General features: G+C 42.9%; 1 pseudogene; it reads right to left on the bottom strand.

The window, feature by feature from the left end:
• Positions 1 to 17,247: 17,247 nt before the first annotated feature.
• Positions 17,248 to 30,839, bottom strand: LOC129026141 (zinc finger protein 285-like; annotated as a pseudogene).
• Between the last annotated feature and the right edge of the window lie 41,250 nt (positions 30,840 to 72,089).

The raw sequence follows: 72,089 nt of genomic DNA, 5'->3' as shown, positions 1-72,089 counted from the left end.
TATTGTAATTTTAAAACAAAATCATGACACTGTAGTATTTTCCCCCTAAACACTCCCATGCACACTTCAAAGAATTAAATTTTCTAATATAACAAAAATACAACCATCACACTGAAGAAAGTTTATAATTCCTTAATATTATTTTATACCATACAAAACAAAACTTCAAAATTTCCATTCATCTCAAAAATACCCATTCTTTGCATGTGATTGTTTTCTCTCTTGAGTCTCTTTCAGTCTGTAAGAGTATCCCCCCTATGATCCTCTTTAAATTCATGCTTTTGGCCTATAGAAGACATCAGGTCAGTTGTCAAGTAAGATGTCCCACATTCTGGATTTTTAAAAATGTTTCATTATGCTGCCAGTTAACATTTTCTTGAATATCTCCTGTGGCTCTGGTAAACTACAATTTAGATTTAGAGAGAAGATGAGATTAAGGTTCATCGTTTTTGGCAAGAATACTTCCCCATAGGTAGGTTTCTTCTGGCCTTGTTCAGTAGCATCACCTTCTCCTTAGTGCAGATCACAGCACATTCTTCAATATTACTGTTTCCTACAGCACCTAAGATACTACACCTCAATCATGCACACAAATGTCCGTTACAAGAAGAACAAGGTTCAAAGACTTTGAGGGAAAAGGTGAAGATTTTAAGAATCAAAATTTTTTCTCTTCCAATTGCTAATCTCATCCTATTAAGCATCCATAGTCTTGCAAAGTGTGAAAGAAAAATAAATCTCAGAACCCCCAAATCACTAAGCCAGAGGGAAAAGTCAAGCTGGGAACTGTGTCAGGCAAACCTCCCATTTTAATACTTAATAAGGAAGCTATAAAGAAGAAAAAGCTACATACCTCCTTCACAATTTGTCAACAAGGAAATTCCCTGTGGGCCTGAACATCTTTATCCAAAAGCATTTCTGTTTAATTTCACCCTGGTAATGTAAATTGATAGCTTATATTCACAGGTGTGGGACAAACGACAGACAGAACTCAATGTCATTCCTCTGTTCACCTGAAACAAATGCATATCTGATTGCTTCCTCTTCCCTATTGTTTCTGTAATAATGCATATTCACTAAGCAAAATTAAGACCTAAGTCACTATTCGTCTACCCTCCTCTCACGTGTGAGTTTTGTATTCAGTAAAAGGCTAATCAGAGCCTCAAAATAATGCCACTGTTTGTCTCTTATCTACCTATGATGTAGAAGCTCCCACTCCCATTCCAGATTGTCCTGCCTTTCTAGACTTAAGTAATGTATAACTTGCACATACTGTTTGTTGCCTGATTTCTCCTAAAATATATAAAATCAAGCTGTGCCCTGACCACTTTTGGCACATGTCGTCAGGACCTCCTAAGGCTGTGTCACAGGTCCGTACTTAACCTTGGCAAACTAAATGTTCTAAATTGATTGATACCTGTCTCACATACTTTAGGGTTCAGAAAAGTATGCTTTAGTGAACACCCATGTCCATTTGTTCTTGATCTTTAAATGAGTGTTACCATAATATAAATTCCTTGAATGGGGACCCTTGAATCTAAGAGTATGCATAGTGCATAGAGTCATATTCTCAACCTTATCCCCAAACAAGTGATATGATTGACTGAGCCAATAGTATTTGGGAACCTTTTCCCCAAAAATAGATGTTATGAAATGAAATATCCCCTTGCATGGCATGTTTAAAATACTTCTACCATTGCACATACCGACTTATCAAAGTTATCTGATCTCTGATCTCTGTACCTATAAAGCAATACTTCCCAGCCAAGGTCACATACACTGAGAAAGTGTCTCACAAATAACTTTTAAGTGATAACTGATACCAAATCTGATGTTATTTAAAAACAAAAACAGAGTCAAGTCAATATTCCTCACATAATAGCATCACCGGCGCCTGAACCGAAGTTTGCTGTCTAGAGTAGGAGACCAAAAGATGATTTTAAAGCTGCTGGGCCAGGTAATATATTTAACCTGTAGCCTTTGGGACATATGCTATTGACTGGCTCACAGAGCATCCATTCATAATCCCTTTGACCCTGCATTTCTCTTCTATAAAATCAGGGGGGAAAATCAAAATACTTTCTTAATGTTCCTTAAGTCTACGGTTGTCATGGGACAATATTTTGAACAATTAGATGTAAGTGTAAGTCTTCTGTTTATACTAGAAAGAAGAGAAAAGATTTGGTTGGTATTGAGGATATGAGATGAATAAGGGATATTGAAAATGCAATAGGATCAATGAATTGTAGAAATTGATGAGGTCAATATCACGGTAAACCATAGGAAGATCTGGCAAGACAATATGTAGAGCAGAGTGTAATGCCTTAAATGGAGACTATAGAGGGATAGCAGCTATTGCTAATTTAAGGCCTATAGTATGACCATGGAAATGAGTACCCCAAGTAGGATAGACAAAAACGATGACCAGAGACATGGAAGTCAGCATATATCTCTTAAATTGTAAAACATTTCATATATACATAAAACTTTGAGAATAATTTTTAAACACATCCCAGATGCCCAGGTTTAACAAGTGCACATTCACTCAATAGAATACAACACAATCATTAAACATGAACTTTATGAAGAATGTGGGAAACAGCAAAATTAACTTATGGTATATTACTAACTGAAATACTAATTTAAAATTTACACATTATTTAATAAAAAGCAAATATCTACATAAGTATAAAATAAACCAAAATGAAAATGTTTACATGAGGGTGGTGTGAACTCACTTGTAATGAGGTCTTGCCACTTAAAAAAAATAAATAAAGTTCCAGACACTTTTAAAAAGTCACATTTATTGAATTGCAATGTACGTACATTATAAAGTCTACTACTGTTAAGTATATAGTTCAATGAGTTTTAACAAATATGTACAGACATGTAACTACCAACACAATCAAGTTACAGAATATTTCCAACGCCTCAAAAACTTCCCTAGGAAGCGGCAATGCTGATTGGTGGGTCCAACACAAGGGCTCCCGGTGTACAGGACCCAAGAAACCATCAAACCCAATGATGCAAGACCCTGCCTCATTCCCCAACCCTGGACTCAGGAAACTCCCCTAATACTAGAAAGCTCTACTGAGTTGAGGGAAATGCAAACACTTCCAATCCTAATCCTCCACCTGCTGCCACTTTTCCTCCTGAAGACAGAGGGCCTTGACCATCTTTGGTCCCTCACCCAGGCTGAGGAGGCGCAGAAGCCTCGCTGGGGCTCAAGTCTCGCATGCAGCATGATGGCCGCAACTTTCCCTGGAGCGGAAGTTCCTGCAACTCACTTCCCAGAGTCCGGAGTCACACGAGAGGGCCACACCCTGTACTCCCGAAGAGGAAGTGTTGTCGACTATATGAAACTTCTGACCCACATTTCCCAGAATGTTTAAGCGGAACGACAAGCACTCCACCAGCCTGGGCGAAAACACTTCCGACTGCAGTTCCCAGAATACCCAGCACACTAGTGCTTCTGCCTTCCTACAGCTCATTCTGTTGGTTAAGTGCGTTCAAACTGAAGGTCACTTCTGTATCGCGATTAGTGCTTGGGCTTTTTATTTTTGTAATTTTTTTCCTCAAGAAAAAACGAATATGTGAAAATATAAAGAAAATATAACCATTTGGGGATAAAAGTGAAGGTTTTAGTATGAAAAGAAACACACTTTAGCAGAAAAGTGATGAGTATGAGAAAAAAACAAGATTCTAAAAGGGAGTTGGGCTGTCCACTGGACATAACCTTAAGGAATACGGAATCTCAGACGTGTTTTACCTCTCTTACCTCTTTATATGTGCCTGTAGTCATCTAGACCTCTGCTTATGCTATCTGGCACGGACAATTTATTTCAAGATGCCAAGAATCCACAATGAATTCCGAGGACAAATCAGTCTTGAAATCAAGCACAGAAAGAGCAAGTTGTATCTGAAAAATGAAGGAAGCTGTACTGGCAGGAAATTTAGAAAATATGCTATGGAAAATGGCTCCTGTCTTGAAATTTTTCACGTTCAAATCAGGCTTGGAATTGGCTATTCCTCTGTTGCCTGTTGACCTCATATATTTAACATGAAGGTATCTTTTCTACAAATCTGTTTAACCCATGTGAATTTATTGTTATTCAGGAAGACGTGGGTATGTTGAGATGGGAGACGGACTCCAGATAACTATAACAAGTCAACCTACAGGAAGTATGTACTTACCACTTTCCTTCTGGGCAGGAAAAAAATTTTTTAATGAAACTTTCGATATTAACACAAAATGGCAGGGCTTGCAGTGAGCTGAGATCGCGCCACTGCACTTCAGCCTGGGCGACAGAGGAGACTCCATCTCAAAAACAAAAAAGAAAATGATAACATGAAACACCAAATGCGCCTACCCTAAATTCAACACTTCCCAACATTTTGCCATACAGGCAATATCTATGACTATTTAATTTTGTTATTGAAATATTTTAAAGCAGATCCCTGGCCTTGTCCCTTCCCAATACTATCTGTATCACTTAAAAATAATGATGCTTTAATATAACCACAAAATCGTTACCTTATGAAATAATATTAGCAATTGTTACTATTATCTAATATGCATCCCAATTTGAATCATGTTTTTTTGGGGAAGAAATACTTTTACAGCTGGTTTATTCCAGTCATTATCCGAATATTTTGATCCATTGTATTTGATTTTTATCTCACCAGGAAGTCATTTACTCTAATACCATGCCTCCACCCCAACCCTCCCACACACAGCACCACCACCACCATTTTTTATTTCCTTGAACTGTTGGGGAAATAAAAATGTCAAATTAGTTGTCTAAATTCTGGATTTGTCTAAAGGCATCCCCATATTTTCTCCTCTGCTCTTTTAAATGTTCTGTAAAGTAGAAATTTGATGTAAAGTCTAGATTAAATACAAGTTATTGGTTTTTGCATTACTTCATAGAAGGGACTGGAAATATTTGAAACAGAAACCATATTCTCTTCAACTAAAGTCAATGCAAATCATCAGCAAGTTTCCCTCTGAAGAGAAAGACAAAAATAAATAACAGCAAATATGCAAAAAGAGACAGATTAAAATATGGAAACCATCATAACAAATCAGATTCTAGACTGAGTACAATGGCTCATACCTGTAATCTCCAGCATTTTGGGAGGCTGAGGTGGGAGGATTGCTTGAGCCAAGGAGTTTGAGACCAGCCTGGGCAATACTGTGAGACCTTGTCTCTGCAAAAAATCCATTAAGGTAAGCTAGGTATTTGAGACCACTTTTATCTCAAAAAAAGTTTGAGGTGGAATTTGCCAATTCCTTAAGGTAAAAACCTGAGAAGCTGATAGTTGGATTCTAGGACCTGCCAAAGATGGAGTGGATAACCATGGTTTAAAAAATCGCTTGGGGCACGGTGGCTCACGCCTGTAATCCCAGCACTTTGGGAGGCCAAGTTGGGCAGATCACGAGGTCAGAAGATTGAGACCATGCTGGCTAACACGGTGAAACCCTGTCTCTACTAAAAATACAAAAATTAGCCAGTTGTGTTGGAACACATCTGTAGTCCCAGCTACTCAGGAGGCTGAGGCAGGAGAATCACTTGAACCCAGGAAGCAGAGGTTGCAGTGAGCTGAGATCGTACTACTGCACTCCAGACTGGGCTACAGAGGGAGACTCCGTCTCAAAAAAAAAAAAAAAGAAAGAAAAATCACTTGGGTTTTGTGTATGGAATACCAAAGGGCTGTATCCTAGGAGTAAAGTTGAATGGGAAGTAGGCCCAACCTGGCAGGTATTCAAATGCAAATCCAAGTCAACTCAATCCCTGACCCTGTATTGCTTGTAAATCTGGCAGAAATAAATAAAATCCTCTATAGAGATCCTAAGCATCCAATTTTTTTTTTAACTTTTTATTTTAAAATAATCGCAGATTCATATGAAATTTAAAAGGTAGTAGAAAGAGGTCCCACGTACCCTTCACCCAGTTTCACCCAATGATTATACTGTCCTTAATTAAAATACAACATCAAAACCAGGGAATTATACTGATACCATGAATGTGGGTAGTTGTATGTTATCACTTGTAGACTGATATAGCTACTACCACAATCAAGATAAATAACTATTCCATCACTGCAAAGCCCTCCTTCTTGCTACATCTTGATAGTCACACCCAGTCCCCTCCCTTCCACCATTCCTGATATCTAGAAACAACTAGTCTGCTTTCTGTCTCTATAATTTGGTCATTTCAAGAGTGTTATACAACTAGAACCATAAAATAGATTCACATTTTTCACTTAGCATAATTATCTTAAGATCCCTCTAAGTTGTGTGTGTATCAATAGTCCATTCCTTTTTATTGCTGAGTAGTATTCCACGGTATGGATGTACCACGATTTGTTTAACATTTACCTATTAGGGAATATTTTGGTTGTTTCCAGTTTTTTGCCATTATGAATAAAGCTACTATGAACATTCATGTACAGGATTGTGCACATTTGTTTGTGTATGTAAGCTTTCATTTCTCTGGAGTACATGTCCAGGATTGAAGTTATGGTGTTGTATGGTAAGGATATGTTTAATTTTTTAAGGAACTCTAAACTGTTTTCTGGAGTGGCTCTACTACTTTACATTCCCAACAGAAACTTATGAGACTTCCAGTCTCTTTACGTCCTTGCCAGAGTTTGACATTGTTGCTATTTTTAATTTTAGCTGTTCTAATAGACGTGTAGTTATATTTCATTGTGGTCTTGATTTATATTTCCCTAATGACTAATGATGTTGATGATCTTTGCATGTGCCCCTTTGTCATATGTATATCTTTTTCAGTGAAGTGTTTGTTTAAATCTTTTAGCTTAAAAAATTGGATTGTTTTCTTATTGAGTTTTGAGAGTTCTTTATATGTTCTCTATACAAGACTTTTACACATATATGATTTGCAAATAGTCTACCACTCCCTAGCTGGTCTTTTCATACCTGTGTAAGAGTTATGATTTTATTTTTTGAAAATTATTTTGTTAACAGTTTTGGGGGTCCCACAGAGATGCCAAATAGATTGATGTAACAAATCCAGGTGATGTCTGTCACCAGAAAAGTACACCTCAGTGATAGTCTTAAGCCCACTTGCATTGTCTCTTGGCTCCCAGAGGTAAATACAAAGTGGCAATAGAAATTTGTTGACCCTCTGTTTTTCTCATTTTAATTTTCTTCTAATTTTGTCTTTCATTTTTGTTTTGTTTTGTGTTCACTTATGGCTGATAAATTTTCACCACTGGCAACAATAATTGGGAATTTTTTATGATCTTCTTTTTAAAGTGACTATCAGTGCTGCTCCCAATGTTCTCAACTTTTTCAGAAACTATCCTTGTCAAAAGACTTACAGTCTTAGACAAATTTATATGATACATTTATTCAGCTTCTGCAAAATATGATTCAACTAACTCATCATCAGTAAATAACTTTTCTTGCTTAACAGATTAGCCACTCTAAAACTTACTTTGGTTATAGCCTCATTTTCATTTGTTATTTTATAAAAGTAATTCTGCTTTGATAAGATATTCCATTTTAAATTTTTTATTTTTGGCCATAATTATCTGTGATTTGGAAATATTGGGATAAGTTTTTAATCTGGCAGTATTAATGTTATAATTTTTCTTCTTGTGCAGCTGTCACTGCATAAAAAACACAATAGTAAGCCGTCTGATTCTATAACAAAATAATCTACACTTTACTATACCTTAAAAGCATAACATTCAAAATTTGATTTTCTCTTCTTGTTTTGACATGATGGATATGCAAAATAAATAAAATATCACAGTATGGCACTCAAAAATCTGTTAACTTGTAATAACTGTGTTACTGTGATTTATGATACACTGAGTAACAGTATGAAGTGATGAGAGCATTATATATTGTCTCTATCATAAGTACACAACTGTACCAACATAACATGAAAAGAGCCACAGACAATAAGCATGACTGTGTTTCAACCAAAATTTATGAATGCTAAAATTTGAATTTTATATACATATCATATGTCATAAAATATTCTTCTTTTGATTTTTTTGACTATTTAAAAGTGTAGGCTGGGTGTGGTAGCTCACACCTGTAATCCCAGCACTTTGGCAGGGCGAGGAGAGCAGAATGCTTGAGCTCAGGAGTTTGAGATCAGCCTGAGCAACATGGTAAAACCCCATCGCTACAAAAATTCAAAAAGTTAGCTGGACATGGTGGTGCATGCTTATAGTCCCAGCTACTCAGGAAGTTAAGATAAGAGGATTTTTTGATCCCAGGAGGTTGATGCTGCAGTGAGCCAAGATCATGCCACTGCATTCCAGCCTGGGCGATGGAGTGAGACCCTGTCTCAATAAAAAATGGAAAAGCCATTATTACTTCATGGGGGTATACAAAAACAGTCAGTACACCATATTTAGCCATTAGGCCAGAATTTCCCAGCCACTGGTTTACTCCATCTTACCCAGAACCAGAATTCAAAATTGATCTATAAAGTCAACACAATGTCAATCAAAATCACAGCAGGTTTTTGCAGAAAGTAAAATTAAGATTTACATTGAAATGCACAAAACAGCCAACTAAAAAAACTGGAATAGTCAAAATTGTTTTGAAAAGGAAGAACATCATTAGAGGAATAACAGTATCAGATTTCAAAATTTATTCTAAAGCTCCAGTAGTCAAAACATAATAATAGCTTAATAATATTTATATAAATCAGTGGAACAGTAGTGATTGCAGAAAATAGAGCCTAGTACATATGATCAGTTTATTTTCGGTGCAGCCACAAAGATAATTCAATGGGGGAAATTTGTTTCAAAAAATAGCACAGAACACCTGGATATCTATTCGAAAATTATGAACCTCAACACTTACCTCACATCATACACAAAAACAACTCAAAATAGGTAACGGACCTAAATGAAAAGCTAAAACTACAAATTTTACAAGAAAATATAAGAGAAAATTTTTAAAACCTTGGGATAGGCAAAAAAAGATTTCAAAGGTAGGCAGAAAAGAGCACAAAATCTAATTTAAAAAGATAAACCAGAACTTCATCAAATTAACTTCCTCTCTTAAAGACATCATTAACAAAATGAAGAGGCAACCCAAGACTAGGAAAAATATTCATAATGTATTTATCTGAGAAATAATTGGTATCTAAGCTATATTAAGAAATCTTACAACCCAACAATAAGGAAACAAACCAACAAAAAACAAGCAAAACTTTCAAAAGTTGTTTTCCAAAGAAGATATAAAATGAACAATCAGCATATGATAAAATGACTGATAACCACATCATTACTTATCAGGGAAATGCTAATTAAACCACAGTGAGATAACACTACAAATAATCCCAATGACTAAAAATCCCAAGTGTTGGTTAGCATGTAGAACAAGTGATCTTTCATTGATTGCTAATGGAAGTATAAAATGGTATAGTCACTTTTAGAAATGGTAAAGTTAAACAGACACTTAGCATATTCACTGTTATTTGCCTTGTACCAAAAGTATAATTCTTAAAGATGTGAGATAGTGGTTTGAGAATAAACAAAAGTGGGCTGGGTATGGTGGATCATGCCTGTAATCCCAGCACTTTGGGATACCGAGGTGGGTGGATCATGAGGTCACGAGAACATCTTGGCCAACATGACGAAACCTCCTCTCTACTAAAAACACAAAAATTAGCTGGGCATGTTGGCGGGCGCCTGTAATGCCAGCTACTCAGGAGGCTGAGGCAGGAGAATCACTTGAACCCAGGAAGCGGAAGTTGCAGTGAGCCAAGATCGTGCCACTGCATTCCAGCCTGGTGACAGAGCAAGATTCTATCTCAAAAAAAAAAAAAAAAGGTCAGAGATTTCAGTAATAAACATGGAAGATAGGAGACTCTAGGAATGGATATAGCTAGTGTAGTATAAATGTGACCTTTAAGATAAGTAAATAAAAAAGGGACTCATCAATAAATGTTGAAAGCTTTGACTATCCAATTGGAAAAAATTAAAATTAGACTTGTGCCTGACACCATTTAAAATATATTCTTCATGTTTTGAAAATAATTAGTGCCTGGGAGTATGGGAAAGTTTTCTTTTACAAAATCATTATAGAAAAATTTCATAAACATATTGACATTTTAAGCACATAAATTTTTTTAGCTAAGTTGCCCAGGCTAGAGTGCAGTGGCTATTCACAGGCACGATTGTAGCACCCAATAGCCTCAAACTCCTGCCCTCAAGTCATCCTTCTGCCTCCCCAGTAGTTGGGACTACAGGTATGTTACAGGTATGTGCCACTTCACACAGCCCAACCACATAAAGAATTTAAATGAACAGTAAAGTACCTCATTCTTTATGTTAATAGACAAGGACAGGCAATTCTTCATAAAGATAACATACACTTAGCCTATGACAGCAATTCAACTCTTAGGTATTTACCCAAGAGAAATCAAAGCATATGTCTGCAAAAACGCCAATACAAGTGTATTCTTAGTAGCTTAATTCAAAATTTCCAAAACCTGGAAACAAATGTTCACCAACGTGAGAATGGGAAAACTGTGGTAATTTCCTGATTACCCTGAACATAAAATGAAGACTGACAAGCATAATAGTATAAATGATGTTAAAAACATTATGTTAAATGGTGGCAGCTTCTATTGAAAACAGAACGGCAGATCCTGAAAAAATTGAAAATACAATTACCATATGATCCAGTAATTCCACTTCGGGGTGTGTGTTCAAAAGAATTGAAAGCAAGGTCTTGAAGAGATATTTGTACTCCTATGTTCATAACAGCATTATTCACAGTAGCCAAAATTGGAAGAAACCCAAGTGTACAAAGGAAGAAAATTCTGACATATTCTACAACACAAATAAATCTTAAGGACACTATGGTAAGTTAAATAAGCCAGTCACAAAAAGGCAAATACTGGGCCAGGTGTGGTGGCTCACGCCTGTAATCCCAGCACTTTGGGGGGCTGAGGTGGGTGGATCACAAGGTCAGGAGATCGAGACCATCCTGGCTAACATGGGGAAATCCCATCTCTATTAAAAATACAAAAAATTAGCCAGGCATGGCGGAATTTGCCTGTAGTCCCAGATACTCAGGAGGCTGAGGCAGGAAGATGGCGTGCGTGAGCCCTGGAGGCGGAGCTTGCAGTGAGCCAAGATGGAACCACTGCACTCCATCCTGGGTGACAGAGCGAGACTCCATTTCAAAAGAAAAAAAAAAAGTCAAATACTGTATGATTCCATTTATGTGACTCAGAGAAGTCAAATGCATAGAGACACAAAGTATAGTGGTTGCCAGTGGCTGGGAGCAGGGGAAAATTGAGGTTTGCTGTTGAATGGGATAGAGTTTTAGTTTTGCAAGATAAAATGGGTTTTGGAGATTGGTTGTACAACAATGTAAATGTACTTAACACTACTAAGCTATACACTTAAAAATGGTGAAGATGGTAAATTTCATGTTATGTATATTTCACCGTTAAAAAATTGTAAAAAGCTGAAATAATTCCAGGCAGCTCTAGTTTGCATCTAAGATTAAGAGACATTTATTTCCACCAAAAACAAAGGATCTGAAAGTAACCAATTTATGAGCTCACAAGTTAGCCTGACAGTCTCACTGATGCTGGCACAAGACGAGAGACTCCTGGCTCTGAGACAAAGGACTTTATTTAGTCACAACCACAGCAGTAGCCAGAGTGTCATTCTTTGCAATGACTTTTGGCATTCTAATCCCATAGAGTGACATGGAAGGCCAGGTGCTGCAGGCGTAGCGGGCTGCGTTGTAGGAATAGAACCCTAAGCTTAGGAAACCTGAATCTTTTATGATAGCCCATGGGAACAAAACCACTGCCCTTCACCCTAGAGGGAGACACTGTCTTCACTAGAGTGGGCCATAAACAAATCTACTGCTCTAGAGGGAGAAACTATATTTCTGTTCCCTAACATGCACCTTTGAAAAGGCAGTGGGGAACAAAGGTTACCAGTGTCTCCACTCAAAGCCATGCAGAAAAAGAGAAGTAGACACTTAAGTAACCATAGTGTCTGCAGAAAAATAAAAGAAAAAAATAAGGGAAGTAGATACAGAGAATGAGTGGGGAATGAGGAATAATAACTAATGCTACATTCTAATTCAAAGCCAGTTGACTTCAGAAGAAAAAGGCCAATTCTGGGGTTACATCTCCTCTGTTAGTGGTATGCTAATAAATGTTTAATAAATGGCTCTCCAGAAAGAAAAGTATGTACATTATACAAGTTTACTATAAATTTTACTAACATAGAATGTTTTTAGAACACAATTTATAAACAATAATAAAATATGCAACACTCTTTATTATAAATTACTAATTTAGAAAACCATGTTGAATGAAAAAAAGCCAAATACAAGAGTATATTACAGTATGACTTAATTTATATAAAGTTCAAGAACAGACAAAACCAACATATGGTGATAGAAACCAAAACAGTGATTATATCCTTTTTTGGAAAGAAATGAAGGGAAAGGGGCACGAGGGAACTTTTTGGGGTAAAGAAAATGTTTAACATGTTGAATGTGCATTATTAACAACGATATGTACATTTTTAACACAAATGTAGTTAAAATCTGCACTTTATGTAAATTATACCTGAACAAAATGAGTTAAAAAAATGACAAGACAGATCAGACACCTTTGGTAGCTGTTACTATGTGTTTCTATGGGCAGTCTAGTGGAGGCACAGCCACTGATCCCAGTCTTCCAGCTGCATGTTATTTGTATTATTTATTACCTGCAATTATATGAAGAACTAGTGTTAAGTAGCCAGTGAACCCAGCATCAGTTATTAAAATGACTATTATTTCTCCAACATATTTCAAGGCTGATAAACTGACTCACTGTATACATGTGGATCTGTTTTTGGACTCCCTATTCTTTTCCATTGATCTATTTTTTCTCTCCTGAGCTAATACTACACTGTATTAATTACAGAAAATTTATAATAAATGTTGATCTCTGGTAGTGTAAGTCCACCAATGTTGCTCTTCATCAAATTTTATCATCACACATAAGGGACTTCTTTTTTTTTTTTTTGAGACAGAGTCTCTCCCTGTTGCCTGGGCTGGAGTGCAGTGGTGCGATCTTGGCTCATTACAACCTCCACCTCCTGGGCTCAAGCCTCAGCCTCCTGAGTAGCTGGGATTACAGGTGCCTGCCACTATGCCCAGCTAATTTTTTGTATTTTTAGTAGAGACGGGGTTTCACTATGTTGGCCAGGCTGGTCTTAAACTCCTGATCTCGTGATTCACCCACCTCGGCCTCCCAAAGTGCTGGGATTAGGACGAAGTTTTATAGGGAAAACACATAAGCTAAGGGTCTGGAAGAGAATGCACAGGACCACAATTTCTCTCACCACTTGAAGAATCACCAGGGCCTGGGTGAAGCAGGAGATAGACCACACCTCACCCCTATGCTTTTATCCTTCTTAAAGAGCAATTGTGAAGGCATCCATGTTGGTGGGGGAACTAATTGACTATGAAGGTAATCTGGACTACTTAATTAAAGCAGACAATCTGGCTTTAGTTGTCAGATCAAATGACTAACTGATCCGACATATTGACTAAAACAGACAATCTGGCTTTAGTTGTCAGAGCTTCACAGAACTTGCATGAGAAAGCCAGGTCCTAACACCTCCCATCAGAAAGAGAAAGCCGCTGGGAAGTTGAGCTCATGTAAAGCCCTTCCCACTGAAGAATGTGGGAGTCTGAGGCTCCAGATGGTTCCTCACCTAGGCATCCCAAAGGGAACTCCCAGAATTACCTTTGGACAATTCTGGTCTTTGCACACAATTGTTATTGTGAAGGAAACATTTTGGCTACATTTTATAAAAGACACTTACATAGTGATGCTATGAATTTTCATGTGCCAATTTTGTGTGAAACCAATGTTTTGACCTGATAATTTTAAAACAGACTTAAACTGGTCACAGTTTACAGGCGAATTTGAATTTTGTAAGTAAATAACATTATTCTCTAACATAAAAATAGTACCTTCGTTTTCCTTCCAATGATTATGTCTCAACATTTTTTATCTTGTCTTAATCCCACCGCATGAATCTAGGCCAGTGTTGTGACTTGCTTTAATCTTTAGAATGTGGTGGAAGTATCATGGAGCCTGTTCTCTGATGAGGCCTTAAGAGATCACAGTTTTTGCTCTTGAAACCCTGACACTATGGGACCAACCCTAGATTGGTCTTCTGGAGGATGTGAGACCATGATGACAGAGAGAACTTCGTTGTCTCATCTATGACCATCATAAAACAGCCAGGCCCAGATGAGCCATCAGCTGAATGCAGACACATGCACAAAGCCCAGTTAAGATAATCTAGCATGTCCCACATCAGAACTGCCCAGCTAAGGGCAACTGAACTTGCCAGCTCACACATCATGAGCTAAATAAATTTGTATTTAGAGCTACTCAGTTCTTGTGTGTGTTATGAGGCGGAAGCTGATAAGCATATTTAGGATAAATTATACATGAGCAGAGTCTGTTATGCTTTTATCAAATCATTGGATTTGACATGCTCATATTTATTTAGGATCTCTGCGTCTACATTTGTAAATGAGATTGGCTCCTACTGATTGGGTGCTAGACTAATTTCTGCTTTTTCCATGCTTCTTTGCTACAAGAGGAAAAGCAAACAATCTTATGAAGTAGGGAGACAATCCTGTTAGCATCATTTATTTAAAAAGCTTAATGTGATATGCAAGGGCTGCTCCTGGCCAAACTGGAGGATTGCCTGGGACACCTCCACCAAGGCTGAGGGCTGAGTCTGTCATGAGGGAATGTTGCACCCATTCTAAACCCCAAAAGCTTCCTGGGATAATGTGTATCCCAGATTTTTTCTCTAACCTACTGTTTGCAAGTAGGACGACTGGAGTCTGTGGTGGACATGGACAATAATATGTGGACATTTTTATAGGTCTACATCATTGTTGATGGAGCCATGTTATTCTGTTATATGGGATGCCCTAATTTACTTACTCTCCCATACATGAAGCTTCAGGTTGTTTACGGCCTTCTCATTGCAAAATTCTTAGAACATATTTCTTTCTGAATCCATATTTTTCTACTCATGTAATTACATCCCAAAATACATTCTGAGAAGAAGGAGGATTGGCTCAAAGAAAATGCACATTGTACATCTGATACATATAGACAAGATCCTCTCCACCAACTTTGTACCTGTTTTTTTTCCCCCACCAACTTGTGTAAGAACACTCATTTCCTCATTTCTACTGACACAGAATTTTTAAAATATTTCACTCTTATCCACCTGATCAGTAAGAAAATGACACTTCAGGGATGGTTTTATTTGCACTTGAATGGCTGTTCTGTTTAAAATTTATAACTGGCAGGAAAATGTATTGCAAGAAAAACTAGGAATAAACCATGATCCAAATGAAGAAACCTATAAGTCAATTAAAACAAAAAAGGAGATTGTTTTTGAAAAAAAATAAAAGACATTGTGGGCTGAGTGCAGTGGCCCATACTTGTAATCCCTGCACTTTGGGAAGCTGAGGTAGGAGGATCACTTGAAACCAGAATGAGACTAACCTGGGCAACAAAGCAATACCCCATCTCTACAAGTAAATTTTTTAAAGAAAATATTAGCTGAACACGGTGGTATATGCCTGTAGTCCCAGCTACTCAGGAGGCTGAGGCAGGAGGATCACTTGAGCCCAGGAGTTCAAGGCTTCAGCAGCGAGCCATGATCAGGCCACTGCACTCCAGCCACCTGGGTGACAGAGCAATACCCTGTCTCCAAAAGAAAAAAAAAAAAAAAAAGCAAAGAGATCTTCTCTCGAATTCATCTATTATCCCCAATTAAATGACAATTTTGGGAGGAAGCTGACAGAAAGAGCACCCTTTAAAAACACATTATTATACAAGTCTGCTGAGAAGAAGACTGCATCAGTCTGCAATGAACACTGTTGGTTTTTGACATGTTGTTGCTCATTTTAGTAAGTATTAGTTTTATTCAATTAATTTTATTCAGTCTAACCACAGAACACCTATTCTAGTTAATTTTTAATCACATTTAAGGTGTGAGCTGACAAATTTATTCACCTCCTACACTACAAAGTTTCTCTATTGTATGAGATTTCTCACGTCTGTGGGTGTAATTTTCAGTAAAGTTTTACCACAGCTATGTCATCTTGAACATTTCTCTTTGGTGTACACACCAATGAATGAAGGTTATCACTGGAGAAGTCCCATCCATACAATTTTAGATGGTTGCACTGCCACATCAAGCCTTAAAGACTTAAAAGCTTTGAACTCTGAATTACAATGTTGCTTCTGTATGTGGATTCCAATGACAATGAAACATATTGCTATAAAATCCCTCCATGCTAATCAGGATGGCCTAGGCAATGTTGCAGTAACAAATAAACCACCAAAAATCTCAGTGGTGAGACACAATGAATTTTTATTTCTTATTCTAAAAAGAAATCCAACACAGATCAGATGGCGACCTTCTATCAACCCAGTCTGAAATAAGCAGCCTCCAAGTCACCTTGGCAGGGATAGAGAAGCCTGAGAATGTTTATAAAGGCTAGACATAAAAGTGGCTTATGTCACTTTTGCTCACACTCCATTGGCTAGAACTCAAACATGGGCACACTCTTAACTGCAAGAGTTACTGGGAAATAGGCTCTTCTTATTTGCAAGGAAATGGAACCAGTTTGATAACATAGCACTGCCTCTGCCACACCCTTCAAATGCCACTTCTGTAGAGCTTCTCACCTGTGCAGAGAATCTCATGGAAAACCTGAGTACTAACGTTCTTTCACAGTAAGTGCATCGGTTTCATTTCTGAGCACACTTTTGAATGTTCTTCATACAGAGAGTATTTTTCTATTTGGGACTAAAAAAACTCTAAGGACTTCGGCTGAACTGAAGACCTTGCCATAATCATCCCAATTAGAATTTCCATCCTGGACACACCCTTTAATGGAAATTTGACCTCTAACTACAAACACTACCACAAACCACCCATTTGTCAAGAGTAACCTACTTTGCCATTGTAGCATACAGCAGTTGATAGGAGCTTCACAGAAGTTCTTGAAATCCACAAGCCTTGCCTGGCACACTCCAGTGCTGCAGGGGGACATTATCAATGGCAGTGTCCCTGTCTTTTGCTCCCCCAGCCCTCACACAGGCTGAGTAAGCCTCTATTATCTGGAATACAGTGTGGCTTCTGTTTTCCTAATTTAACCCTGATTTACTACGTTTATAATGTTTCTCTCTGCTCATGTAGTCTTTGATGAGTCAGAAGGTCTTTGCCATGCTCACAATGTGTGTGCTGTGTCTCATCTATATGCACTCTCTGTTGGGCAAGGAGGTATGAATTACGACTGAAGACCTTACCACATACCTTACACTTACAGGGCCTCTGTTCTGTGTGGACTCTGAGATGAACATGAAGATCTGAATTCCGACTGAAGCCTTTACCACACTCATCACGTTTATATGGTTTCTCTCTGGTGTTATCGCTTTGATGGAAGTGAATATATGAACTGTAACTAAAGCACTTTCCACACACTTCGCATTTATATGGTTTTTCTCAAGTGTGAACTCTGCTGAGTGTGAAGAACAGAGCTATACACAAAATCCTTTCCACACACATTGCATTTGTATGGTTTCTCCTCTGTGTGGACTCTCTGGTGAATGTGAAAGTGTGTACTTTGGCTGAAGCCCTTTCCACACTCATCACACCTATAAGGTTTCTCCCCTGTGTGAAACCTCCAGTGGACTTGAAGAACGGAGCTTGAACTAAAGCACTTGCCACACTCACTGGATTTGTAAGGCTTCTCTCCAGTGTGGACTCTCTGATGGATAAGAAGGTTGGAGCTCTGTTCAAAGCCCTTCCCGCACTCTTCACATTTGTGGGCTTTTTCCCTGTGTGTACTCCCTGATCGGTACAAAGAAGTGACCTAAATCCAAACGCTTTCCCACATACGTCGCATTTGTAGGGCATCTCCCCTGTGTGGACTCGACGATGGTTGTGAAGGGAAGAGTTGCAACTGAAGCCCTTGCCATAATCTTTACATTTTTAGGGATTGTCTCCTGAGGGGACTTTCTGACATCTGGGAAGGTCTGAGCTCTGTTTGCAGCCTGTAGGCCATCGTGGAATTCATAGGGAGTCTCCCCTGAGTGGGTTTTACAATGAACAATAAGATATTGGCTCTGACTTAAGTTCTTTCCATACTGGTCACATTTATAAGATTTTTCTCCTAGGTGAGTGCTGTGATGGATACGAGGATCTGTATCATCTGCAAAGGCCACCCCACAGTTATTACATGTGAAAGGCTGCGGTAAAACATGGGCCACATGATGTTGTTCAACTGTTGATTTCATACCCAAGTTTTTCCCACAGTTGGGGTGCCTACCAGGGTCCTCTGCTTTACATTCTTGGGACTCATGATGATCACGTGAGGTCCAATTGAGGCTGTCATCATGCTGAGCACTTCTGTACAATTTCTCTTCCACATAAATTCCCTTATATCTTCCCTGAGATTTCTGGGGCTCGGTCATTATGTTGCCTTTCCTCCAAGATTCTGGGGTAAGAAGCTGTGTCAGGCTTTGCCATGCTGTGATATCTTGATTTTTGATAATGGCATTTACTACATATTTTTCGTTTTCAGAAATCTGAAGAGACACGCCTGCCCACTCTTTACAGAGGGAAACATCTTCTAAATGTGGGGAACACTGTTCTTGAAGGTTCATGATATAATCCTGACACACAGTTAAATCCTGGATCCTTTGTTTCCAAATCTGCCAGCAATGAAGCACTTCTTGAGAAAGGAAACCTAACCCCTTTTACTGAAGATTCAAAATGTTGTTTTTAATCCCATCTCCCATGAGAAGAAAGAGAATTTGTGAATCACCTGTCCAGAGGTTCTGAGAAAATGAAATATGATGGGGTGGGAAGTTGTCCCTGGCTTCTATTGACATGTGAAACAGTTAGAGCAACAATAATTCTAACCTGTGAGCTGCCAATTAGAAATCAAGTGTTGTAGGGAAATTAAGAGAAATCTTGGCCAGGTGCAGTGGCTCATGCCTGTCATAGCAACACTTTCAGAGGCTGAGGTGGGAGGATCACTCAATCTCCGGAGATCAAGACCAGGCTGGGCAGTTTGGTGAGATCGCATCTCTACACAAAAATTAAAAATTGGCTCAGTTTTTCCTATGATTCCAGCTACTTGGAAATCTGAGGTTGGAGGATTGCTTAATAGTGGAGCGCAGAGGCTGCAGTGATCCAAGATTGTGCCACTGCATTCCAGCCAGGGTGACAGAGCAAGGCCTTCCACCCCCACACAGCAAAAAAGAATAAAAGGAAATCTTAGGAAAAATTTATGAAGGAAGAAATTCACCTCCCCTCTATAAGAGTAGTCAATAAAAAGCCTTTAATAATCTTGCTACAAAAGGTATGGGAAAGGCTCCCATTTTATGTAGTGTATGTGTGTATAGAAATAATACATATTGATGGAGTTTTTTTTATATGTTGGGCAGAGTAAGGGACACAAATGGTCACAAGAAGTTTCAGAAACAAACAGGTTCTATCTCCTGATGGCTTCCCTTCCTTCACATCACTGTCATATGGAGGACTTTGATGTATGTTTGTGTACAACCTGCCCAACTGTACATGGTTAGACTTAAGGGGATGGGGATAAAAAGGCAATGGGGATTGAAATAGGGATAAACATTGTGAAACATGGCCCTGGCATTGTGCGGGGATACATCTGTAAACCTCTGAGACAAGCTTTAAGAGACATCCTTTTTATTTTCCCCAAGGTTCTTTGTCTTCATGAAAAGATAGAGACCACTCAGATCCTATAATCCATTTCCTTAAATTTTGACCTTTTAAGTTATTGCAGAATCCCAAACAGACATGACTATGAGAATGGGGAACAGATATTGTGGTACTGTCAATGGCCTGGCACCCAGAGAAGCAAGACTTAGGTATATAACAAACCGGGAGCTGAGGCAGAAGAGGATGATCATATTTTTGGGACCCTACGATGGGTTTCAAAATGGCATGAATATCATGGTCAAGTCCCACTGGATACTGCTTCTGGTTCAAGGTCCTTTCTGGGTTGTTTTATTGAAAGTAACTTTAGTTTATAAGATAGTATCAGGGAAAAGGAGACCATGAGCTGCACCAAATGGGCTTTAATCAGTGGTTTTCCAATTGTTTTGATTGTAACCCACAATAAAATCAGCATTGTGACTCAGTAGGAATAGGCACGAACATCAACACAGACTGCTCACTAAAACAGAAGTTTTATCAGCTGATACTTACATACGATGTGCAATGCACTTTGATAAATTCTTTTGTTTTCTGTTCTATTAATCTATTTTGCTTTTTAAAAATTGCTGGTTATGACACAGTAATTTGATTTCAGGACTCCCCAAGAGGGTTTTATCCTGCAGTTTGAGAAACAACTGCAGGGATATGCAGATTTATGTAAAAGGTCCTGTGTCTACAGATTACACTTTGGTTTCACGAGGTTATTTATTAAAAACACAGGACCTAGGGCAAGATTACGGGGCCTCAAATCCTAGTTCTTCTTATAAGCTGTGTGATCATGGGGAAGTTATTAATTCTGTGACTCAGTTGTTTCATCCATTGATATGGTTTGGCTGTGTCCCCACCCAAATCTCTTCTTGAATTGTAACTCCCATAATTCCCAGGTGTCATGTCCCATAATTCCCACATGTCACAGCCTCCACACAGAGTCCCTACCAGGGCCCTACCTAGTGGAGCTGTGAGAAGAGGGCCACTGTCTTTCAGACACCAGAATGCTAGATCCACAAACAGCTTGAACCGTGTGCCTGGAAAAGCCACAAACACTCAACACCAGCCCACAAAAGCAGCCGGAAGGGAGACTATAATCTGCAGAGCCACAGCAGTGGAGCTGCCCAAGACCATGGAAACCTATCTGTCACATCAGCGTGACCAGGATGCAAGACATGGAGTCAAAGGAGATCACTTTCGAGCTTTAAGATTTGACTGCCCTGTTGGATTTCAGACTTGCATGGGGCCTGTAGCCCCTTTGTTTTGGCCAATTTCTCCCATTTGGAACAGCTGCATTTACATAATGCCTGTACATGCACTTTATCTAGGAAGTAAATAAATTGTTTTTTTATTTAACAGACTCATAGATGGAAGAGGCTTGGCTTGTCTCAGATGAGACACTGGACTGTGGACTTTTGAGTTAATGCTGAAATGAGTTAAGACTTTGTGGGACTGTTGGGAGGCATGATTGGTTTTGAAATGTAAGGACATAAGATTTGGGAGGGGCCAGGTTGGGATAATATGGTTTGGCTGTGTCTCCACCCAAATCTCATCTTGAATTGTAACTCCCACAATTCCCATGTGTCATGAGAGGAACCAGGTAGGAGGCCATTGAATTACAGGGATGGGTCTTTCCTGTGTTGTTCTCATGATAATGATGAGTCTCATGAGATCTGATGGTTTTTAAAAGGGAGATTCTGAATGGGTGCAGTGGCTCACACCTGCAATCTCAGAACTTTGGGAGGCCAAAATGGGTGGATCACGAGGTCAAGAGATTGAGACAATCCTGGCCAACGTGGTGAAACCCCGTCTCTACTAACAATACAAAAATTAGCTGGGCATGGTGGTGCATGCCTGTATTCCCAGATACAGGCAGGAGAATTGTCTGAACTTGGTAGTTGGAGGTTGCAGTGAGCCAAGATAGCACCACTGTCCTGCAGCCTGGCTACAGAGCCATACTCCTTAAAAAAAAAAAAAGGGAGGGTTTCCCTGCACAAGCTCTCTTCTCTTGTCTGCCACCATGTGAGATGTGCCTTTCACCTTTCCCCATGACTATGAGGCCTCCCCAGGGATGTGGAAGTGTAAGTCCAATACAGGGATAATAACAGTAACTATCCGTATTAGTCCATTCTCATGTTACTAATAAAGACATACCCAAGACTGCATAATTTATAAAGTTCCATATGGCTGTGGAGGCCTCACAATCATGACAGAAGGTGAAGGAAGAGCAAAAGGACATGCTACATGGCGGCAGGCAAAGAGAAAGCCTGTAGGGGAACACTAATTTATAAAACCATCAAATCTCATGAGACTTATTCACTCTCATAAGAACAGCACGAGAAACACCCCTGCCCATGATTCAGCTACCTCCTTCCAGGCCCCACCTACGACATGTGGGAATTATGGGAGCTACAATTCAAGATGAGACTTGGGTAGGGATATAGCCAAACCATATCTCTATCTCATAAACTAAACTTAGGTAACACATAACTGTATATGAACCTCTGAGAAATGAAAATGAGGTTACATATTTATCAAAAAGTAATCAAATAAGCCAACACTTAGATTACACTTACTACATACCAGTAAGTATTGGCTATTGTAACTGCCAACCAAACCAAAGTTCTCCCTCGGTTCCTTTAACACTGGTTTATCCAAAACATTGGCTAAACTTTGATTTTCCTCCAGAAGCAACCAATAGATCAAGGCTCTTGGTGATGTGTGAATTTTATAGGTCTCATTCTGAGAAATATGAGGAAAGAATGAGAGCCTAAATGTGTGATTAGGGGAGGGAGGGATTACTACCTGCATTGAATGCCCACAGGCCAGGGGTATGAGATTTGGGGAGAGCTCCCTCACAAACCCATCACAAGGGGCCAGATCCTCACACTGATCTGTAAAAGCTTATTAACTGCAGGGTTCTAACCTTCACATGCATCCCTTAGGAGTTTTATTTCCAGTGTCCAAAGTTTCTCTTTGTGATCTAACTGGAGTTTTCTATCTGGTTTGAAATGATGATTTCAGGACACATGTCCAGTGGTCTGATGCTCAGTTACTCATCCACTGAGATGAGGTTCCTGAAGTTTTCCAGCATCACATCTTGGTACAGGTTTATCTGGACTTTAACCAATAGTGCCAGCTCTTCCTTGGTGAAGACAACAGCCATGTCCTTGAATTTCACCCTTTCCTAAAACATCAACCACATGCCACATCAATCATCCACACAAATGACTGGTCTTAGTCTGTTTGGGCTGTCTTAATAAAATACCACAGTCTGATTAGGTTAAACAATAAACTAACTTCTTACTGTTCTGGAGGTTGGAAAGTCTAAGATCAAGTACCACCAAGATAGGTTTCATTCAGGTTTCATCTCTTGGCTTGTAGACAGCTGTCCTCTCACTGTGTCCTTACATGGCAGAGGGAGAATGAGAGCAAGCTCTGTTGAGGCTCTCTTACAAGGACATTAATCCTATTGGATCAGCGATTCGCAAAGGACAATATTAATAAAATTATAAAATATGGCCCAGGAAATAGGTACAGATAAATCTATACTAAGGTGTTGTGCTGATACACGAGTCTAGTACTGTTCCATGAGTTCATTTCTCATCACACACCAAGATTTGGTATTTTCACTTTTTCAGGGCAGATTAATCCATTTTTATCATGTTAAAAGGAACTCAGAAGACAGGGTAACTAAAAGCATGGCTCCTAGATTCAAAAAACACAATAGAGAAAAGGGAGGTTATTAGGATAATTAAGAACACTTGGATATCAACTAGGTATTAAAACATAGTGGTATCAATGTGAAATTTCTTGAGTATGTTAACAGTAATGTGGAAATGTAGGAAAATGCTCTTACTCTTAGGAGATACAAGCTGAAATATTTAGGAATGAATTAAAATAATGCCTGCAATTTATCCCCTACTGGGTCATCAAAATAAAATACAGATATGTGTATATATATACGTATATTATGTATATGTTTGTGGGTGATTGTTAACAATTGGTGAATCCAGGTAAATATTACACATTATGCTATTCTTTCATTTTCCTGATAAATTGAAATTTCTCAAAATAAAAGGATGTGGGGAATATTCTGATATTAATAACCATCTCCTAATCAAGAAACTAATTTTTACATAAAATATTTCTATCTATGCATATATCACACTGCTCAGAGTTAAGTATTTACAGATATGTTCTCTCAATAGACTCTGCATCTCTAAATAACGCAGAGCTTTCAAATGGAAGTTGTAAGCAGTTACAAAGGCTTCACAAAGAATATGTTCCTAACAATTGTCCAATTACCAAAATATGACAATTATTAAAAACAAAACCTAGCGGAATTAGCACGGTTGTCCTAATAGCATCACTCTCTCAGTAACACTACTGTATGCCTTCTTCTGCAGGAGGCAACAAAATTGAATTGGAGTTAATCATTCAGGAAATACAGATACCCTGAAGTCTACTTGGGGTGTTCAAATATAGGGAGAAGGGGTTAAGAATAGAGGTTCACGCAGCCTACACCCCATTCTCCCTTCTCTGCCTCAACTATAGAGACTGGGAAAACAAAACACTCATTTCTCCACCACCCTTGTAGCTGGATGGATGCCTTTTAGGAAGCCTAGGCAGCGATTGTCATAGGATGCAGATACAAGGAGAGCTCCAAAATATTAAGAAACCAAATTTATCAATGAATAAACACTTGCAAAAATCTATAAATATTTTCCTCTCTGAAGTATTCTTGTATAACCATCTATGAAGTATTCTTGTAAAACCTTGAAGCTGAATCTATTCAAGCATCTGGTGCTTCCACTTACAAGAAATACTGTGGATCGATAACACATTGAAAGATACCAAAAGGAAGCAAACAAATGCATTCCAAATGTAGGAAAGAACACAGGACACCAAACTTGGTTTCTACAACAAGTCAATAGCAGGAGAGAATAAAGTAGAGGGGCAGATTTCTCTAGATTAAAAGAGATTAGGAAACACAACAGCCAAATATATGATAGTATAGATCTTGGTAAGATCCCATTTGAACAAACCAACAGTCAAAAAAAATTTTTGAGATAATCAGGGAAATTTGGTTATTGTCTGGGTATTAGATAATACCAAATAATTATTGATTATCTCATTAGTCAATTTTTAAGGAAATATATACTGAAATACATAGAGAATGTGGTAAATTAGATTACTGTTTAGAAATATCCTCTTCCATGTTCACCAATCCCATTAAAGGACCAGAGTGTGTTTTCTTACCCCTTTAGCTTTGACTTGGCAATGTAACTTACTCTGGCTACCAAAATGAAGCAGAAGTGAGAATGTGCCTGTTCTAACCTGGGCCTTGACCGATCTCACGCGTTCACTTGCTCTCTTGTCCGTCTTTCACCCAAGCTAACCAAAACCAGCAGAGTGCTACCAAATATTCATGGCATTGGCTTTAGGTCCAGGCCATAACCATTGAGGACACTGTTATAGGAGGCTGGAAAAATGGTGACCTGGATGTAGTGGTGAACATTTGGTAAACTGTTGCTGTAATTTAGAAGATAGAAAATTTACCTAATGAATCTTGGACTTGGGCAAGATGGTCTCCAGGCAGAAGGATAAAAGTGTGAGCTCATTCATTTTAGTTGCATATATAATAAAGTACTATACAAAAGTGATGTGCTCAGAGAAAAACCAATACAGTGTAAAATAACATGCCTCTTTAAAATACTCTGGGAAAGAAAAAAATGAAAAAGTGATTAAGCAATGATTAAGCAATGATTAACTTTGGCAAAAAGTTAATCATTGAAACTGCATGATGGGTACTGCAAATGGAGGCTCATAATACCATTTGTTCTTTTTGTGTACTTTCATAATTAATTTTTTTCATGATTAAAAGAAAATCCTTCCTCCACACTGTGATGGTGTTTTTAATGTGACAACTTGGCTAAGCTACAGTCCTCAGTTATTGAATCAAACACAAATCTAGGTATTGCTATGAAGATAATTTGTAGATGTGATTAAAGTCCATAATCAGTTGACTTTAAGGGAGATTATTCTAACTAATCTGAGTATGTCTGATTCAAAAAACTAAAAGGTCTTATGAGCAGAGCTGAGGCTTCCCTGAAAGGTGGAGAAATTCCACCCATAGACAGCGGTTTCCGTCTGTGTCTAAGAGTTCTGGCCATCCTTCCTGAGGGACTGCCATGTGGATTTTGGACTTGCCTAATTAGCCCCCGTAATCATATAAGTCAATTACTTATGATAAATCTGTTAATATATATCTGTTAGTGGTTCTGCCTTGCTGGTCGAACTCTGACTAATACATACCCATTCAAATCTTGTTACTTATTGAACGAGACCAGTGACGTTTAGAGTATGGTCATGTATATGCTGCCCATGCACTTGGATGCTGCGGCAACACTAAATTGCTATAAAAGTTTCTGAACTTACTCTTGATTCTTTTTCCCTCATGGGGCAGTGATAAGCAGTTCACGGACTGGTACTGGTACATGAACCACACTTAGAGTAGCACCAAAGTAGATATCTTGAAATCTGTGAGTTTGTTTCTTACTTCTGTAAAGGGAGTCAAACCATCTGCTTCACAAAGTCATTCTTAGCAAGATGAAGTACCTAATACATAGTAGTCACTCAAAAAATGCTGACCTCCTTTCAGAAAGCAGAAGTGTCTGGTTCCTCAGAATGAACAGTATATTTAAAGAGAAAGAAACCTTTCACTTACCTGGAACTTAATCATACCGTCTTCCTTTTGGAAAGGGCAGGATTCTGGAAAAGCAGAACTGCATAGAAGAAAGAATCCATGAGATCATGGATTCAACAAGTTATAAATGAACATTGGTTCCTTCCTTATCTGAACAAATTTCTCACAATTTTTTCTCTCCCTAGATATCATCTCTTCTCATTCTGAACAGACTGAACTCCCACCTCCTCAATACTTCCCTAGATTTGTCCACAGTCCCTCAATCTCAGACCACTGTGTAACTCCTATCTCTCTCCTCAAGCTTTTGGGTCAAAACCTGCACATTCTTTTCCTTTTCTCAGACTTGTGAATGAACTGACATAATCTACATCTGAATTACGCTGGAAAAAAGGATCCAGAATTGCTGAATAAGGGAGCAATCTCAGGGCTAGGCACAGTGGCTCACGCCTGTAATCCCCAGCAAATTCGGAACCCGAGATGGGTGGATCACTTGAGGCCAGGAGTTCGAAACCAGCCTGGCCAATATGGTGAAACCCTGTCTCTACTAAAAATACAAAATTAGCTGGGCTCGGTGGCGGGCACCTGTAATCCCAGCTACTCAGGAGGCTGAGGCAGGACAATAACTTGAACTTGGGAGGCAGAAGCTGCAGTGAGCTGTGCTTGCACCACTGCACTCCAGGCTGGGCAAAAGAGACAGACATTGTCTCAAAAAAAAAAAAGAAAAAAAAAAAAGAGAGCAATCTTAGGATGACAGGGGCCTTCTGCTATTTCCACTTTCACATGCAAGACTTGATCTTGTATGGCCAGGCATGTGGTCTAAAGAACTTGCGATTAGCCAAGATATACAAATTAAATCCCAATTTTTATTATTATGCTAATCAATAATACAAATTTTTAAACATCTACACCTTGACTCTTGGCTTCCTAAACTATCTCTCCAGCACCCATTCTATCCCTTGCTTTTGCAAATATTGATGACACATCTATGACTTATAAGACACATCCTCTGCTCTGGAAATGCTCATGGTATACTGAACTATACATGCTCTCAGACTGCACGTAGCAAAGTAGATAGACAGACCTTCTAAGCTTGCCACTTCATATACACTAAAGCCCCTTCCTGTTCTGCTTATATCAGTGGATTCCCTTGCCAATTAGCTTCCAGTTGGGTTTAGCCAATGGGGAAAGCCAGCAAGAGATGCAGGGAAGGGACAAGAGTGAAGTCAGAATATTTATTCCCCCAAGTTTTTCCCTACAGGTTGCTGTGGAATGGCTATGTTCCATATCCATTGACCAAAGGTCATGGCCACCATCAGGCAGCTGTCATCCAATAAATATTTCTTCAGGTTTTAGCGACTGCTTCCTCCCTTAGCCCTTCAGTCCAAAAGACAGTAAGTTACCCTGCTATCACCAGCTCTGAAATATTGCCATATCATTTGTTGATTACCACAGCCTGCCTAAAACTTTATAGATTGTCCCTTTATTAAGCTCTTCTCAAATTACCCCATTTGAGTGTTCTGTTTATTTTTTATTGGTATTCTATCAGATAAACGCTGTAAACACAATTGCCTTCCGCCTTTGTGGAGAAACTTACTGTATAAAATTGCCACTTTAAGCACTGTGGAAACTCCAAAGATTAAAAAATAAAAGCCAAAAAGCAGGTTTCTGCCTTCTAAGATAGTGCTTCTCACACTATCTGTGATAAAGGACTAGTTTTTTTATTATTATTACTGTTACTTTCAGTCTGTCGCAGACTGATATTTTGGTAAGACACACTAAAAAGAAATTACTGGAAAAAAGAAATTAACAAGGTATGCAAATTAAAGCCCAATTGTTATTATTATGTTAATCAATAAGACAAAATTTTAAACATCTACAATCAGGTTCTCAAATTATCTGGTCACAGACTAATATCATTTATTGGCAGTGGTCTGTTGGCTACCCTTTGAATTGCAGCTCACAGGGTTATAGAATCAGGTTAATAGAATATGAAATGTCTTTATGGTAAATCCTTGGACTCTTTTTCTCTCCTTTACTACCTTTAAGAGACATCATTAATCACTTCTTATTTTGGGCTCCAACAAAGGCCAAAATAAGGAATGTTCAAGTCATTAATACAGCATGAATTAAATCATTTTGCAATAGTTAAGACCTACCAAGGAAACACTCCTCCTTTCCCCTGTCAAAAAACTACAAATCCTGAAAAAAAAAAACAAAAAAAAACCAAGCCATAGTCTTTTATTCACTGTACTTGCTAAGGATCTTATCATTTAACAAGCACTCAAACAGTGTTTCTTAATATTAACAAACGCACAAATAGAATTGGCTTGGATATTATACATTAGATGCACGTGCAAAGGCATAAACTCACCCTCTACTTCCAGTACCTGTTCTCACTTAAGAGCCAATAATGGGACAGGATTATTTTCAAGCACACATCTCCACACATGCAGTCACACATATATGGTTGAGGGTTTGGTTTCCTGAATTTCTGGCTTCAGACACTCCCTGCCTGTGTGAACTATGGGCCGTGGCAGGAACCAGATGGCACATTCAAATTTGAGGGGAGTTTAATAAACAGACGGCTTACAATGGTGTTGGCTGGGGGTAAGGAAATCAGAGTGGATAAGGCTCTATCCTGGGAAGTGACAGGGAGGTGCCATTATACTACCTGGGCCTTAAGAGGTAAGGGGAGGGAGAGTCCCTGGAGCCTGGAACTGAGAGGACTGTGTGGCCAGGACCACCAAAACCATGACCTGTTGTTTAGAAGGGCAGCTAATCTGTGACAATCCTGCAGAGAGAGAACTCGGGGACAAGATCCTCCAACTCACACTTCTTCCTCTCTCCAAACTTTCCTGTTGAGACTTCCCATTGGCCAAAGACAAGCAAGGCCAGAAGGCAATGGCGGCCTTTCAGGGCAGACAGCAGGGTGGAAAAGGTGGGGAGCCAAAGGCATGGGACACATGGCACCTCAGGACTCTTGTTTTTTTCCCTATCTGCCAAAGTCCACACAGCTCTCTCACACAAATGCGTTTCTCATCCCTCAACCTGACAACTACTCTGATCTGAGGAATACATCACGAATGAGACCAGATGCCCATATCAACCTCTTCGGCGAATGAAGACCTAGAGGAAAAGTGCAGCTGAATCTGGAACTGCAATTGTTCAGAAACACGATCAGAAATGTAATAAAAGCTGCCATTACACCTAAAATAATTAACACTAAATCTCTAACTTTATCAAATATACAGAGAGCATTCAAATTTCAAATTCGTTGAGTGTAATTTAACACTTACATTTGCTCATGTGCTTTATAATACTCAAATTCTGTACTCCCTGGCTCACAGCATGTGAGGTGAGAATGGAGTTAATAATTTGGGGCAGTTCTTTCTTTTCTTTTTTTTTTTTTTTTTTTTGAGACGGAGTCTCGCTTTGTCGCCCAGGCCGGAGTGCAGTGGCGCGATCACGGCTCACTGCAAGCCCCGCCTCTTGGGTTCACAGGATTCTCCTGCCTCAGCCTCCGGAGTAGCTGGGACTACAGGCTCCCGACACCACGCCCGGCTACTTTTTTGTAATTTTTTTTTTTTTTTTTTTTTTTTTAGTAGAAACGGGTTTTCACCGTGTTAGCCTGGATGGTCTCTATCTCCTGACCTCGTGATCCACCCAAAGTGCTGGGATTACAGGAGGGAGGCACCGCGCCAGGCCTGCGACAGTTCTTTTCAAAATGTATTCGGTGACAGTAAACTCCAGAGTTATTACAGTCTGAGTTGTTTCTTTTTTGCCAGAAGCCGGAAACTCTGCCCTGAAGTCAGAAATGCCCCAATGGAGTCAGAGCTGCCAAAATCCAGAGTTCAGACCCAAGACAACTCCCCATCCAAGAACCTAGGGCTGCTGAGCCAGAATCGCCCCCACCAAACTGAGCGAGAATAGCCCAAGCCATCCTCTATTTCCAGAAACAAGCTGCTTAAGGAAATCCCTCATCCCATTCAGGGAGGCACAGCCCCAGCCATTACTCCCAAACTCTGAGCCAGCGCCCCTCTGCCCTCATCCACAGATGCACATTCCAAGACTGGACCCTAAGCCTCGACCCAAGGTGGCACAGCGCAAGTCGCTGTCACGAAACGTGAAGATGCACGTTTTGTCAAACCCAGGGCTGCTCCCCAAACCGAGCCCACGCGCTTCCCATCCCACCCCGGGTAGGTAGGGGCCGCTGAACTTCCCCAGCCTACCCCACCCACGAGGCCTTATCATTGGTCACCAGTCCCCTCTTCCACTCCTCCTACTTCAGTCCACAGGGACGGGTCACAGCTGCACATCCTGCACCCTTACTCCTGGCTACGCTTCCGAGAGGGGCGCGGTCCAGGTGGGACTTACCACAGCATCCCAAACAATGTCGCCCTCAGCTAGCGTCTGGTACCACGGCGCATGCGGAAGGAGGCCTATGGACTACAATCCCCAGAAAGCCCCGCGCGCAGCAGTGGCCATTCGCAAGGTTATCAGGGTGAAGGTAGCCTTTGACTTCCGAGCATTTGGAAGTCCTTTGACTTCCGTGCATTCGTCTAAAATAATGACAATCGTAATAAAGATAAAGTACTGAAATGTTAAATAAATCACTATCAACGACGAAAAGAAAAAATTTCAATATTTTACTACTTGGAAATGAGCACTTTACCATTTTAGTGAAGACTTTTATAGGTTCTTATTTTATAGGCATGTCTTTTAATGTTAAAATCACGAAATTTTTCAATTAAAATTCACTTAAATATTTCCATCCCCGCCCCCCCATCGTGTTTTGTTTCTGTTGATGAAGACTCCGCATAATCTACACTTGCGATATAACATAGCCCTGTAATTTGTTTCCTAGTCTCAGAAGCAGCAGAATGAATTAACAACAATTGTCTGAATCTTTAATAGGGGAATTACAGGAGTACTCCTTACAGCATAACAAGAAAACGCGTGAAGTTTTCAGACTCTTTTTGAAAATTTCCCCTTGTTGGGACTTAGGCTTTATTTTACTTTATGTTATTGCATTTAAGATTTAGGATAATTAAAAAGTCAGGAAACAACAGGAGCTGGAGAGGATGTGGAGAAATAGGAACACTTTTACACTGTTGGTGGGACTGGAAACTAGTTCAACCATTGTGGAAGTCGGTGTGGCGACTCCTCAGGGATCTAGAAATAGAAATACCATTTGACCCAGCAATCGCATTACTAGGTATATACCCAAAGGATTATAAATCATGCTGCTATAAAGACACATGCACACGTATGTTTATTGCAGCACTATTCACAATAGCAAAGACTTGGAACCAACCCAAATGTCCAACAATGATAGACTGGATTAAGAAAATGTGGCACATATGCACCATGGAATACTATGCAGCCATAATAAGTGATGAGTTCATGTCTTTTTTAGGGACATGGATGAAGTTGGAAACCATCATTCTCAGCAAACTATAGCAAGGACAAAAAACCAAACACCACATGTTCTCACTCATAGGTGGGAATTGAACAATGAGAACACATGGACACAGGAAGGGGAACATCACGCACCGGGGTCTGTTGTGGGGTGGGGGGAGGGGGGAGGGATAGCATTAGGAGATATACTTAATGCTAAATGCGTGCAGCACACCAACATGGCACATGTATACATGTGTAACAAACCTGCACGTTTTTCACATGTACCCTACAACTTAAAGTATAATAATAATAAAATTAAAAAAAATTAAGATTTCTATTAAAGAAAATTTTGGGTACCCTAATGTGGTAAGAAAATTGAATAAGAATTCCATTAGAGACCCACAGTTTTAGCCTGGAGGAAAGCCCTGATAATGGGTGAGAACAATCTCTCTCCTAGGAATGGTCGCCTGGTCCTGCTGGCAGAGGCTCTGCTTGGAATATCTGGCTGGCATTCCGTTTTCCATGCACCCTCAAGCTGTAGGGGTCATGAGGCAGTTCCAGTCCTAGAATAGACAGGGAAGTGAAGACCCCCACCTCTAGGCAATGGGCAGGAAATGGTTGAATAATATCCAACTATAGCTTGACATTGCAACTTAGGGCACATAAAGGGACAGTGCAATTCTTTTGGCTTATCTCTGTCTTTTGATGTTTACATGTTTGATGTTCTTATATATTGCTCTAAGTTGAAGGATTACTTGATTTAATTTGACATACTTGAATTTTAAAAAAAGAGTTCAGGAACATTTTTATTTTTGACCTAATACAAGGTTAATTTTTGTGACATCTGTGTCTATTGGAAAACAATGTGTGTTTTCTATCAGAGGGATATGCATACATTTATATTTTCACCAGACTTGTTAATTGTTTCTATTTAAATTTCCTAAGTGCTTATTTGTGCTTACTTAGATTTTTTCATTATGCATCTGTCAATGATGGAGAAGTTCATTTCAAAAAGGCTCCGAGGCTGGGCGTGGTGGCTTAAGCATGTAATCCCAGTAATTTGGGAGGCCGAAGTGGGCAGATCACGCGGTGAGGAGTTAAAAACTAGCCTGGCCAGGATGGTGAAACCTCGTCTCTACTAAAAGTACAAAAATTAGCCAGGCATGGTGGCAAGCACATGTAGTCTCAGCTACTTAGGAGGCTGAGACAAGAGAATCGCTTGAGCCCGGGAAGCGGAGGTTGCAGTGAGCCGAGATTGTGCCACCGCACTCCAGCTTTGGCGACAGAGCGAGACTCTGTCTCAAAAAAAAAAAAAAAAAAGAAGAAAGAAAAAGAAAAAAAAATCTATAATGGTAAATTTGTCATTTTCCTCTCTATAGCATTTGCTTTATTTATTTATTTAATATATTTTTTGAGACTGAGTCTCGCTCTGTTGCCCAGGCTGGAGTGCAGTGGCGCCATCTCAACTCACTGCAAGCTCCACCTCCCAGGTTCACGCCATTCTCCTGCCTCAGCCTCCCGAGTAGCTGGGACTACAGGCGCCCACCATCACGCCGGCTAATTTTTTTGTATTTTTAGTAGAGACAGGGTTTCACCGTGTTAGTCAGGATGGTCTCCATCTCCTGACCTTTTGATCTGCCTGCCTCGGCCTCTCAAAGTGCTGGGATTACAGGCATGAGCCAACGCGCCCAGCCTACTTCATTTTTCAAAAGTCGTGTTATTAGGTATACAAGGGGCTTTACTTTTTAAAAGTCGTGTTATTATGTATGGAAGTGGTCTGTTCCTTATCTGAAACACTCGGGACCAGAATTGTTTCAGATTTTTTATTTTTTTCAGATTTGCAATATTTGCATATGCATAATGAGGTATCTTGAGGATGAGACCCAAGCCTAAACGCAAAATTCGTTTGTGTTTCCTATACACCTTATACACTTTCCCTGAAATTAATTTTATAGAATTATTTGATTAATTTTGTTCACAAGGTTTGTATACAATGTTTGTGTGCATTGAACCATCAGAAGCAAAGATTGCCTTCATCGTATGATCGAAGAAAAATCAATTAATGAAAAGAAGAGGAAGAAAGCAAATATTTCAGGTGTGGAAATTTCCTCTTTTGGTGTCATGTTCACATTTCAAAAGTTTCAGATTGTGGAATATTTTGGATTTTTAAATTTAGTGATGCTGACCCTGTGTAAGTTTCATAATGGTCATATCTTCTTGATGGACCAAAAATTTCCTTAAAATTTTAAGTACTTTTTATTTTCACCTTGAGTTTACTTTTCATTGCCGACTGTACATGCTTTCTTTTCATTAGATTTCATCTAGTATTTATTTTTCACTTAGTCCTAAAATTAGCATTTTTTACCTTGTTATTTATATACTCTTTATTATTATAGTTATTTTTAAATGTTACTTTTCCCTAATCTAAGAGCTTGTCTTTAGTCTGAAAATACACACTTAAATGGGTGTGTTAGGAACAAAAGAGAAAGTGCTTGTGTAATTGATCTAGGAGCTTCTCCTGTTTCCCAACTATAGAACAGTGACTCTGGCCTGTAATCCTAGTTGATCAAGCAGCTGAGGTGGGAGGATGGCTTGAGTCTGGAAGGTTCAGGGTGCAGTGGGCTATGATGGTGCCACTGTACTCCAGCTGGGTGACAGCATGAGATTTTATGTCTAAAAAAAGAAAAAGAAAATGAAAAAGTAGGACAGTGACCCTCAAAGAGGAAGGAAATAGCCTCCCTAAGACTCCTTTGAATTGTGTGAGTGATCTTTGCTTGCTCCAGTGACTGGGATATGAGTTTAGTATGCAGAGGTAAGGAATGCTAAACATATTGCTTCTGTAAATTAATTCTCTCAACAAAGAAGTCATCCATTCAGAACACCCAACAGTAACCCCTTGAAAATCATTGCTCTAAAGGAAAGAAAATGAAAAACAACAACCTCAGTCAAATAAAAGGAGGGAAAGAAACGATCGAATCAGTAAAGAGAAAGTCAAACTGCTGCTGTTTGCTGATGATATGATCATATACCTAGAAAACCCTAAAGACTCCTTCAAAAAGCTTCTAGAACTCATAAATGAATTCAGCAAAGTTTCAGCATACAAAATTAATGTACACAAATCATACCTCTGCTGTACACCAACAGCAACCAAGCTAAGAATGAAATCAAGAACTCAATGCCTTTTACAATAGCTGCAAAAAAAAAAAAAATACTTAGGAATATTTCTAACCGAGGAGGTGAAAGGCCTCTACAAGGAAAACCATAAAACACTGTTGAAAGAAATCATAGATGACACAAACAAATGGAAACACATCCCATGTTCATGAATGGGTAAATCAACGTTGTAAAAATGACCATACTGCCAAAAGCTGTTTACAAATTCAATGCAAGTTCCATCAAAATACCACCATCACTGTTCCCAGAACTAGAAAAGACAATGCTAAAATTCGTATGGAACAAAGAAAAGCCCACAGAGCCAAAGCAAGACTAAGCAAAAAGAACAAATCTGGAGGCATCACATTACCTGACTTCAAACTATACCATAAGGCTATAGTCACGTGAACAGCATGGTACTGGCATAAAAATAGACCAAAGACCAATGGAACAGAATACGGAACCAAGAAATAAATTCAAATACTTACCGCCAACTGATATTTGACAAAACAAACAAAAACATAAAGTAAGGAAAAGACGCCCTATTCAGGCCGGGTGCAGTAGCTCACGCCTGTAATCTCAGCAGTTTGGAAGGCCGAGGCAGGTGGATCACAAGGTCAGGAGATGGAGACCATCCTGGCTAACACGGTGAAACCTCGTCTCTACTAAAAATACAAAAAATTAGACTGGCGTGGTGGCGTGGGACTGTAGTCCCGGCTACTCGGGAGGCTGAGGCAGGAGAATGGATTGAACCAAGGAGGTGGAGCCTGCAGTGAGCCGAGATCCCACCACTGCACTCCAGCCTGTGTGACACAGCGAGACTCCGTCTCAAAAAAAAAAAAAAAAAAAGGCCCCCTATTCAAACAAATGTTGCTGGTGTAATTGGCAAGCCACATGTAGAAGAATGTGAATGGATCCTCATCTCTCACTTTATACAAAAATCAACTCAAGATGGAACAAAAACTTAAAACTTGAAACCATAAAAATTCTAGAAGATAACATCAGAAAAACCCTTCAAAACATTAGCTTAGGCAAAGACTTGATGACCAAGAACCTAAAAGCAAATTCAATAGAAAAAATGATAAATAGGTGAGACTTAATTTAAGTAAAAAGTTTCTGCACAGCAAAAGAAACACTGAGCAGATTAAACTGGAAACCCACAAAGGGGGAGAAAATCTTCACAATCCATACCTCTGAAAAGGATGAATATCCAGAATCTACAAGGAACTCAAACAAATTAGCAAGAAAAATATGAAGAATCCCATCAAAAAATGGGCTAAGGACATGAATAGACAATTCTACAAAGAAAATATACAAATAGCCTACAAACATATGAAAAAATTCTCAACATCATGAATGATCAGGGAAATGCAAATGAGAAACACAATGCAATACCACCTTACAGCTGCAAGAATGGCCATAATAAAAAATTTAAAAAATAATAGATGTTAGTGGGGATGTGCTGAAAAGGGAACACTTTTACATTTCTGCTGGGAATGTAAACTACTGCAACCACTATGGAAAACAGTGTGGTAATTCCTTAACGAACTAAAAGTAGAGCTACCATTTGATTCAACAATCCCACTACTGGTTATCTACCCAGAGGAAAAGAAGTCATTATATGAAAAAGATAGCTGCACACACGTTTATAGCAACATAACATGATGTTTTATAAATATAAGTGATAAAATTCCTCAATTAAAAGTTTATTAGAGTTCATCAGTGTTGATATCATCTTTCCAAATTAAAAAAAAATGTTTTCTGTTCGTTGTTTTGGTTTTTGTTTGTTTGTTTTGATGCATGGTCTTGCTCTTTTGCTTACTGCAGCCTCAGCTTCCTGGGCATGAGTAATCCTCTCACCTCAGTGACCCAGGTAACTGGAACTACAGGTGTGCACCACCATGCCTAATTGATTTTTAAATATTTTCTTATAGAGTCTCACTGTGTTCCCTAGGCTGGTCTGAAACATCTGTGTTCAAACAATCCTCCCACCTTGGACTGAAAAAATGTTGACATTACAGTCACAAGCCATCATGTCTGGCCAGAAATGTTTTTTCCTTATTTTTTTCTTTCTTTTTTTTTTTTTTGAGACAGAGTCTCTTGCTCTTTTGCCCAGGCTGGAGTGCAATGGCACGATTTTGGCTCACTGCAAGCTGTGACTCCCAGGATCACGCCATTCTCTTGTCTCAGCCTCCCGAGTAGCTGGCACTACAGGTGCCTGCCACCACGCCCGGCTAATTTTTTGTATTTTTAGTAGAGATGGGTTTTCACCGTATTAGCCAGGATGGTCTCAATTTCCCGACCCCGTGATCAGCCCACCTTCTCCTCAGAAAGTGCCGCGATTACAGGCGTGAGCCACCAGGCCTGGCCCAGAAAAATGTTTTTAATAAGCTTTCTTCCTTTCTTCCCCTCTCATCTCCAATATTTATGTCTTCTAGAATCTTAACACTAAATTTTCTTTTTTCCTCACATATAACAATTATTTAGATTTAACCTTAAGATTTACTGTGTATTCTTGCTTGTTGTACATACTGTACATCTTCCTCTAACTTGAATTTATTTGTTTTTCTGGACAGTATTCTTAAGAAGTTTTTTCAGACAGTCTGAAGTTCGTAAGTTCCTTGCGTCCTTTTGTCTTATGTCTTCATTCTTCCCTCACAGCAAATGTTGGCTTGCCTGGGCATATAATACTTAAACACAAGTTACAGTTCTTCATAACTTTGAAACATTATCTCTCTCTCTTTTAGTTTTTATTACTGATGAATACTCTGATACCAAATTAATTCTTCAATCTCTAATAGGTAATATTTGGGTTTTACTTTTTTTCTTGAGGTATTTAGGATTTTTTTCTTTATCAGCTGAAATTTTACCATAATTTAATTTGATGAGGTTTTTGCTTCTTCCTGTTAAGCACTCAGCAGGAAATTTCAATAAGAATCTCAAATCTCTGCTCCAGCTCTGGGATATTTTATTTTATTTTTTCTTTTGAGGTTTTCCTCCCCATTATTGTATATTCCCTACCTTTGTGATACTCTTATTATCCATATGTTGGTTCCTTCTTTCATGTCTCCTTATATCCATCATATACCCATCATATATCCTAATGTGCCATCTTCTTGCATTACTCTCTGGAATAATCCCTTGCCTAATCTTTCAGCTCACTAATTTGCACCTTCAGCAATATGCACCCATTATTCTGCCCATCAATTCATATTTTTGTTTAAAATTCTGAAATAAAATGATTGTCAACTTAGACCCAGAAACAGTTATGCAAACTATAAATTGCCTAAATGGAAAAATACTGGGATTCAGAAAATGTACTTCCTATGTACTGTTTATGTACTCTTAGGAGAAGTAACCCTCATGCTGTTACTTGATTATGTGCTGCAGCAAATGAGGTAATAATTTAAGAAAGAGGAAGACTTAGCATCTAGGGGGTGGGAAATTCGACCCTGGATTTTTTGCTGGATCACAGCGAAAGGAAGTCCCGGGAGACTGAACCAGACTGTAATCAGGCCAAGATGATCATCAGTCCTCAAGGAAGGATAAAGATGGGGGGATCCAAGAAGGTGGAATCTGGAAAAAGTAGACTCCATACATTATAGAGCATATTTGAAACACTGAAAACTTGGAGAAATAATAACTATATATAATGTACCAAAAAGCATTTAGAAACACCAGGAAAACAGAAACTGTATGAGTGGTAGTAGAATCATAACCTCCCACATGGCTTTATAGTGAATAATATTAATAGAATTTATATTAATGCATATTAATATAATTATACTAATTGAGACAATGTTGCATTATACTAATGAAGACAATCATCCACACTAATGATACAAGTGGTGTCATATGCTATTGGTAGGTCAAGTATGATGAGAGAGGCTGAAAACTGACTGCTGGATTTGGCGATAACATCTTAACTAGAGCAGCTATGGGGAAATGTGTGTGCCAGACAAGATGATGTGGAGGTTGTGGGAAGCATGAATGGAGTGAGTTTTAAAAGAATTGGAGGAGAGAAACTGAGGCAGTGTCTCTTGACAACTTGTGGTCAAGAACAGAAGTGAAAGGAGGGAGGGTAGCTAGGAAGGCTGATGGAATCAAATACCATTCCATGCCTACCAAGACTGGAGATGTTAACCAAGTTCCTAAGTTGATGGAAATGCACTGAAAGAGAGTGATGCTGGTAATGCTGGAGAATTGAAGGCGCAGCAGCAGGAACAGAGTACTTGACTAGGCAAGAAGAGATGGGATCTTGGGCACAAGCTGAGGGGATTACAGTTAGAAAGAGGCACAGCCCAGCCATGGTGACATGAAGGCAAATGGGGATTCAGTGCAAGAAATTTGCTAGATTTCATGGTAGAAGGTGGAATATTTTTCCTGATTGATTTTATTTTCTCAGTGAAAGGAGAAGGAAGATCATGAGCTAGAAGGGAGATTGCCTGGAAGCAGTGAGCATTAGCTCATTGTCTGTGGCCTGAAATTTAGAGGAAGACCAGGTAGCACAATTGTGTGTTTTTTTCTCCAGCCACTGCTCAGGTAAGTTTGTGATACATTTTCTTGCTGTTGTTGTTTATTTAGATTTTTTGAGACAGATTTTTGCTCTTGTTGCCCACGCTGGAGTGCAATGATGCGATCTCAGCTCACTGCAACTCTGCCTCCTGGGTTCAAGTGATTCTCCTGTCTCAGCCTCCTGAGGAGCTGGGGTTACAAGTACCCATCACCATGCCCCGCTAATTTTTGTATTTTTAGTAGAGATGGGATTTCACCATGTTGACCAGGCTGTTCTCGAACTCCTGATCTCAGGAGATCCACCCACCTCAGCCTCCAGAAGTGCTGGGATTAAGGCATGAGCCACCATGCCCAACAAGTTTGTGATAAAAATTTGCATTTCATAAGGATAAGAGTTTTGCCACAAAAGAAATGGAGATCATGGAATGAGAACTCAGGATATATAAAAGGTTGTGGTTATAATGCACTATGGATTGGGTATGGAGAAAAAAATGTGAACATGAGGTGTGTGATAAAGTCACAGAAATTCATGAGTTTATGAATTGAAGTTTCCCTCAGGAAATGGTATTGCTGGAGTTGGGATACTAGAGGGAAGTATGCATAAACTTCAGGGATGGGGTTGCAGATTGATCATCGAAACTGAGATATTGATTTTTTTTTAAATAAGGACTAGTGAATGGCCGTGGAGGAGGATGAATGCGATAGGATGAAGAACATCATTTGCTTTCCAAAAGTGACAGAGACATTGACATAAAATGAAAAGATAGAAAGGTTTTGAAATACAAAATGCTGTAAATATTCATGTATATGTAATTTTTATATCACAAAGACCAGAAAAAAATGCATGGCTTTTGCTGTGGGTTGAATCGTGTGCCCGCTCATCCCAAAAATATGTTCAAGTCCTGACACCCAGTACCTATGAACATGACTTTATTGACCAACAGGATCTTTGCAGATATAATCAAGTTAAGATGAGACCACATTAGCTTAGGGTGGACCTTAATGTAATGATTTCTGTCCTAAAAAACAGAAGAAACTTTGGACACAGACACACCCAGAGGGAAAACTGCCACGTTAAGATGGAGGCAAAAACTGGAGTGATACAAGCCAGGGGATGCCAAAGATTGCTGGAAACTGAGGCTAGGAAGAGACAGGGAAGAATTCTTCTCTAGAGATTTTAGGGAGAGCATGGCCCTGCTGACAACTTGATTTCAGATTTCTATTCTCCAGAACTGTGAGAGAATTAATCTCTGTTGTTTGAAGCCTCCCAGTTTCTGGTACTTTGTTACAGCAGCCTGAGGAAACTAATATAGTTTTCAAACATGCATTAAAAAGCACTGAGAAACTAAGATGAAGAACAAAATATAGACTACATATGACAGCTCAAGAATTATTTTCTGTGGGAGATTGCAGAAGTGACCAAATCCTTCACTCTTGACAATGTGACATTGTAGCCCCTTATTTCTTCAAGAGCTGAAGTCTATTCCCCCATCCCTTGAAAGCTGGCATTGTGACTTGTTTTATCTGACAGAATGCACACCTCTGTTCAGTCTCTTGGGCCATTGTGACTGCTATGACTTCATGAGCATGTGACCTGCTGGAGAATAAGACCAAGTGGGTCAGAGATCCCAGTTGAGGGCCCCACCCCACCCCAGGGCCCAGCTGGTGCAGTTGACAATGATGAGTGAGTTCTATTATATGCAGTGTTAACTTAGAAGTTGACTCAGATGCATGGGTGAGCCTGGTTGAGGCACACTCAAACTACTGATTTATAGAATCATGAGTTAAACACATAGTAGGTTTTGTTTTGTTTTGTTTGTTTGTTTGTCTTTGAGATAAGGAATCTCCTGTCTCAGCCTACTAAGTGGCTGGGATTACAGGTGCATGCCACCATACGCAGCTAATTTTTGTATTTTTTGTAGAGACAGGGTTTTGCCATGTTTCCCAGACCGGTCTCGGACTCCACTGCCTAAGCTTCCCAAACTGCTAGGATTAAAGTCCTGAGCCAACTCGCCTGGCTCAAATGGCAGTTTTTGAATGCAATAGATAACATATGTTCCAGAACAGAAACCATGTAGGTCACATTCATTGATCATAATGCAATTAAATTCACAAAAGGACATAAAGAGTGTTCTGTAAGTTATTTATTCACCTCAAGATTGAAAGGAACCTGAGGACATTCTTTAAATGCAGGCTTGGATTAAAGAGGAAATCAAAATAATAGTCACATACTATTTGAAAATAAATAAAAACAAAAGAAGTACCTATCCAAAACAGTGGAAAATAGCTTAAAATCATACTCGGAGGAAAACTTGTAACATTGGTTAAATTTATGAAACACAACAGTGAAAATAAATTAACTTAACTTCCATTTCTAGAAAGTGGTAATAACAGTGGTAGCTGATATGCATTGAGGGTTTGTGTGTTCTAAGTCTTTCATGTGTATTACTTCATTTAATTCTCATGTCACGCTATAAAATGGGCACTTTTATATGGCTATGTTATGGATGAGGACACTGAGGTACAGAGAACAGCATGTCTAGTAAAAGGCAGACCAATTACTAAACAATCTAGTACAACAAACTGAGAGGAAGTTTCCAGAGCTCAAGCTTTTTTTTTTTTTGACAGAGTTTTGATCTTTTTCCCCAGGCTGGAGTGCAATGGCACTATCTCAGCTCACTGCAACCTTTGCCTCCCGGGTTCAAGCGATTCTCCTTCCTCAGACTCCCAATTAGCTGTGATTATAGGCCTGAGCCACAACGCCCCGCTAATTTTTTGATTTTAGTAGAGATGGGGTTTCACAAAGGTCGTCAGGCAGGTCTTGAACTCCTGACCTCACGCGATCCACCTGCCTCAGCCTCCCAAAGTGCTGGGATTAGAGGCATGAGCCACTGTGCCTGGCCCCATGCTCTTAACACTGAACTATCTATGTCTCAGATATACAGCAGCAAAACAAAACCAGAGAAAGTGGAAAGCAGATAATACAGAAGAAACAGAGGTGAAATGAAGAATATAATACTCAGGGAATATATAGAGAACACAAATATATTTAACAAGCAGTATAAATGCTAAATAAAACAACAACCTCAGAAGAAACCTAAGGTTCATCCCCAAAAAGGAAATCCATTCTGAAGGCTCTAAGAGATAAATAACACAAACCTACAATGAGATGATTATTAGAATAAACTTTTCCAGAGAGCAGAACCTGTTAGGAGCTTCTTAACTTATTATATTACTTCCACAAATCCTAGTATAATCTTGATAACCAAATTATACCCTAACAGAGCAACAACAAAACAACAATAACAACAACAACAAAAAAAGAAAAAAAACAGAAAACTAAAGGAAAATGTCTCAATGAATAGAACTGAAAAATTTTATGAAAAGCAGTAAACAAAATCCACCAATATATTAAAATTATTACAGTACAACAGTAATGCATGGAAATTCTTCATTACTTCATTTAGCAATATAATTCATCTTTTTAAGAAATATTACTTTCTAAAACATATCACCATGAAAACAAATGTCAATCAACAAGTTAAAAGTAAATTTCTTGTTAATACATATAACAGAAGAAAAAAGATCAAAACCTAGAAAAAAATACACACAAAGAGTTCATAAATAAGATGAATACCTAAACAGAAAGAAACAAGGAGTAAATAGCAAGGGGAATACAAAGGAATAAGCTTACAAGAGGATGAAGAGGCAGGGAGAGATGGCTCACACCTGTAATACCAGCACTTTGAAAGGCCAAGGCAGGAGGAGAGCTTGAGCCCAGGAGTTTGAGACAAGCCTGGGCAACATAGTGAGACCTCGACTCTACAAAAAATTTAAAAGAAAGTAATCAGGTGCAGTGGTGCACACCTGTAGTTCTAGTTACTCAAGAGACTGAGGATCTCCTGAGGCTCTAATTGTATCATTGCAGTCAAGCCTGGGAGACAGGGTGAGATCCTGTCTCAAAAAATAAGAGGATGGCCAATATCTCCTACATGGAAAAATTAACATAATGTAATGCCATAATTGTTCGCCTGATGGAAAAAGACTAAAAGGATTAATAAGAGCCAGGTTTTTTTGTTTGTTTGTTTTTGTTTTGAGATGGAGTCTTGCTCTGTCACCCAGGCTGGAGTGCGTTGGCATGTGATCTTGGCTCACTGCAACTTCAACCTCCCAGGTTGAGGCAATTCTAGTGCCCCAGTCTCCCAAGTAGCTGGGATGACAGGCGCCCACCACTTAAGCCAAAACAAACACACAAACCCCAAACTCTATTCCTAACTATACATAAATATGTGTGTAAATATATAGAAACCGATCGGAAACAACTAAGTTGAAATTATTAATAACGGTGATTTTGGGAGGAAAATGAAAGTAACAAGATAGAGGAGGTTGATATAGCAATGAGGACATTCATTTTAACTTAAAAAAATTAAAACATAAGCAAATATTATCTTAAACATGCATGTAATTTGCATTAGCTAAAAGAGAAATGAAGTCCCAGAAATATGCCGACCTTTAAGAAAACACTAGTGATGTGAAGTCATTGTCCTCAGCAAACTAATCCAGGAACAGACAACCAAACACCACATTCTCACTTATAGTGGGAGCTTAAAAATGAGAACACATGGACACAGGAAGGGGAACAACACACATTGGGGCCTGTCATGGGGTGGGGTTGGGGGAGGGAGAGCATTAAGAAAAATAGCTCATGCATGCTGGGCTTAATACCTAGGTGATGGGTTGACAGGTGCAGCAAACCACGATGGCACACGTTTACCTATGTAACAAATCTACACATCCTGCCCATATACCCCAGAACTCAAAAATAAAACAAAACGCTAGCGGTAAAATAAAGTCTCAAAATGAAAAAGTGACAGACAAATTTTTGGTTCAAATAATGGTTTTCAACCCAGGTGTCATAAAGTAAAGACAAAGAATTTGATTACAAATTGCAATTAAGACATATAGCAAATGACTAGAAAAATTATTCTCAACACATTTGACGGTTAGTAACTAATTTCCTTAAGGGGAAATGTTCACAAAACAATGAAGGGGGGAAAATGAACATTTGAAAATGGATGAAAAGCTAGGCCTGGTGGTGTTTGCCTGTGGTCCCAGCTACTCAAGAGGCTGTTGCAGGGGAATTGTTTGAGCCCAGGGATTGGAGGCTGTAGTAAGCTGTGATTGGACCACTACAGTTCAGCGCGGATGACACAGCAAGACGTTGTCTCTAATTTTTTTTAATTTTTGAGACGGAGTCTAGCTTTGTAGCCAGGCTGGAGTGCAATACCGCCATCTCGGCTCCCTCCAACCTCTGCCTACCAGGTTCAAGCGATTCTTCTGCCTCAGCCAGTTGAGTACCTGGGACAACAGGCGCCAGCTACCACGCAGGTAATTTTTGAATTTTTAGTACAGACGGGGTTTCGCAGTGTTGGCCAGGATGGTCTCGATATCTTGACCTCGTGATCTGCCTCTCTCGGCCTCCCAAAGTGCTGGGATTGCAGGTGCGAGCCAGTGCTCCCGGCATAAAAGATTTTTTTAAATTAAAAATTAAATAATTAAAAAGTGGGTGAAAGACACGACAAGGCAGTGAAAAGAAAAATGAGTAAAAGACATCAACTATGACCACCTTGATTGTTAGCAATAAAATGAAAACCAACATCCTTTTTATATATCAAAGATTAAACATTTTTATTGTAAATCAAGTGAACCTCAATAGTGTGAGAAAATAGATCCGTTTACATTTTAGGCTGAGTGAAGAAAACAAAAACTGTATTTCCTCCACTCTCATATCACAACAATTAACAAAGAAGATTTCTGTGTCAACAGGTCCAGGGATTTCTCTCGGTCAGTCAAGCACACAATGCATTCTGCTCTCGACATCAGTTGGGTGTCTTCTAATTCAATTATGAGGCTATCTACCTGGACATAGCGTTAGATTTCACAGGGCTTTGTTCCACAAGACTGGCCTCCCACTCTAATACAAGTGGCAAGTCCTAGGTTGTTTTACCTGTGCTTCTGACCAAGAGGCTATAAATCAGGTTTCCACCACTCCTGATTTAGCTGCATTAATTTCCTAGAACACCTGACAGCAAGCAGGAAAACACTTACATTTACCATTTTATTATAGCGGATATGGCAAAAAATTCAGAAAAAAGATTCATGGGGCTCGGCATGGGGGAAGGGGCGCACTACATTCCAGGAAATTTTACCTAGAAGCTCTCTAAAGCCAGTCCTTTTCAGTTATTATGGAGACTTCATTATACAGGCATCATGAGTTAAACCATAGGCTATTGGTGAACAACTCACCCTGAGGCTCTCAAGCCTCCCTGGAAATTGGGGGTGAGGCATTGCCATTCTCAGTCTGAGTAAAAGAATTTACACAAACTGAAATTTAAAACAAATTACCATAACTGAAAACTTAAATAGATGATTGAATTATCTGGAGCCACACCTTGATATTCCTAACGCAAGCACACTCATCCAATGAATGCTCCGCCCAACTGGCACCGGAGTCTCTACGGGGTTCCAGAGTAGAAGAATGTTTATACAATGTATATCTCCAATTTTTCTTCAAAGCCTTTTCAATTACAAGGGTAATTCTTAAGCTGCCATGCATCAGGGTTAGGGGGAGGACTTGTTACAACACAGATCTGAGATCTCCGGGGTTTGTGGGTTGCAAGGACGCTGCTGGTCTCAAAACCACAATGAGGGAACCACAGAACCACTAGATGGTTTTCAGTGTTTCAGTGCATTTAATTCATAATGTAGTTGACGAAAAAAGCTTGTAAGTTCTTAGATTATCCCAAATGTGTCACAAGACATCAAATCAGGAGAGCAGTTTCCAACGAGGTGTAGCCTGGGAAAGTGGGGATGACTCAAGGAAAGGAGGAGAGAAGGTCCGCCCTTTACGACATCAGGCTGAGCTCAAGGCTATTTAAACCCACCCTGGCGGGCCTGTACTCAGATCTTCCAAGAGCGGAGCAGGCGCCGGAGCGTTATGCTGGCTCTGCGTGGACGTCGAGCTTACAACGTCTTGCGACTTGGAAGCGGATTCAGAGGACAGAACAGAATACTTGGGTAATTGCATCTCTGTCTGTCTATCTGCCTCATAGGTTGGTTTATTTCCATTTTCTTGAGGAGCACATACCTCACAATACACACATACACACACACAAACAAACACACACGCACTCCTTCATTCTGTGGGTTAGAAAACTGGTAGGGGTCCCTGGGAGCTACAGGTTTCCTAATTATGTCTGCACCTAAGAAGAGTAGGGTCTTGTCTGGCTCTTCTTATGAACGGTGCCCCAGGCCGGATTCCCCAAGATCCATGCTAGCCTCACCCAGCTTCTCCCTCTCCCCTCTCAGAAACTCAGACTTAAGAGGAAGCTCCTCACCAGGGATCAGGAGCTACCATTCACCATCCCCTAGGGCTTCACCACACTCACCTCTGTCATCACCAGAATCCCACAAGCTCCCATTTCCCTTTCCTCACCGTGATGGGCAATCAATGAAGCCTTTGGGCTCTCCCGTGTCCTCCTCTGGGGATTCTTTAGAGTCACAAGGTTCATCAATAATATACCATATGTTCTTAGTGCCATCATCTAGCAGCTCAACCCCAGCTCTCGGGGAGTCTCCTGTGTCTCCCAGCTACTCTCCAAACAACACAGGATTTCAGCAGGAGTCAGACCCCACACCCAGGTATGACCTACAAACTCACGAGCATCACGGTGCTCCTCTGGTATGTCTTTCATCTCTTCACCCCCAGGCCTCAAGGACTCTGCCGTGTCTCCCAATTATTTTCCAGCCATCCCCAGGTTTCTGCGGGAGTCAGCCCCATGCACTCAGGAGTCCCCCAGAGACTCACAGGTCTTGGGAGATTATGAGGGGTCCCCCAGCGCAGACTCCTCAAGATTCATGCCGGACTCACCAAGCTTCTCCCTCTCCCCTCCCAGAAACTCAGACCCAAGGGGCAGCTCCTTAATAGGCATGTGGAAGTACTCTACATCATCCCGCAGGGCTTCACCACTCTCACATCCATCATCAACAGAATTTCACAAATTTACATTTCCCTTTCCTCACCAAGAAAGACAATCACTCATGTCACTGTGCTCTCCCATGTCCTCCTCTGGAGATTCTTCATGGTCACCTCATTCATCAATAATATGCCATATGTTCTTACTGCCATCATCCAACAGCTCACCCCCAGGCAAAAATGACTCTCCTGTCTCTCCCAGCTACTCTCCAACTATGCCCAGATTTCAGCGGGAGTCGGTCTCCCATACACCAGAAACAAGTGCAAACCCAGAGACCTCAGTGAGATCCTCGCCAGTCTCTCTCACGACTTCACCCCCAGCCCTGTCGGACCCTCCTGTCTGTCCCAGCTACTCTCCAACCACGCCCACATTTCAGCGGGAGTCACTTCCAGGCACCCCGGAATCACCACCAAACTCACCAATTTCACTCAATTACTCCCCAGTCTCCCTCATGTCTTCACCAGCCCTCAGGGACTCTCCTGTGGGTCCCAACTACTCTCAAACCACGCCCACATTTCAGCGGGAGTCAGTTCCAGGCACCCCGGAATCACCACCAAACTCACCAGTTTCACTCAATTACTCTCCAGTCTCTCTCATGTCTTCACCAGCCCTCAGGGACTCTCCTGCCTGTCCCAGCTACTCTCCAGCCACGCCCAGATGTCAGCTGGAATCAGTTCCAGGCACCCCGGAGTCACCACCAAACTCACCAGTTTCACTGAGTTACTCCCCGGTCTCTCTCCTGTCTTCACCCCCAGCCCTCAGGGACTCTCCTGTGTGTCCCCGCTACTCTCCAACCACGCCCAGATTTCAGCGGGAGTCAGTTCCAGGCACCCAGGGATCACCTACACACTCCCCAGTTTCACTGAGTTACTCCCCGGTCTCTCTCATGTCTTCACCCCCAGCCCCCTGGGACTCCCCTGTCTGTCCCAGCTACTCTCCTGCCACGCCCAGATTCCAGCGGGAGTCAGCCTCCTGCATTCCGGAGTCACCTACAGACTCACAGACCTCACTGAGATCCTCCCTGGTCTCTCTCAGGTCTTTGCCCTCAGCCCACAGGGACTCTTGTGTCTCTTTCAGCTACTCTCAAAAGTTCTCTGGATTCCAGCTGGAGTCGGTTCCAGGCACCCAGGACACAACACCAAACTCACCAATTTCACTGACTTACTCCCCATTCTCGCTCATGTTGTCACCTCCAGCCCTCAGGGACTCTTCTGTCTCTCTCAGCTACTCTCCAACCATCTCCCGATTTCACCTGGAGTCAGCTTCCCACACCCAAGAGTCACCTGCAGACTCACGGACCTTACTGCATCCCTCCCCCATTTCCTTCACCTCTTCACTCCCAGCCTTCAGGGACTCTCCAGCGTCTCCCAGCTTCTCTCCAGCCTTCCCCAGATTTCTGCCGCAGTCAGCCCCAGGCACCCAGGAGAACCCTAGACACTCACAGGCCTCACGAGACGATCTCCCTATGACCTGTATCTATACAGGGATGGCTCCCACCTATCCCTCAGTGACCCCAAACCCATCTCCACTTACACTCAGACACTCCCAGGGCCTGACAGCTACTCCCCGTTATTGTCCTTCAGTTCGAAGCCCTGGCCAATCTACTAGCCAACATGACGCAGTTACCTGGCCATTTCTCCACATTTCTGGTGCGGGCCCCACACCCAGCCGCAGAAGAGCCTCTCCTGCATTCCGTCCTCACACACAGGCCTGTCCATCTACTTGCTACTGTCACACTCTTGCCAGCAGAAGAGGCCCCTGTATTGGCCGTTATCACCACCCAGGCTATCCTCACCCCACAGCTGTGCAGCGGGACCCTCCTGCTGGCCCACGTGGCTGCCAGAGCCCATGCGGACACGAACCTCCAGCATGTCGGCGTCCCTGCGGGCGCCACTACCGGTGACATGGCTAGCATGACCCTCCTCCCTGGCAGTGACACTGTTGATGTGAGCCCCACTTGCAGATCTGTCATTTGCACATAAGGCCATTTCCCCTTTTCTCTCTCTCTTCCGTTCACAGGGCTATTCATTCTCTCTGTTTCTGCCTCCGTTTCAGATATTTACTCACCTTTTTCCTCTTTCACTCTGTCTGCCGTGGTCTCGATGAGAGTGTGCCACATAAGATTCCCCCATTAAAAGTCATGAATTGAGTGGCTTTTACTGTATTTCTGGTTGTGCACATTCCATTTTAATTCGCAATCCATTTTAGAACATTTTATCACCACCGACCAGAGAAAAACCCTGTAAACATTGGACACTCCTCATTCTCTCTCAAACCCTCTCCCTGACCCTCAGCCCTAGGTAACAACTACATAGAGCGATCAACCCCATATCCATAGATTTCCATATTGTGGGCATTTCATATAAACACAACTGCACAATATGTGAGCTTTTGTGACTGACTTTACACTTAGCACAATATTTTCAACATTCATCCACATTGTAGCCATACCCACAGTGGGAAACCATTTTCTTTCTTTTTGGTTTTAGTAACACCGGGTGTTTTCTCCTTCCTTCCTTCTCTCCTTCCTTCCTTCCTTCCTTCCTTCCTTCCTTCCTTCCTTCTCTCCTTCCTTCCTTCCTTCCTTCCTTCCTTCCTTCCTTCCTTCGTTCCTTCCTTCCTCCTATTTCTCTCTTACACCTTCTGCCCTCTCTGCTTCCTAGGCCTTAGCTGCATCCTACATTCTGCGTTTCTTTTTGGGAAATCCTCGGCAATTTCCGGAAAATTGTGTTATTGTTACTATTTACTGCTGTCTCCCCTTGATGATTCTCCATCAATTGTAAACCTCTATTGGTTTTTCCCAAGTCACTAAGTATATTTAAATAAGGTACTCCTGTTTTTCTTTATACAGCCATTTCTGGAGTACAGGGTCACATACTCAAAATCACTGTGTAACTCAAAAACTCATCTAATATCCCAATATACCCATCACAAAGTTGAAAAATCATAAATCAAATCATCATAAGTCACGGTTTGTCCGTGGATATGGGCTTCATCAATTCCATTGTATTCAATAATGCTGTCCACCATTAACAGTGGCAGACTGTTGGGGAGTGGATTTTGATAGCATTTTAAAAAACAGTTATTAGAGGGATACTTTAACCTGACTGAATATCTCATCTAATTGTATTAGCACGGTGAATGATTATGTGAAATGTTTTGAGACAGAGTAGTACATTTGTGAATGAAATTGTATGGCTTTTTTCACTTAGTAGGAACCTTTGTGTGCGGAAAGCTGAGAAAATTACTTTCTGCTGTAGAGTCTGGCATTCATTGTAGATTAAAGCTTATTTTTCTGCGAATAAATCTTATTCAATAAAATACGATTTTCTGAAATAAAAAAAAAGCACTTGTGATGTGAACTCATTATCCTCAGCAAAGTAATCCGGAAAAGAAAACCAAACACCATAGTCTCACTTATCATGGGAGCTGAAAAATGGGATCACATGGACACAGGAAGGGGAACAACACACACTGGGGCCTGTCGGGAAGCAGAGCATTAGGAAAAACAGCTAATGCATGCCGGGCTTAATAACTAGGTGATGGGTTGACAGGTGCAGCAAACCACCATGGCACACGTTTACCTTTGTAACAAATCTGCACATCCTGCACATATACCCCAGAACTTAGAAACGAAACGAAACGAAACGGAAAAACAATAACAAAAGGCTAGCGGCAAACTAAAGTTTCAAACTCAGAATGTGACGGACCCACTTTGGTTCAAATCATGGTTCTCAACCCAGGTGCCATAAGGTCAGGATAAAGAATTTGGTTACATATTGTAAATAAGACATACAGCAAATGACTAGAAAAGTTATTCTCAACCTATGTGTGTCTTGTAATTCAAGGATGACGCTATCTACCGGGACACAGCATTAGATTCCAAAGGGCTCAGTCCCGCAAGACTGGCCTCCCACTCTAATAACAATGGGAAGCCCAGCGTTGTTTTACCTCTGCTTCTTAGCAACTGGCTATAAATCGGGTTTCCACCACTCGCAGTTTTAGTTGCATTAATTTGCTGGAAGAGTTCACAGCACGCAGGGAAACACTTACATTTACCATGTTATTATAGCGGATGGTGCCAAAAGTTCAGAAAAAAGACTTTGGGCCCGGCATGTGGGGAGGGGCGCACTACCTTCCTGGAAGTGTTATCCAGAAGCCCTCTAAACCCAGTCCTTTCGGGTTTTTATGGAGACCTCATTCTATAGGCATGATGGGTTAAACCATAGGCTATTGGTGAGCAACTCAACCTGAGGCTCTCAACCCTCCCTGGAAATTGGGGTTGAGGCTTTGCCATTCTCAGTCTGAGTAAAGGAATTTACATGAACGGAATTTTAAAAGAGATTAGCATAGCTGGAAACTTAATTAGGTGATTGAATTATCCGGAGCCACACCTTGATGTTCCTAACCCGAGCACCCTCATCCAACGAATGCTCCACCCAACTGGCTCCCAAGTCTCTACGTGGTTCCAGAGCAAAGGAATGTTTATACAAGGCATATCTCCACGTTTTCTTCAAAGCCTTTTCGCTTCCACGGGTAATTCTTCAACTGCCATGCATCAGGGTCAGGGGGAGGGCTTGTTACAACACAGATCTGTGGATCTCCGGGGTTTGAGGGTTGAAAGGACGCTGCTGGTGTCAAAACCACAAGGTGAGAACCACAGAACCACTAGTTGGTTTTCAGTGTTTCAGTGCATTTAATTCATAATCTATTTGGCCAAGAAAACTTGTAAGCTCTTAGATTGTCCCAAATGTGGCGCGTGAAATCAAATCAGGAGAAGAGTTTCCTAGGAGGTGTAGCCTGGGAAAGTTGGGGGTGACTGATGGAAAGGAGGAGCGAAGCTCCGCCCTTTCCGCTGCTAGGCTGCGCCCGAGGCTATTGAAACCCACCCTGGCGGGCCTGTACTCAGATCTTCGCAGAGCGGAGCAGCGGCCGGAGCGTTTTGCGGGCTCTGCGTGGACTTGCAGCTTACAGCGTCTTGCGACTTGGAAGCGGATTCAGAGGACAGGACAGAACACTTGGGTAAGTGTATCTCTGTCTGTCTGTCTGTCTGTCTGTCTGTCTCATTGGTTGGTTGATTTCCATTTTCTTGAGGAGCACATACCTCACAACACACACACACACACACACACACACACACACACACACACACACACTCGTTCATTCTGCGGGTTACAAAATTGGTAGGGGTCCCTGGGAGCTACAGGTTTCCTAGTCATGTCTGCACCTAAGAACAGTAGGGTCTTGTCTGGCTCTTCTTATGAACGGTCCCCCAGCCCGGACTCCCCAAGATCCATGCTAGCCTCACCCAGCTTCTCCCTCTCCCCTCTCAGAAACTCAGACTTAAGAGGAAGCTCCTCACCAGGGATCCGGAGCTACCATTCACCATCCCCTAGGGCTTCACCACACTCACCTCTGTCATCACCAGAATCCCACAAGCTCCCATTTCCCTTTCCTCACCGTGATGGGCAATCAATGAAGCCTTTGGGCTCTCCCGTGTCCTCCTCTGGGGATTCTTTAGAGTCACCAGGTTCATCAATAATATACCACATGTTCTTACTGCCATCACCCAGCAGCTCACAACCAGCTCTCGGGGAGACTCTTGTGTCTCTCAGCTACTCTCCAAACAACCCCAGATTTCAGCTGGAGTCAGCCCCCCACACCCAGGAATCACCTACAAACTCACGGGCCTCACGGTGCTCCTCCCCTATGTCTTTCATCTCTTCAACCCCAGGCCTCAGGGACTCCCCCGTGTCTCCCACTTACTCTCCAGCCATCCCCAGGTTTCTGCGGGAGTCAGCCCCATGCACCCAGGAGTCCCCCAGAGACTCACAGGTTTCGGGAGATTGTGAGCGGTCCCCCATCCCTGACGCCTCAGGATTCATGCCCGCCTCACCCAGCTTCTCCCTCTCCCCTCCCAGAAACTCAGACCCAAGGGTCAGCTCCCCACCAGGGATGTGGAAGTACTCTACATCATCCCGCAGGGCTTCACCACTCTCACATCCATCATCAACAGAATTTCACAACGTTACATTTCCCTTTCCTAACCAAGCAGGACAATCACTCATGTCATTGTGCTCTCCCGTGTCCTCCTCCGGAGATTCTTCACAGTCACCTCATTCATCAATAATATACCATATGTTCCTACTGCCATCATCCAGCAGCTCACCCCCAGCCGTCAATGACTCTCCTGTCTGTCCCAGCTACTCTCCAACTACGCCCAGATTTCAGCGGGAGTCGGTCTCCCACACCCCAGAAGCACCTACAAACTCACAGACTTCAGTGAGATCCTCGCCAGTCTCTCTCACGTCTTCACCCCCAGCCCTTACGGACCCTCCTGTCTCTCTCAACTACTATCCAACCACGCCCACATTTCAGCGGGAGTCAGTTCCAGCAACCCAGGGATCACCAGCAAGCTCACCACTTTCACTGAGTTACTCCCCAGTCTCTAGCACGTCTTTATCCCCAACCCTCAGGGACTCTCCTGTCTGTCCCAGCTACTCTCCAACCACGCCCACATTTCAGCGACAGTCAGTTGCAGGCACCCAGAAATCACCACCAAACTCACCCATTTCACTGCGTTACTCCCCAGTCTCTCTCATGTCTTCACCATCCCTCAGGGACTCTCCTGCCTGTCCCAGCTACTCTCCAACCACGCCCACATTTCAGCGGGAGTCACTTCCAGGCACCCCGGAATCACCACCAAACTCACCAATTTCACTCAATTACTCCCCAGTCTCCCTCATGTCTTCACCAGCCCTCAGGGACTCTCCTGTGGGTCCCAACTACTCTCAAACCACGCCCACATTTCAGCGGGAGTCAGTTCCAGGCACCCCGGAATCACCACCAAACTCACCAGTTTCACTCAATTACTCTCCAGTCTCTCTCATGTCTTCACCAGCCCTCAGGGACTCTCCTGCCTGTCCCAGCTACTCTCCAGCCACGCCCAGATGTCAGCTGGAATCAGTTCCAGGCACCCCGGAGTCACCACCAAACTCACCAGTTTCACTGAGTTACTCCCCGGTCTCTCTCCTGTCTTCACCCCCAGCCCTCAGGGACTCTCCTGTGTGTCCCCGCTACTCTCCAACCACGCCCAGATTTCAGCGGGAGTCAGTTCCAGGCACCCAGGGATCACCTACACACTCCCCAGTTTCACTGAGTTACTCCCCGGTCTCTCTCATGTCTTCACCCCCAGCCCCCTGGGACTCCCCTGTCTGTCCCAGCTACTCTCCTGCCACGCCCAGATTCCAGCGGGAGTCAGCCTCCTGCATTCCGGAGTCACCTACAGACTCACAGACCTCACTGAGATCCTCCCTGGTCTCTCTCAGGTCTTTGCCCTCAGCCCACAGGGACTCTTGTGTCTCTTTCAGCTACTCTCAAAAGTTCTCTGGATTCCAGCTGGAGTCGGTTCCAGGCACCCAGGACACAACACCAAACTCACCAATTTCACTGACTTACTCCCCATTCTCGCTCATGTTGTCACCTCCAGCCCTCAGGGACTCTTCTGTCTCTCTCAGCTACTCTCCAACCATCTCCCGATTTCACCTGGAGTCAGCTTCCCACACCCAAGAGTCACCTGCAGACTCACGGACCTTACTGCATCCCTCCCCCATTTCCTTCACCTCTTCACTCCCAGCCTTCAGGGACTCTCCAGCGTCTCCCAGCTTCTCTCCAGCCTTCCCCAGATTTCTGCCGCAGTCAGCCCCAGGCACCCAGGAGAACCCTAGACACTCACAGGCCTCACGAGACGATCTCCCTATGACCTGTATCTATACAGGGATGGCTCCCACCTATCCCTCAGTGACCCCAAACCCATCTCCACTTACACTCAGACACTCCCAGGGCCTGACAGCTACTCCCCGTTATTGTCCTTCAGTTCGAAGCCCTGGCCAATCTACTAGCCAACATGACGCAGTTACCTGGCCATTTCTCCACATTTCTGGTGCGGGCCCCACACCCAGCCGCAGAAGAGCCTCTCCTGCATTCCGTCCTCACACACAGGCCTGTCCATCTACTTGCTACTGTCACACTCTTGCCAGCAGAAGAGGCCCCTGTATTGGCCGTTATCACCACCCAGGCTATCCTCACCCCACAGCTGTGCAGCGGGACCCTCCTGCTGGCCCACGTGGCTGCCAGAGCCCGTGCGGACACGAACCTCCAGCATGTCGGCGTCCCTGCGGGCGCCACTACCGGTGACATGGCTAGCATGACCCTCCTCCCTGGCAGTGACACTGTTGATGTGAGCCCCACTTGCAGATCTGTCATTTGCACATAAGGCCATTTCCCCTTTTCTCTCTCTCTTCCGTTCACAGGGCTATTCATTCTCTCTGTTTCTGCCTCCGTTTCAGATATTTACTCACCTTTTTCCTCTTTCACTCTGTCTGCCGTGGTCTCGATGAGAGTGTGCCACATAAGATTCCCCCATTAAAAGTCATGAATTGAGTGGCTTTTACTGTATTTCTGGTTGTGCACATTCCATTTTAATTCGCAATCCATTTTAGAACATTTTATCACCACCGACCAGAGAAAAACCCTGTAAACATTGGACACTCCTCATTCTCTCTCAAACCCTCTCCCTGACCCTCAGCCCTAGGTAACAACTACATAGAGCGATCAACCCCATATCCATAGATTTCCATATTGTGGGCATTTCATATAAACACAATTGCACAATATGTGAGCTTTTGTGACTGACTTTACACTTAGCACAATATTTTCAACATTCATCCACATTGTAGCCATACCCACAGTGGGAAACCATTTTCTTTCTTTTTGGTTTTAGTAACACCGGGTGTTTTCTCCTTCCTTCCTTCTCTCCTTCCTTCCTTCCTTCCTTCCTTCCTTCCTTCCTTCCTTCCTTCTCTCCTTCCTTCCTTCCTTCCTTCCTTCCTTCCTTCCTTCCTTCCTCCTATTTCTCTCTTACACCTTCTGCCCTCTCTGCTTCCTAGGCCTTAGCTGCATCCTACATTCTGCGTTTTTTTTTGGGAAATCCTCGGCAATTTCCGGAAAATTGTGTTATTGTTACTATTTACTGCTGTCTCCCCTTGATGATTCTCCATCAATTGTAAACCTCTATTGGTTTTTCCCAAGTCACTAAGTATATTTAAATAAGGTACTCCTGTTTTTCTTTATACAGCCATTTCTGGAGTACAGGGTCACATACTCAAAATCACTGTGTAACTCAAAAACTCATCTAATATCCCAATATACCCATCACAAAGTTGAAAAATCATAAATCAAATCATCATAAGTCACGGTTTGTCCGTGGATATGGGCTTCATCAATTCCATTGTATTCAATAATGCTGTCCACCATTAACAGTGGCAGACTGTTGGGGAGTGGATTTTGATAGCATTTTAAAAAACAGTTATTAGAGGGATACTTTAACCTGACTGAATATCTCATCTAATTGTATTAGCACGGTGAATGATTATGTGAAATGTTTTGAGACAGAGTAGTACATTTGTGAATGAAATTGTATGGCTTTTTTCACTTAGTAGGAACCTTTGTGTGCGGAAAGCTGAGAAAATTACTTTCTGCTGTAGAGTCTGGCATTCATTGTAGATTAAAGCTTATTTTTCTGCGAATAAATCTTATTCAATAAAATACGATTTTCTGAAATAAAAAAAAAGCACTTGTGATGTGAACTCATTATCCTCAGCAAAGTAATCCGGAAAAGAAAACCAAACACCATAGTCTCACTTATCATGGGAGCTGAAAAATGGGATCACATGGACACAGGAAGGGGAACAACACACACTGGGGCCTGTCGGGAAGCAGAGCATTAGGAAAAACAGCTAATGCATGCCGGGCTTAATAACTAGGTGATGGGTTGACAGGTGCAGCAAACCACCATGGCACACGTTTACCTTTGTAACAAATCTGCACATCCTGCACATATACCCCAGAACTTAGAAACGAAACGAAACGAAACGGAAAAACAATAACAAAAGGCTAGCGGCAAACTAAAGTTTCAAACTCAGAATGTGACGGACCCACTTTGGTTCAAATCATGGTTCTCAACCCAGGTGCCATAAGGTCAGGATAAAGAATTTGGTTACATATTGTAAATAAGACATACAGCAAATGACTAGAAAAGTTATTCTCAACCTATGTGTGTCTTGTAATTCAAGGATGACGCTATCTACCGGGACACAGCATTAGATTCCAAAGGGCTCAGTCCCGCAAGACTGGCCTCCCACTCTAATAACAATGGGAAGCCCAGCGTTGTTTTACCTCTGCTTCTTAGCAACTGGCTATAAATCGGGTTTCCACCACTCGCAGTTTTAGTTGCATTAATTTGCTGGAAGAGTTCACAGCACGCAGGGAAACACTTACATTTACCATGTTATTATAGCGGATGGTGCCAAAAGTTCAGAAAAAAGACTTTGGGCCCGGCATGTGGGGAGGGGCGCACTACCTTCCTGGAAGTGTTATCCAGAAGCCCTCTAAACCCAGTCCTTTCGGGTTTTTATGGAGACCTCATTCTATAGGCATGATGGGTTAAACCATAGGCTATTGGTGAGCAACTCAACCTGAGGCTCTCAACCCTCCCTGGAAATTGGGGTTGAGGCTTTGCCATTCTCAGTCTGAGTAAAGGAATTTACATGAACGGAATTTTAAAAGAGATTAGCATAGCTGGAAACTTAATTAGGTGATTGAATTATCCGGAGCCACACCTTGATGTTCCTAACCCGAGCACCCTCATCCAACGAATGCTCCACCCAACTGGCTCCCAAGTCTCTACGTGGTTCCAGAGCAAAGGAATGTTTATACAAGGCATATCTCCACGTTTTCTTCAAAGCCTTTTCGCTTCCACGGGTAATTCTTCAACTGCCATGCATCAGGGTCAGGGGGAGGGCTTGTTACAACACAGATCTGTGGATCTCCGGGGTTTGAGGGTTGAAAGGACGCTGCTGGTGTCAAAACCACAAGGTGAGAACCACAGAACCACTAGTTGGTTTTCAGTGTTTCAGTGCATTTAATTCATAATCTATTTGGCCAAGAAAACTTGTAAGCTCTTAGATTGTCCCAAATGTGGCGCGTGAAATCAAATCAGGAGAAGAGTTTCCTAGGAGGTGTAGCCTGGGAAAGTTGGGGGTGACTGATGGAAAGGAGGAGCGAAGCTCCGCCCTTTCCGCTGCTAGGCTGCGCCCGAGGCTATTGAAACCCACCCTGGCGGGCCTGTACTCAGATCTTCGCAGAGCGGAGCAGCGGCCGGAGCGTTTTGCGGGCTCTGCGTGGACTTGCAGCTTACAGCGTCTTGCGACTTGGAAGCGGATTCAGAGGACAGGACAGAACACTTGGGTAAGTGTATCTCTGTCTGTCTGTCTGTCTGTCTGTCTGTCTGTCTCATTGGTTGGTTGATTTCCATTTTCTTGAGGAGCACATACCTCACAACACACACACACACACACACACACACACACACACACACACACACACACACACTCGTTCATTCTGCGGGTTAGAAAATTGGTAGGGGTCCCTGGGAGCTACAGGTTTCCTAGTCATGTCTGCACCTAAGAACAGTAGGGTCTTGTCTGGCTCTTCTTATGAACGGTCCCCCAGCCCGGACTCCCCAAGATCCATGCTAGCCTCACCCAGCTTCTCCCTCTCCCCTCTCAGAAACTCAGACTTAAGAGGAAGCTCCTCACCAGGGATACGGAGCTACCATTCACCATCCCCTAGGGCTTCACCACACTCACCTCTGTCATCACCAGAATCCCACAAGCTCCCATTTCCCTTTCCTCACCGTGATGGGCAATCAATGAAGCCTTTGGGCTCTCCCGTGTCCTCCTCTGGGGATTCTTTAGAGTCACCAGGTTCATCAATAATATACCACATGTTCTTACTGCCATCACCCAGCAGCTCACAACCAGCTCTCGGGGAGACTCTTGTGTCTCTCAGCTACTCTCCAAACAACCCCAGATTTCAGCTGGAGTCAGCCCCCCACACCCAGGAATCACCTACAAACTCACGGGCCTCACGGTGCTCCTCCCCTATGTCTTTCATCTCTTCAACCCCAGGCCTCAGGGACTCCCCCGTGTCTCCCACTTACTCTCCAGCCATCCCCAGGTTTCTGCGGGAGTCAGCCCCATGCACCCAGGAGTCCCCCAGAGACTCACAGGTTTCGGGAGATTGTGAGCGGTCCCCCATCCCTGACGCCTCAGGATTCATGCCCGCCTCACCCAGCTTCTCCCTCTCCCCTCCCAGAAACTCAGACCCAAGGGTCAGCTCCCCACCAGGGATGTGGAAGTACTCTACATCATCCCGCAGGGCTTCACCACTCTCACATCCATCATCAACAGAATTTCACAACGTTACATTTCCCTTTCCTAACCAAGCAGGACAATCACTCATGTCATTGTGCTCTCCCGTGTCCTCCTCCGGAGATTCTTCACAGTCACCTCATTCATCAATAATATACCATATGTTCCTACTGCCATCATCCAGCAGCTCACCCCCAGCCGTCAATGACTCTCCTGTCTGTCCCAGCTACTCTCCAACTACGCCCAGATTTCAGCGGGAGTCGGTCTCCCACACCCCAGAAGCACCTACAAACTCACAGACTTCAGTGAGATCCTCGCCAGTCTCTCTCACGTCTTCACCCCCAGCCCTTACGGACCCTCCTGTCTCTCTCAACTACTATCCAACCACGCCCACATTTCAGCGGGAGTCAGTTCCAGCAACCCAGGGATCACCAGCAAGCTCACCACTTTCACTGAGTTACTCCCCAGTCTCTAGCACGTCTTTATCCCCAACCCTCAGGGACTCTCCTGTCTGTCCCAGCTACTCTCCAACCACGCCCACATTTCAGCGACAGTCAGTTGCAGGCACCCAGAAATCACCACCAAACTCACCCATTTCACTGCGTTACTCCCCAGTCTCTCTCATGTCTTCACCATCCCTCAGGGACTCTCCTGCCTGTCCCAGCTACTCTCCAACCACGCCCACATTTCAGCGGGAGTCACTTCCAGGCACCCCGGAATCACCACCAAACTCACCAATTTCACTCAATTACTCCCCAGTCTCCCTCATGTCTTCACCAGCCCTCAGGGACTCTCCTGTGGGTCCCAACTACTCTCAAACCACGCCCACATTTCAGCGGGAGTCAGTTCCAGGCACCCCGGAATCACCACCAAACTCACCAGTTTCACTCAATTACTCTCCAGTCTCTCTCATGTCTTCACCAGCCCTCAGGGACTCTCCTGCCTGTCCCAGCTACTCTCCAGCCACGCCCAGATGTCAGCTGGAATCAGTTCCAGGCACCCCGGAGTCACCACCAAACTCACCAGTTTCACTGAGTTACTCCCCGGTCTCTCTCCTGTCTTCACCCCCAGCCCTCAGGGACTCTCCTGTGTGTCCCCGCTACTCTCCAACCACGCCCAGATTTCAGCGGGAGTCAGTTCCAGGCACCCAGGGATCACCTACACACTCCCCAGTTTCACTGAGTTACTCCCCGGTCTCTCTCATGTCTTCACCCCCAGCCCCCTGGGACTCCCCTGTCTGTCCCAGCTACTCTCCTGCCACGCCCAGATTCCAGCGGGAGTCAGCCTCCTGCATTCCGGAGTCACCTACAGACTCACAGACCTCACTGAGATCCTCCCTGGTCTCTCTCAGGTCTTTGCCCTCAGCCCACAGGGACTCTTGTGTCTCTTTCAGCTACTCTCAAAAGTTCTCTGGATTCCAGCTGGAGTCGGTTCCAGGCACCCAGGACACAACACCAAACTCACCAATTTCACTGACTTACTCCCCATTCTCGCTCATGTTGTCACCTCCAGCCCTCAGGGACTCTTCTGTCTCTCTCAGCTACTCTCCAACCATCTCCCGATTTCACCTGGAGTCAGCTTCCCACACCCAAGAGTCACCTGCAGACTCACGGACCTTACTGCATCCCTCCCCCATTTCCTTCACCTCTTCACTCCCAGCCTTCAGGGACTCTCCAGCGTCTCCCAGCTTCTCTCCAGCCTTCCCCAGATTTCTGCCGCAGTCAGCCCCAGGCACCCAGGAGAACCCTAGACACTCACAGGCCTCACGAGACGATCTCCCTATGACCTGTATCTATACAGGGATGGCTCCCACCTATCCCTCAGTGACCCCAAACCCATCTCCACTTACACTCAGACACTCCCAGGGCCTGACAGCTACTCCCCGTTATTGTCCTTCAGTTCGAAGCCCTGGCCAATCTACTAGCCAACATGACGCAGTTACCTGGCCATTTCTCCACATTTCTGGTGCGGGCCCCACACCCAGCCGCAGAAGAGCCTCTCCTGCATTCCGTCCTCACACACAGGCCTGTCCATCTACTTGCTACTGTCACACTCTTGCCAGCAGAAGAGGCCCCTGTATTGGCCGTTATCACCACCCAGGCTATCCTCACCCCACAGCTGTGCAGCGGGACCCTCCTGCTGGCCCACGTGGCTGCCAGAGCCCGTGCGGACACGAACCTCCAGCATGTCGGCGTCCCTGCGGGCGCCACTACCGGTGACATGGCTAGCATGACCCTCCTCCCTGGCAGTGACACTGTTGATGTGAGCCCCACTTGCAGATCTGTCATTTGCACATAAGGCCATTTCCCCTTTTCTCTCTCTCTTCCGTTCACAGGGCTATTCATTCTCTCTGTTTCTGCCTCCGTTTCAGATATTTACTCACCTTTTTCCTCTTTCACTCTGTCTGCCGTGGTCTCGATGAGAGTGTGCCACATAAGATTCCCCCATTAAAAGTCATGAATTGAGTGGCTTTTACTGTATTTCTGGTTGTGCACATTCCATTTTAATTCGCAATCCATTTTAGAACATTTTATCACCACCGACCAGAGAAAAACCCTGTAAACATTGGACACTCCTCATTCTCTCTCAAACCCTCTCCCTGACCCTCAGCCCTAGGTAACAACTACATAGAGCGATCAACCCCATATCCATAGATTTCCATATTGTGGGCATTTCATATAAACACAATTGCACAATATGTGAGCTTTTGTGACTGACTTTACACTTAGCACAATATTTTCAACATTCATCCACATTGTAGCCATACCCACAGTGGGAAACCATTTTCTTTCTTTTTGGTTTTAGTAACACCGGGTGTTTTCTCCTTCCTTCCTTCTCTCCTTCCTTCCTTCCTTCCTTCCTTCCTTCCTTCCTTCCTTCTCTCCTTCCTTCCTTCCTTCCTTCCTTCCTTCCTTCCTTCCTTCCTTCCTCCTATTTCTCTCTTACACCTTCTGCCCTCTCTGCTTCCTAGGCCTTAGCTGCATCCTACATTCTGCGTTTTTTTTTGGGAAATCCTCGGCAATTTCCGGAAAATTGTGTTATTGTTACTATTTACTGCTGTCTCCCCTTGATGATTCTCCATCAATTGTAAACCTCTATTGGTTTTTCCCAAGTCACTAAGTATATTTAAATAAGGTACTCCTGTTTTTCTTTATACAGCCATTTCTGGAGTACAGGGTCACATACTCAAAATCACTGTGTAACTCAAAAACTCATCTAATATCCCAATATACCCATCACAAAGTTGAAAAATCATAAATCAAATCATCATAAGTCACGGTTTGTCCGTGGATATGGGCTTCATCAATTCCATTGTATTCAATAATGCTGTCCACCATTAACAGTGGCAGACTGTTGGGGAGTGGATTTTGATAGCATTTTAAAAAACAGTTATTAGAGGGATACTTTAACCTGACTGAATATCTCATCTAATTGTATTAGCACGGTGAATGATTATGTGAAATGTTTTGAGACAGAGTAGTACATTTGTGAATGAAATTGTATGGCTTTTTTCACTTAGTAGGAACCTTTGTGTGCGGAAAGCTGAGAAAATTACTTTCTGCTGTAGAGTCTGGCATTCATTGTAGATTAAAGCTTATTTTTCTGCGAATAAATCTTATTCAATAAAATACGATTTTCTGAAATAAAAAAAAAGCACTTGTGATGTGAACTCATTATCCTCAGCAAAGTAATCCGGAAAAGAAAACCAAACACCATAGTCTCACTTATCATGGGAGCTGAAAAATGGGATCACATGGACACAGGAAGGGGAACAACACACACTGGGGCCTGTCGGGAAGCAGAGCATTAGGAAAAACAGCTAATGCATGCCGGGCTTAATAACTAGGTGATGGGTTGACAGGTGCAGCAAACCACCATGGCACACGTTTACCTTTGTAACAAATCTGCACATCCTGCACATATACCCCAGAACTTAGAAACGAAACGAAACGAAACGGAAAAACAATAACAAAAGGCTAGCGGCAAACTAAAGTTTCAAACTCAGAATGTGACGGACCCACTTTGGTTCAAATCATGGTTCTCAACCCAGGTGCCATAAGGTCAGGATAAAGAATTTGGTTACATATTGTAAATAAGACATACAGCAAATGACTAGAAAAGTTATTCTCAACCTATGTGTGTCTTGTAATTCAAGGATGACGCTATCTACCGGGACACAGCATTAGATTCCAAAGGGCTCAGTCCCGCAAGACTGGCCTCCCACTCTAATAACAATGGGAAGCCCAGCGTTGTTTTACCTCTGCTTCTTAGCAACTGGCTATAAATCGGGTTTCCACCACTCGCAGTTTTAGTTGCATTAATTTGCTGGAAGAGTTCACAGCACGCAGGGAAACACTTACATTTACCATGTTATTATAGCGGATGGTGCCAAAAGTTCAGAAAAAAGACTTTGGGCCCGGCATGTGGGGAGGGGCGCACTACCTTCCTGGAAGTGTTATCCAGAAGCCCTCTAAACCCAGTCCTTTCGGGTTTTTATGGAGACCTCATTCTATAGGCATGATGGGTTAAACCATAGGCTATTGGTGAGCAACTCAACCTGAGGCTCTCAACCCTCCCTGGAAATTGGGGTTGAGGCTTTGCCATTCTCAGTCTGAGTAAAGGAATTTACATGAACGGAATTTTAAAAGAGATTAGCATAGCTGGAAACTTAATTAGGTGATTGAATTATCCGGAGCCACACCTTGATGTTCCTAACCCGAGCACCCTCATCCAACGAATGCTCCACCCAACTGGCTCCCAAGTCTCTACGTGGTTCCAGAGCAAAGGAATGTTTATACAAGGCATATCTCCACGTTTTCTTCAAAGCCTTTTCGCTTCCACGGGTAATTCTTCAACTGCCATGCATCAGGGTCAGGGGGAGGGCTTGTTACAACACAGATCTGTGGATCTCCGGGGTTTGAGGGTTGAAAGGACGCTGCTGGTGTCAAAACCACAAGGTGAGAACCACAGAACCACTAGTTGGTTTTCAGTGTTTCAGTGCATTTAATTCATAATCTATTTGGCCAAGAAAACTTGTAAGCTCTTAGATTGTCCCAAATGTGGCGCGTGAAATCAAATCAGGAGAAGAGTTTCCTAGGAGGTGTAGCCTGGGAAAGTTGGGGGTGACTGATGGAAAGGAGGAGCGAAGCTCCGCCCTTTCCGCTGCTAGGCTGCGCCCGAGGCTATTGAAACCCACCCTGGCGGGCCTGTACTCAGATCTTCGCAGAGCGGAGCAGCGGCCGGAGCGTTTTGCGGGCTCTGCGTGGACTTGCAGCTTACAGCGTCTTGCGACTTGGAAGCGGATTCAGAGGACAGGACAGAACACTTGGGTAAGTGTATCTCTGTCTGTCTGTCTGTCTGTCTGTCTGTCTGTCTCATTGGTTGGTTGATTTCCATTTTCTTGAGGAGCACATACCTCACAACACACACACACACACACACACACACACACACACACACACACACACACACTCGTTCATTCTGCGGGTTAGAAAATTGGTAGGGGTCCCTGGGAGCTACAGGTTTCCTAGTCATGTCTGCACCTAAGAACAGTAGGGTCTTGTCTGGCTCTTCTTATGAACGGTCCCCCAGCCCGGACTCCCCAAGATCCATGCTAGCCTCACCCAGCTTCTCCCTCTCCCCTCTCAGAAACTCAGACTTAAGAGGAAGCTCCTCACCAGGGATACGGAGCTACCATTCACCATCCCCTAGGGCTTCACCACACTCACCTCTGTCATCACCAGAATCCCACAAGCTCCCATTTCCCTTTCCTCACCGTGATGGGCAATCAATGAAGCCTTTGGGCTCTCCCGTGTCCTCCTCTGGGGATTCTTTAGAGTCACCAGGTTCATCAATAATATACCACATGTTCTTACTGCCATCACCCAGCAGCTCACAACCAGCTCTCGGGGAGACTCTTGTGTCTCTCAGCTACTCTCCAAACAACCCCAGATTTCAGCTGGAGTCAGCCCCCCACACCCAGGAATCACCTACAAACTCACGGGCCTCACGGTGCTCCTCCCCTATGTCTTTCATCTCTTCAACCCCAGGCCTCAGGGACTCCCCCGTGTCTCCCACTTACTCTCCAGCCATCCCCAGGTTTCTGCGGGAGTCAGCCCCATGCACCCAGGAGTCCCCCAGAGACTCACAGGTTTCGGGAGATTGTGAGCGGTCCCCCATCCCTGACGCCTCAGGATTCATGCCCGCCTCACCCAGCTTCTCCCTCTCCCCTCCCAGAAACTCAGACCCAAGGGTCAGCTCCCCACCAGGGATGTGGAAGTACTCTACATCATCCCGCAGGGCTTCACCACTCTCACATCCATCATCAACAGAATTTCACAACGTTACATTTCCCTTTCCTAACCAAGCAGGACAATCACTCATGTCATTGTGCTCTCCCGTGTCCTCCTCCGGAGATTCTTCACAGTCACCTCATTCATCAATAATATACCATATGTTCCTACTGCCATCATCCAGCAGCTCACCCCCAGCCGTCAATGACTCTCCTGTCTGTCCCAGCTACTCTCCAACTACGCCCAGATTTCAGCGGGAGTCGGTCTCCCACACCCCAGAAGCACCTACAAATTCACAGACTTCAGTGAGATCCTCGCCAGTCTCTCTCACGTCTTCACCCCCAGCCCTTACGGACCCTCCTGTCTCTCTCAACTACTATCCAACCACGCCCACATTTCAGCGGGAGTCAGTTCCAGCAACCCAGGGATCACCAGCAAGCTCACCACTTTCACTGAGTTACTCCCCAGTCTCTAGCACGTCTTTATCCCCAACCCTCAGGGACTCTCCTGTCTGTCCCAGCTACTCTCCAACCACGCCCACATTTCAGCGACAGTCAGTTGCAGGCACCCAGAAATCACCACCAAACTCACCCATTTCACTGCGTTACTCCCCAGTCTCTCTCATGTCTTCACCATCCCTCAGGGACTCTCCTGCCTGTCCCAGCTACTCTCCAACCACGCCCACATTTCAGCGGGAGTCACTTCCAGGCACCCCGGAATCACCACCAAACTCACCAATTTCACTCAATTACTCCCCAGTCTCCCTCATGTCTTCACCAGCCCTCAGGGACTCTCCTGTGGGTCCCAACTACTCTCAAACCACGCCCACATTTCAGCGGGAGTCAGTTCCAGGCACCCCGGAATCACCACCAAACTCACCAGTTTCACTCAATTACTCTCCAGTCTCTCTCATGTCTTCACCAGCCCTCAGGGACTCTCCTGCCTGTCCCAGCTACTCTCCAGCCACGCCCAGATGTCAGCTGGAATCAGTTCCAGGCACCCCGGAGTCACCACCAAACTCACCAGTTTCACTGAGTTACTCCCCGGTCTCTCTCCTGTCTTCACCCCCAGCCCTCAGGGACTCTCCTGTGTGTCCCCGCTACTCTCCAACCACGCCCAGATTTCAGCGGGAGTCAGTTCCAGGCACCCAGGGATCACCTACACACTCCCCAGTTTCACTGAGTTACTCCCCGGTCTCTCTCATGTCTTCACCCCCAGCCCCCTGGGACTCCCCTGTCTGTCCCAGCTACTCTCCTGCCACGCCCAGATTCCAGCGGGAGTCAGCCTCCTGCATTCCGGAGTCACCTACAGACTCACAGACCTCACTGAGATCCTCCCTGGTCTCTCTCAGGTCTTTGCCCTCAGCCCACAGGGACTCTTGTGTCTCTTTCAGCTACTCTCAAAAGTTCTCTGGATTCCAGCTGGAGTCGGTTCCAGGCACCCAGGACACAACACCAAACTCACCAATTTCACTGACTTACTCCCCATTCTCGCTCATGTTGTCACCTCCAGCCCTCAGGGACTCTTCTGTCTCTCTCAGCTACTCTCCAACCATCTCCCGATTTCACCTGGAGTCAGCTTCCCACACCCAAGAGTCACCTGCAGACTCACGGACCTTACTGCATCCCTCCCCCATTTCCTTCACCTCTTCACTCCCAGCCTTCAGGGACTCTCCAGCGTCTCCCAGCTTCTCTCCAGCCTTCCCCAGATTTCTGCCGCAGTCAGCCCCAGGCACCCAGGAGAACCCTAGACACTCACAGGCCTCACGAGACGATCTCCCTATGACCTGTATCTATACAGGGATGGCTCCCACCTATCCCTCAGTGACCCCAAACCCATCTCCACTTACACTCAGACACTCCCAGGGCCTGACAGCTACTCCCCGTTATTGTCCTTCAGTTCGAAGCCCTGGCCAATCTACTAGCCAACATGACGCAGTTACCTGGCCATTTCTCCACATTTCTGGTGCGGGCCCCACACCCAGCCGCAGAAGAGCCTCTCCTGCATTCCGTCCTCACACACAGGCCTGTCCATCTACTTGCTACTGTCACACTCTTGCCAGCAGAAGAGGCCCCTGTATTGGCCGTTATCACCACCCAGGCTATCCTCACCCCACAGCTGTGCAGCGGGACCCTCCTGCTGGCCCACGTGGCTGCCAGAGCCCGTGCGGACACGAACCTCCAGCATGTCGGCGTCCCTGCGGGCGCCACTACCGGTGACATGGCTAGCATGACCCTCCTCCCTGGCAGTGACACTGTTGATGTGAGCCCCACTTGCAGATCTGTCATTTGCACATAAGGCCATTTCCCCTTTTCTCTCTCTCTTCCGTTCACAGGGCTATTCATTCTCTCTGTTTCTGCCTCCGTTTCAGATATTTACTCACCTTTTTCCTCTTTCACTCTGTCTGCCGTGGTCTCGATGAGAGTGTGCCACATAAGATTCCCCCATTAAAAGTCATGAATTGAGTGGCTTTTACTGTATTTCTGGTTGTGCACATTCCATTTTAATTCGCAATCCATTTTAGAACATTTTATCACCACCGACCAGAGAAAAACCCTGTAAACATTGGACACTCCTCATTCTCTCTCAAACCCTCTCCCTGACCCTCAGCCCTAGGTAACAACTACATAGAGCGATCAACCCCATATCCATAGATTTCCATATTGTGGGCATTTCATATAAACACAATTGCACAATATGTGAGCTTTTGTGACTGACTTTACACTTAGCACAATATTTTCAACATTCATCCACATTGTAGCCATACCCACAGTGGGAAACCATTTTCTTTCTTTTTGGTTTTAGTAACACCGGGTGTTTTCTCCTTCCTTCCTTCTCTCCTTCCTTCCTTCCTTCCTTCCTTCCTTCCTTCCTTCCTTCTCTCCTTCCTTCCTTCCTTCCTTCCTTCCTTCCTTCCTTCCTTCCTCCTATTTCTCTCTTACACCTTCTGCCCTCTCTGCTTCCTAGGCCTTAGCTGCATCCTACATTCTGCGTTTTTTTTTGGGAAATCCTCGGCAATTTCCGGAAAATTGTGTTATTGTTACTATTTACTGCTGTCTCCCCTTGATGATTCTCCATCAATTGTAAACCTCTATTGGTTTTTCCCAAGTCACTAAGTATATTTAAATAAGGTACTCCTGTTTTTCTTTATACAGCCATTTCTGGAGTACAGGGTCACATACTCAAAATCACTGTGTAACTCAAAAACTCATCTAATATCCCAATATACCCATCACAAAGTTGAAAAATCATAAATCAAATCATCATAAGTCACGGTTTGTCCGTGGATATGGGCTTCATCAATTCCATTGTATTCAATAATGCTGTCCACCATTAACAGTGGCAGACTGTTGGGGAGTGGATTTTGATAGCATTTTAAAAAACAGTTATTAGAGGGATACTTTAACCTGACTGAATATCTCATCTAATTGTATTAGCACGGTGAATGATTATGTGAAATGTTTTGAGACAGAGTAGTACATTTGTGAATGAAATTGTATGGCTTTTTTCACTTAGTAGGAACCTTTGTGTGCGGAAAGCTGAGAAAATTACTTTCTGCTGTAGAGTCTGGCATTCATTGTAGATTAAAGCTTATTTTTCTGCGAATAAATCTTATTCAATAAAATACGATTTTCTGAAATAAAAAAAAAGCACTTGTGATGTGAACTCATTATCCTCAGCAAAGTAATCCGGAAAAGAAAACCAAACACCATAGTCTCACTTATCATGGGAGCTGAAAAATGGGATCACATGGACACAGGAAGGGGAACAACACACACTGGGGCCTGTCGGGAAGCAGAGCATTAGGAAAAACAGCTAATGCATGCCGGGCTTAATAACTAGGTGATGGGTTGACAGGTGCAGCAAACCACCATGGCACACGTTTACCTTTGTAACAAATCTGCACATCCTGCACATATACCCCAGAACTTAGAAACGAAACGAAACGAAACGGAAAAACAATAAGAAAAGGCTAGCGGCAAACTAAAGTTTCAAACTCAGAATGTGACGGACCCACTTTGGTTCAAATCATGGTTCTCAACCCAGGTGCCATAAGGTCAGGATAAAGAATTTGGTTACATATTGTAAATAAGACATACAGCAAATGACTAGAAAAGTTATTCTCAACCTATGTGTGTCTTGTAATTCAAGGATGACGCTATCTACCGGGACACAGCATTAGATTCCAAAGGGCTCAGTCCCGCAAGACTGGCCTCCCACTCTAATAACAATGGGAAGCCCAGCGTTGTTTTACCTCTGCTTCTTAGCAACTGGCTATAAATCGGGTTTCCACCACTCGCAGTTTTAGTTGCATTAATTTGCTGGAAGAGTTCACAGCACGCAGGGAAACACTTACATTTACCATGTTATTATAGCGGATGGTGCCAAAAGTTCAGAAAAAAGACTTTGGGCCCGGCATGTGGGGAGGGGCGCACTACCTTCCTGGAAGTGTTATCCAGAAGCCCTCTAAACCCAGTCCTTTCGGGTTTTTATGGAGACCTCATTCTATAGGCATGATGGGTTAAACCATAGGCTATTGGTGAGCAACTCAACCTGAGGCTCTCAACCCTCCCTGGAAATTGGGGTTGAGGCTTTGCCATTCTCAGTCTGAGTAAAGGAATTTACATGAACGGAATTTTAAAAGAGATTAGCATAGCTGGAAACTTAATTAGGTGATTGAATTATCCGGAGCCACACCTTGATGTTCCTAACCCGAGCACCCTCATCCAACGAATGCTCCACCCAACTGGCTCCCAAGTCTCTACGTGGTTCCAGAGCAAAGGAATGTTTATACAAGGCATATCTCCACGTTTTCTTCAAAGCCTTTTCGCTTCCACGGGTAATTCTTCAACTGCCATGCATCAGGGTCAGGGGGAGGGCTTGTTACAACACAGATCTGTGGATCTCCGGGGTTTGAGGGTTGAAAGGACGCTGCTGGTGTCAAAACCACAAGGTGAGAACCACAGAACCACTAGTTGGTTTTCAGTGTTTCAGTGCATTTAATTCATAATCTATTTGGCCAAGAAAACTTGTAAGCTCTTAGATTGTCCCAAATGTGGCGCGTGAAATCAAATCAGGAGAAGAGTTTCCTAGGAGGTGTAGCCTGGGAAAGTTGGGGGTGACTGATGGAAAGGAGGAGCGAAGCTCCGCCCTTTCCGCTGCTAGGCTGCGCCCGAGGCTATTGAAACCCACCCTGGCGGGCCTGTACTCAGATCTTCGCAGAGCGGAGCAGCGGCCGGAGCGTTTTGCGGGCTCTGCGTGGACTTGCAGCTTACAGCGTCTTGCGACTTGGAAGCGGATTCAGAGGACAGGACAGAACACTTGGGTAAGTGTATCTCTGTCTGTCTGTCTGTCTGTCTGTCTGTCTGTCTGTCTCATTGGTTGGTTGATTTCCATTTTCTTGAGGAGCACATACCTCACAACACACACACACACACACACACACACACACACACACACACACACACACACACACTCGTTCATTCTGCGGGTTAGAAAATTGGTAGGGGTCCCTGGGAGCTACAGGTTTCCTAGTCATGTCTGCACCTAAGAACAGTAGGGTCTTGTCTGGCTCTTCTTATGAACGGTCCCCCAGCCCGGACTCCCCAAGATCCATGCTAGCCTCACCCAGCTTCTCCCTCTCCCCTCTCAGAAACTCAGACTTAAGAGGAAGCTCCTCACCAGGGATCCGGAGCTACCATTCACCATCCCCTAGGGCTTCACCACACTCACCTCTGTCATCACCAGAATCCCACAAGCTCCCATTTCCCTTTCCTCACCGTGATGGGCAATCAATGAAGCCTTTGGGCTCTCCCGTGTCCTCCTCTGGGGATTCTTTAGAGTCACCAGGTTCATCAATAATATACCACATGTTCTTACTGCCATCACCCAGCAG

The sequence above is a fragment of the Pongo pygmaeus genome, chromosome 11, assembly GCF_028885625.2.
Source record: "Pongo pygmaeus isolate AG05252 chromosome 11, NHGRI_mPonPyg2-v2.0_pri, whole genome shotgun sequence".
Taxonomy (NCBI): domain Eukaryota; kingdom Metazoa; phylum Chordata; class Mammalia; order Primates; family Hominidae; genus Pongo; species Pongo pygmaeus.
The sequence above is the reverse complement of the archived record's forward strand: the minus strand, read 5'-3'. Positions and strand labels throughout refer to the sequence as shown.